General features: G+C 34.6%; 1 protein-coding gene and 2 pseudogenes across 3 annotated transcripts; all 3 read right to left on the bottom strand.

The window, feature by feature from the left end:
• Nucleotides 1-20,325: 20,325 nt before the first annotated feature.
• LOC143642489 (olfactory receptor 6C75) lies at nt 20,326-57,330 on the bottom strand. Of its 3 annotated transcripts, none has more exons than XM_077110952.1 (5): nt 57,076-57,330; nt 54,940-55,053; nt 45,893-47,431; nt 21,740-21,834; nt 20,326-21,585 (listed from the first exon to the last, which is right to left on the bottom strand). In XM_077110952.1, exon 5 carries the CDS (start codon nt 21,546-21,548, stop codon nt 20,610-20,612), a length of 939 nt encoding a protein of 312 aa, XP_076967067.1. In that variant the 5' UTR covers nt 21,549-21,585; nt 21,740-21,834; nt 45,893-47,431; nt 54,940-55,053; nt 57,076-57,330; the 3' UTR covers nt 20,326-20,609. The 3 variants fall into 3 exon arrangements, with proteins under 3 accessions (XP_076967067.1, XP_076967066.1, XP_076967065.1); XM_077110951.1 differs by lacking the exon at nt 57,076-57,330 and adding an exon at nt 56,878-56,959; XM_077110950.1 differs by lacking the exon at nt 57,076-57,330 and adding an exon at nt 56,149-56,257.
• Nucleotides 42,444-44,659, bottom strand: LOC143690085 (olfactory receptor 6C3-like; annotated as a pseudogene).
• On the bottom strand, nt 55,293-56,243 carry LOC143690086 (olfactory receptor 6C3-like; annotated as a pseudogene).
• Nucleotides 57,331-60,948: the final 3,618 nt, after the last annotated feature.

A 60,948-nucleotide genomic window follows, 5' to 3' on the forward strand; every position in this document is an offset into this window, starting at 1 on the left:
CCTAAATAGATGGAAGGGCATACCGTGTTCATGGATTGGAAGACTAAATATAATTAAGATGTCAATCCTACCTAAACTGATCTACAGATTCAATGCAATACCAATCAAAATCCCAACAACTTATTTTTCAGAAATAGAAAAACCAATAAGCAAATTTATCTGGAAGGGCAGGGTGCCCCAAATTGCTAAAAACATCTTGAGGAAAAAAAACGAAGCTGGAGGTCTCGCGATGCCAGACTTTAAGGTATATTATGAAGCCACAGTGGTCAAAACAGCATGGTATCGGCATAAAGATAGATATATCGACCAATGGAATCAAATAGAGTGCTCAGATATAGACCCTCTCATCTATGAACATTTGATCTTTGATAAGGCAGTCAAGCCAACTCACCTGGGACAGAACAGTCTCTTCAATAAATGGTGCCTAGAGAACTGGATATCCATATGTAAAAGAATGAAAGAAGACCCGCATCTCACACCTTATACAAAAGTTAACTCAAAATGGATCAAAGATCTAAACATTAGATCTAAGACCATAAAACAGTTAGAGGAAAATGTAGGGAGATATCTTATGAATCTTACAACTGGAGGTAGTTTTATGGACCTTAAACCTAAAGCAAGAGCACTGAAGAAAGAAATAAATAAATGGGAGCTCCTCAAAATTAAACACTTTTGTGCATCAAAGAACTTCATCAAGAAAGTAGAAAGACAGCCTAGACAATGGGAGATAATATTTGGAAATGACATATCAGATAAAGGTCTAGTATCCAGAATATATAAAGAGATTGTTCATCTCAACAACAAAAAGACAGCCAACCCAATTACAAAATGGGAAAAAGATTTGAACAGACACCTACCAGAAGAGGAAATACGGATGGCCAAGAGGCACATGAAGAAATGCTCAATGTCCCTGGCCATTAGAGAAATGCAAATCAAAACCACAATGAGATATCATCTCACACCCACCAGAATGGCCATTATCAACAAAACAGAAAATGACAAGTGCTGGAGAGGATGCGGAGAAAGAGGCACACTTACCCACTGTTGGTGGGAATGTCAAAGGGTGCAACCACTGTGGAAGGCAGTTTGGCGGTTCCTCAAAAAGCTGAATATAGAATTGCCATATGACCCAGCAATACCATTGCTGGGAATCTACTCAAAGGACTTAAGGGCAAAGACACAAACGGACATTTGCACACCAATGTTTATAGCAGCGTTATTTACAATTGCAAAGAGATGGAAACAGCCAAAATGTTCATCAACAGAAGAATGGCTAAATAAACTGTGGTATATATGTACGATGGAATATTATGCAGCTTTAAGACAAGATAAACTTATGAGGCATGTAATAACATGGATGGACCTAGAGAATATTATGCTGAGTGAATCCAGCCAAAAACTAAAGGACAAATACTGTATGGCCCCACTGATGTGAACGGACATTCGAGAATAAACTTGTAATATGTCATAGGTAACAGAGTCCAGCAGGAGTTAGAAACAGGGTAAGATAATGGGTAATTGGAACGGAAGGGATACAGACTGTGCAACAGGACTAGATACAAAAACTTAAAAATGGACAGCACAATAATACCTAATTGTAAAGTAATCATGTTAAAACACAGAATGAAGCTGCATCTGAGCTATAGGGTTTTTTTGTTGTTGTTTTTTACTATCATTACTACTTTTATTTCTTTTCTCTATATTAACATTTTATATCTTTTTCTGTTGTGTTGCTAGTTCCTCTAAACCGATGCAAATGTACTAAGAAATGATGATCATGCATCTATGTGATGATGTTAAGAATTACTGAGTGCATATGTAGAACAGTATGATTTCTAAATGTTGTGTTAATTTCTTTTTTTATTTTTCTTTTTTTCTTTTTTTCTTTCCGTTAATAAAAAAATAAAAAATAAAAAAAATAAAAAAATAAAAAGAAATGATCTACTAAGCCAGAAAAGACAGAAAAAACTTAAATACATATTTTTAAGTGAAAGAAGCCAATCTGAAAATGCTACACATATATATATATATATGATCCCTTGGTTGTCAGGAGTATGAGAGGAGAGAGAGAGGAATGAACAGGTGGAGCAACAGGGCATTTTTAGGGCAGTGAAACTAATCTGTATGAAACTCTAACAGTGGATACATATGATATGTTTTTATAAACCCATGGAACTGTACAACACAAAGAGTGAACTCTAATGTAAACTGTGAACTTTAGTAAATAATAATGTATGATATTGATTCATTAATTTTAACAAATATACCACACTAATGCAAGATGTTAATAATAGGGGAAGTGTGGTATGTGTGTGTGTGTATGTGCGGGGGTGGTGTATGTGTGGTGGGGGGTGGGGTGCAGGGAGTATATGGAAACTCTGTCCTAACTGCTCAGTTTTTTCTGTAAATCTAAAACTACTATAAAAACAGTCAATTAATATATATATATATTTTTATGTGTTAAAAAAAAATTGATAACCTACCAAGGTTTGACCATTTATTTCTTTGAAAGAGAGGTCAGAGGCACAAAAGAAGGAAACCAAATGTATCAGATGTAGCTTATAACTCACTCAACATCAGTTCCATAGATTGACGCCTAAATGAGGTTTCAAAAGAAGAGTCAATCGAAAGTAGCCACTAACTGCCAAGAAATCTCAAAGGAGAAAGTTTTTCTCTAAGATGTTTGTGTTCTCAGTGACAAATGATTTTCAAGTGTATATTTGGGCATACAAATTATCTAAGCTAGTTATAGTTATTTAAATATTTCCTTTTTACTTTTACAGATGCTGATGGAAACAAGCAATTTAACATCAGAAAAAGGATTTATGACACAATTTCACAAGGATGTATCTTATCCAATCACTTACATTATTTGAATCAAATACATTTATTATCTCATTAGAGGATATGGGATTAATCCATTTACCAAATGGGTAGTTAATACTTCCTTCCCTTGCCTATCTGTAAACTTCCAATCCAATGAGGAGAAATCTGATTCTTGCCACCTGCCACCAGTGTTTAGTTGTTCAGATCCAGAATAAATTATAGCTCAAAATCATTAGTTGGTAACTGCATGAGATGCAACTTTGTCAATGATAAAGAGTAATATGTTGTAAAGTTTCTATATATTTAATTTTAAATAGTCCACTAATTTCTGAAGTTATTAAGTGAGCACATATATTCTCCACCCCATTCAGTGAGTATGTCTCATACATTTGTAATAACATTTGATTATTTTTGCACTTTCTACATTCTATTCTTGGTTCTCCCCTGCCTCACAACTTTCTTCTTTCAATTGCATACTTAAAATTAATTTTTATGCTGAAAGGTTTATAGGTTTGACAAATGCATAACAAAATGCTTCCACCAGTATATTATAGTTCAGAATAGTTTTATAACCCTGAGGTATCCCCTGTTCTTCACCTATTCAACCTTTCCCCATTCCCTCACTCTCTAGAACCCCCTGACAGCCATAAATTTTTACCATCTCTGTGATTTCACATTTCCAAGAATGTCATATAATTGGAATCAACTAGCAATCTTCATACTACCTTCTATCAGTCATATGTATTTAAGGTGCACACATGTTTTTTCATAGTTTTATTGCTCATATCATTTTATTGTGAAGTAATATTCCATAATATGGGTAGACTACAGTTTGTTATCCATTCATCTACTGATATCATCCTGGTTGGTTCCATGTTTTGGCAATAGGCAGAAAATTGTGATAAATATTCATATGCAGGTATTTGTGTAAACATGATTTCAAATCAGATGTGTGAATCTTTAAGGTTCAATTGCTGGATATATGGTATATCTATGTTAACCTTTTCAAGAACTTCTAAACTGTCTTCCAAAATTGAACCATTTACATTGCAACCAGGAATGAATGAGTTTCTGTTAGCTCATTATTCTCACCAGCATTTGGTCTGGTCATGTTTGTTTTTCTCAAATCACTCTAATAGTGTATACTGGTGATTAACTCTGTTGTTTTGATTTAAAATCCCTAAAAACAAAGCTGTCTTTTTGAAAATATATAAACAGATCTTTTTGAGATCTCATATCATCTTTTATGAGTTGTCCAATATATTTTCTCATTTTATAATCAGGCTATTAACTTTCTGATTTTTGAGTTTCAATGGTTCTCTTTGTATATGTTAGATACAAGTTATTTATCTGATGTATATTTTGAAAATATATTTTCTCCTTATGGAACTCTACTTTCCACTGTTAGCAATGTCTTTTGCAGAGTTGATATTATTCATTTTAATAGAGCCCAAACGATTAATAGTTTTCTTTCATGGTTCTGATGTTATAAAACCTCATTCACCAAATGAAAGGTTACTTTCGTTTTCTTCTAGAGGTTTCATAATTTTTGCATTTTACATTTAGGTTTATAATACATTTTGAGATAATTTTTGTGAATCATGTAAAGTATAAATTCAGTTTGTTGGTTTTTAAGATTTTTTTTGCATATGGATGATCAATTAATTGCCCACTGACTGACTGGAATATTCTTTCACCATTGAAATGCATTTGCTTTTTGACAAAGATCAGTTGACTACATTTGCTTTAATGCATCCTGGGATTTCTATCTTGTTTCTTTGATCATCATGTCAATTCTTTTAGCAATGCTGTGCTGTCTTGATTACTGTAGCTTTATAATAATTCTTGAAATCATTTAGTGTGAGTCATTGTAGCAAAAGAGCTTACTTTGAAATTTTAATTTGGATTCCACTGAATCTAGAGATCAAGTTGGGGATGACTGACATTTAAATATTAAGGTGTCTTCCAAAACAGGAATGTACATTATCTATCCTCTAATTTATGTTTTCTTTGATTTTTTCATCAGATATTTGCAGTTTGTGAAAAATAGATTTTGCATGTATTTGGTTTTATTCATAATTAAGTATTTAATTTTTATGGTGCTATTGTAAATTGCATTCATTTGAAAATTTCAAATTTCAATTGTTCATCGCTGGCAATTGGGAAATCTGTTTCTGTCTTCAGATTAACATTGTATCTTATGACCTTGATTACTTCCAGGAGGTTAAAAACTAAAACTTTTTACTAAAAAAAGTAAAAAAGTATCTATTTTATATATTTAGTTTTTTTCTTACTTTTCGCTTAAGCAGTGATGTCATTTGTTTATATTGATTGTTTTTAAACTTTCTTTCCAGTTTTGTGCTTTTTCTTAACTCTTTTTCTGTCTTCCTGCCCTAGCTATGAATTTCAAAATGATGTCAAACAGGAGTTGTGACAGAGGATATCCTTACATTTTTGTTGAAGTTAGTGAACAAGTATCTAGTTTCTCATTATTAAATATGATGTCAATGGGCCATTAATGTCATAATTTTTGATAATCTGGCTAGGAGTTGGGCTGTGTTTATGTTTCATTTGGTGTAGTACATGTACCAGAAGTTACAAAATTCTTTAGTGTCCTCATTTTTGTCTTGCCTGTTAAATTTGGGCATTCCTAATAAGTCCTCCTCAGCATGTAGTACATTCATCTGTGATCCTCTGCTATTATGTTGGTGAGATGGTAAAACGAGCTATAATCTTATGATTAATTTCATTCTCTTTTGCAGGCTTGTGTTCCTGAGCATTCATAAGTGTTTTAATTTCCCCTTGTTCCCTTAGGTTATGACTAGCATGGGAGTAATGCTCTTCTCCAAAGTGGGATAAGACTTTGGAATAATCTTCTCCTTTGTGTGTAGGCCTTTGTTATAGAGAGTGTCCTATATTTATTTCAGAATAGTTATTCTCCCCTCACTCCTGCCAAAACCAGGAGGAGTTCTTTCTAGACTTTTCACCCTGCGAGTCTAGTGGGTTTCCTGCAAATCTAACCCAGGAGTTTGGGGCCACCTTTGGTTGTGACCTCCAGGAGTTTTTCATATTCACAATACTCTACATTCAAACTCCACAATAATCCACATTCATCAAATTGTAATTCAATTTTTTCGCAAATTTTTATGCCCTAATAAAAATTCTCCTGTAGAGAAGCATATTTCAGATTTGCCTCTCTAGATTCTCGGGTCTCTAAGATCTCAAGTTGTTGTTTTGCCCTGTGTCTTTACTCCTCTCTTGGGTCCAAGAAAATCATTGATTTTCACCTTTTTTATTCCAAAAGGCAGAAGTGTTGATATACACAATTCAGCTTTTTGCATGTTGGAGCTTGTGGTAGTTAGATTCAGTTGTCAACTTGGCCAGGTGAAAGCACCTAGTTCTGTTGCTGTGGACATGAGCCAATGGTAGGTGAATCTCATCTGTTGCTAATTACATCCGCAGTCGGCTAGGAGGCGTGTCTGCTGCAATGAGTGACGTTTAACTTAATTGGCTTGTGCTTAAATGAGAGAACGCAATGTAGCACAGTCTAGCAGCTCAGCATTCCTCATCACAGCACTTGCAGCTCAGCCCAGGCCTTTGGAGAAGTCACCCCGGGGAAAGTTGTTGGAACCCAGGGGCTTGGAGAGAAGACCAGCAGAGACCATCCTGTGCCTTCCACGTAAGAAAAGAGCCTCAGTGGAAGGTTAGCTGCCTTTCCTCTGAAGAACCAACAAAATAAATCCCCTTTTATTAAAAGCCAATTCGTCTCTGGTGTGTTGCATTCCAGCAGCTAGCAAACTAGAACAGAGTTGGTACCGAGAGTGGGGTGCTGCTGCGGTTTGCAAATGCCAGATCTGTTGGAACTGTGTTTTGGATGGCTAAGGGGAAGACTTTGGAGGAACTGTGAAGAGATTGATGGAGAAGTCTTGGAGGGCTTGAAGAGACTGTTGGTGTAAATGAAACCACCGCCAATCTTGACAAAGGAGGACACAAAAGGGAGAGGTTGGAGTTTGCAGAGTGAGAACCATGGAAGTTCGGGTCTGAAGCCAAGAAACCTCGGCCAGGAGAGTGGACCCACCTGTATGTGTGGAGAGGGTAAGTCTCCCCTCTCATTGCAGTGGAATAGTTGTGCAGCCTCGGGCCTTGGAAAAGGCATAGCACGCTCCTTGGGGGACTGGGAGAGCCTGGCTGCCACCATGTGGAGGGGTTGAGCGTGCGCCCCAGAAATGGCAGAGAGCCCAGGGGTGGCCCTGATGCCTGGAGAGAGTGGAGCCCAGAGGTGGTCTCCTCGATGTTCCCCAAGGTTGATTTGGAAACAGGCCGGCCACTGCATAGGCCCTTGGAAGGGGTGGGACTGCCACTTTCTACAGCCGAAGGATAAATGACTTTCAGACTTGGAAATCCAATGGTGTTTGCCTGCAGATCTTCCTTCCAATTTCTCCCTATGGAAATGAAAATCTGTATCCTTTGACTATCCTCCTTTACATATTGGCACCGGACTTATTTTGAGATTCACAGGTCCACAGCCAGAAGAGAATATTTTGCACCTGTTTAAGGTGATGTGAGTAGCTGCCAAGTTGACAAGGGGTGGACATGTGGTAGTTAGATTCAGTTGTCAACTTGGCCAGGTGAAAGCACCTAGTTCTGTTGCTGTGGACATGAGCCAATGGTAGGTGAATCTCATCTGTTGCTAATTACATCCGCAGTCGGCTAGGAGGCGTGTCTGCTGCAATGAGTGACGTTTAACTTAATGGCTTGTGCTTAAATGAGAGAACACAATGTAGCACAGTCTAGCAGCTCAGCATTCCTCATCACAGCACTTGCAGCTCAGCCCAGGCCTTTGGAGAAGTCACCCCGGGGAAAGTTGTTGGAACCCAGGGGCCTGGAGAGAAGACCAGCAGAGACCATCCTGTGCCTTCCACGTAAGAAAAGAGCCTCAGTGGAAGGTTAGCTGCCTTTCCTCTGAAGAACCAACAAAATAAATCCCCTTTTATTAAAAGCCAATCCGTCTCTGGTGTGTTGCATTCCAGCAGCTAGCAAACTAGAACAGAGCTGAAACCAGAAATTCATAGTATTTTGTTATTTATGTTGCCTGAGAATAAGTTCTACTTTTTTCTCCTCCAATTGAATATCTTTTCTTTCTTGCCTCAATATACAGTTTAGAACTAATAATAAAAAGTTCAATAGAAGGAACAAGAACAGTCATGTTTGCCTTATAATTTTATTGAGGGGGAAATATACAGTCTTTTACCATAAAGTAAGATTTTAGCTGTCATTTCTTTTTCTTTTCTTTTCCCATGTTTTATGCCTTTTGGTATTTGCCATTTATCAGATTTACTTTTCTCAGAGTTGTATTTTTCTTAGGCATGCATGTTGAAATTGTTCAATCACTTTTGCTGGATCTATTGAGATGATAAACTCCACTTGACAATACTTCATTAGATTTGTATGTTATATGATTTATTTGCCTTTCTAAAAAAGTTTCTATTTTTATTTCTAACAATAATTTATTTTTATAATAAATAAAATAATAAAATAAAAATAATTTATTTCTAACAATTTTCTAGTTTTGGTCTCTGATAATCCTGCCCTCATAGGATTATTTCTGTAGTATTTCCTGCTCTAACATTTTCTAGATGTGTTAATGTATGCATGGTTTTATCATTTCCTCAAATACCAGGTAGAATTCAAAAATGGAATCTGAATTTTTTAGAGGAAAGTTTGTTATCTATCTGTTCTATTTCTAGATTAAATATGTGGCTATTTTATATCTGTTTTTTCTTGAATGAGCTTTTTGAGTCAATATCTGTGTTGATTTTGGATCTGTTATGCACACCAGAAAATGTCATGGTCTTTTGATCCATTCTTTTGGTTAGGTTATTTCAATTGAGATGTGAATTGAATCACATCTAGCCCAATCAAAGTGGGTCTCAATCCTTTTACTGGAATCTTTTATGAAAGGTAAAGGACACACAAAAAGCCCAGAAAGCTCAGAGACACCCCAGAAAAGCTATCAGCAGCTTAAAGCAATGAAACCTGGGAGAAAAGGACCAGCAGATTCTAGCCATGTGCCTTCACATGTGACAGGGGTTCCAGATGCCAGCACCTTCTGAAAAAAGTGTGTTTCCTGTTGCTCCTTAATCTGGATATTTTACAGCCTTATAGTTGTAAGACAGTAAATCCTAATTGTGAAAAGCCAGTTCATTTATGGTATATTGCATTTCGTCAGCACTAGCAAATCAAAGGACTATCTTTCAAAGATTTTCCATCATTTAGGTTACTGAATTCATTGGTTTAAGGTTCTTTAAAAACAATCTCTTGTTATCCTTTCAATACCTGATGTCTCATTTCTCATTCTTGAAATTGGTAATTTGTGTCTTCTTTTTATTTTTCCTTATCAGCCTAGAAGTAATGACTAAAATTTTACAAATTAAAATAATTTTCTCTCAAGAACCGGATTTTAAATTTCATTGATATGTTCTGATTTGCTTCTCTGCATTCTATTTTATTAATTTACATACTATTTATTTCTGCTCTAGTTTGCTAGCTGCCAGAATGCCACACACCAGAGATGGACTGGCTTTTAATAAAAGAGGATTTATTTTGTTTGCTCTTCAGAGGAAAGGAGCCAATATCTGAGGTTCTTTCTTACATGGGAAGGCTCAGGGTAATCTCTGCTGGCCTTCTCTCCAGGCCTCTGGGTTCCAACAACTTTCCCTGGGGTGATTCCTTTCTGCATCTCAAAGGCCTGGGCTGAGCTGCAAGTGATGAGATGAGGCATGCTGAGCTGCCTGGGCTGTGCTACCTTGCACTCTCTCATTTAAGCACCAGCCAATTAAGTCAAACATCATTCATTGCAGCAGGCATGCCTCCTAGCCGACTGCAGATGTAATCAGTAACAGATAAGGTTCACGTACCATTGGCTCACATCCACAGCAACAGAACTAGGTGCCTTCACGTGGCCAAGTTGACAACTGAATCTAACTACCACAATTTCAATTCATCATATTACTCTGAGTTGAATTTGCTCTTCTGCTTTTTTAGTTTACCGAACTAGAAAACTGTGGTTATTGATTTAAGACTTTCTTTTCTAGAATAATGTTACATATTTAAAATTCTAAGTTCACTTATGTAGAATGAAAAATAAGCAGATTTGATTTTTTTCATTTATAATAAGTGCCACACTGGATATAAGAAACATGATGTATAAACCACAATTAAAAGATTGGCAGGTTTTCCCCACATTTATTATACCTTAGAAAGCCTTTTCATGTATTTTAAAATTACCCAATTTCCTTAATATTTGCCATCCCTGAAATGACATCCATTTTATAACAGAGGTAAAGGAAGAAATATTTTTAGAAGGACCAGTTGCATCTGTTTTCTATTATCAGCATTATTCAATGCTTTCCTGGGGCCTCTTCTCTTCACCTGTGCCACTCAGTGCCATGTTACCCTGAGCCACTGGTATGATAGAATCCCTTCTATACCTGCTTGTGAATACCAAATTTTAAATTTCCACAAATCATCAAAACAGTTGCTTAGCAAAGCCATTATAAAAGATCAAATTATACAAACATATAAATAAATGAAATGTATTTAAACTTAAGGAATAAATATTCAAATCTTACTAACTCTCATATTTAATGTCATAGTGGCATTAAATTTATAGAGAAAGGAGTTTCCAGTTTGGATGCAACATCATTTGTCAAACTATGGTTGAATTGCCAGCATAGGTTGTGGATACATGACTTTGACAGAAATCACAAAAGGAATTCTGTGAAAATCAATTGCCTGAATAAAATTTACAATTAAGTTCACTATATATGTTATTATTATTTGCAAACTATATAAATAAAATCTACAATAAAACATACAAATCCATGTTTACATTTATACTAATAATACATGTATTATTGCATATATCTTTATTTATATATGCATTTTTTTTGTTAGATCTTTACTGGCACATTCTTTCTCACTGCTCATAAATATCACAAAGCTTGTGACATATCCATATGAATACATGGGAGGCAAGTAATCACTATTACATGGAATCTCCCAAGAAGTAAGAAAAAATGAAAACCCTTATAATATAAAAAGAGAAAGAAATGTGAACCTGAATAGTTAGAAAATTTGGATCCATGATGCCTAAAAAGACAGTCCTAGAGAAAGCACCTGTCAATAATTCCTTTTCCCTACCTGCCATTTAATCACATTAGTTTTGAGATACTTTTACCATTTGAGACAAAAATTATACTGATATTTTAATATATTTTCAAATTTATTTTTAATGTTTCATTTTTAGAGCAGCTTAAAAGGTGAATACAATGACATACACAAAGATTCAGTGGGACTACATGGGACACAGTCATTGGTAAATAATAAATTCAAATTAAATATGAATATGGATATGAAACTAGTACTAGAAGAATTCATTTTAAATTAATTCCCCCACACTACTCACCTGAATTTGTGATTTAAATCCTAATGTTTGCATGTACTTTATACTTTATCAATACCCAATCCTAAAACTGACCATGGCAGAAATTGGCCTGCATTACTGCCTCTCTGCTTCAACTACTTGCTGTTCTTTTTCCATTACCTGTCTCCCTTGAAGCCTCATAATAAACAATGTCTCTCATGCGAGACTCCTGGGAGTCATTTTCTCTTTTTCCTTACAGTTTCATTTTTTTGACCACTTACCTCAAGTTTCTTGAAAATATCTTCTTCTTCTTTGATTTTCCCATCCCCCAATATTAGGGGCTAAGTTCTAGGTTGTACCATTTCTGTTTGGATCTTCCTTCAGTCTAGCAATGTTTTTCAACCAGAGTCGTTTTTCTATATTAAAAGCCCTTGAGGAATACCTATTACTGTCAAGCAAAAATCCAAAGTGGTGCTTTGAAGTAGTTTTAAGAATTTTTTTCTTGTGTCGAGAAAAATGCATATTAATGTTAGAGTTCTGTATTAGTTAGGGTTCTCTAAAGAAACAGACTCAACAGGGGACACTTGCAAATATAAAATTTATAAAAGTGTCTCACGAGACTGCAGGAATGCAGGGTCCAAAATCCACAGGATAGGCTGTGAAACCTAAGACTCTGATGGAGGATCTGGATGAACTCCACAGGAGAGGCTCACCAGCCGAAGCAGGAATGGAACCTGTCTCCTCTGAATCCCCCTTAAAAGACTTCCTGTGATTAGATTAAGCATCACTCATTGTCGAAGACACTCCCCTTTGGCTGATTACAAATGGAATCAGCTGTGGATGCAGCTGACATGATCATGATCTAATTCTATGAAATGTCCTCATTGCAACAGACAGTCTAGCACCTGCCCAACCAGATAAACAGGTACCACAAGTTGGCCAAGTTGACACATGTCCCTGACCATGACAAGTTTCATGTTTGGTAAGTAGTGTACTTGCGTGATTATTATAAAAGTGCTGATGTTTAGCATGTAGTCTATTCAGATAAGTGGTTCCTCTCTTTTCTAAGAAGCAAAGAACCATTGTACTGAGAACTTCAATTTACCTCAAAAATACATACATGTAATCATGTTATCTCCAAATTTTACTTAAATATTCAGTTCAAGTTTTAATTTATTTGGGATTCTGCATGCATATATAGAAAGATAACTAGATATAGATATACATATATGTGTACATTCATATATAAACATTATATACATGAATTTGTGTATAATTTTTGTGTATGTATATAGACATTTAATATATGCTCTTAGTGCATGTCTATGCATAGAAAACTCTGGAATATTTTTCTTTAATTTTAATTTTTCTTTTTATATTAATTTATCACTTATTAGAGCTATAAGAATATTGGTACTTTCTAAAATTTGTGTAAGCAAATTTCTTTTTGTTTTTTCCTACTATTACAAATTGCAGAATTGTGGAAGTACGATGTCATGAAATTATAGAAGAGAACAATACTCTTTTAGATCTTTTTATTTTGGAATAAGAAAACTAACAGGAAATAGCAATTAGGAGCATAATATGTGTAAGGAGAGACAAAAAGGTGAAGCTGAAATGAAAGTTTTAATGGTGCTATTATCAGAGCCAAGGGCTTTCCATGCTTTCATTCATTCATTATCAATAGCCCATTTGATTTGAAGACTGTAGAAACATGGCAAATGATATAAATTTTACTCAGATTGTGTGTACATTTCATCTCAGAATTTTCAGCATTCATTGGAAATTCCACAAATCATAAACCAATAAACCATATGAAATGAAATTCTTAAGATAAAAGTGTGATTCCTTCTTTATCTTCTTTATGAGGAAGAGTACTTAAGTTATTCAATATGCTATAGGATCTTTTACTATGCATAGTTCCTAACAATGATCTTTTCCATGTAGAACTTTGCTTAATAGTTCTTTTTGACACATAAAAGTGGTGTACAGACTCTTCTTTGTGGAATGTGTTCTGAACAATGTCTCAAATAGTAATTTCATTTGAGTGTCCAACCAAAAGTCTTATTCACAGCAACAATTAATATCCTTTCTGTACTCTTAGGCAATGTGTTAGCTAAGTTCCTCTAGAGAAACAGAATCAGCAGCAGATACTCATAGATATAAAATTTATATGAGGGGGAATTCAAGAAAAAAATTCCATTCACAGTTGCAACCCTAAGAATAAAACATTTAGAAATAAATTTAACTAAGGATATAAAAGACTTATACAAAGAAAGCAACAAGAAATTACTAAAAGAAATCACAGAAGACCTAAGTAAATGGAAGACCATACTGTGTTCATGGGTTGGAAGACTAAATATAGTTAAGATGTCAATTCCACCTAAATTGAATTATAAATTCAATGCAATACCAATTAAAATAAAAAAATCTTCCTTTGCAGAAATAGAAAAACCAATAACCAAATTTATTTGGAAGGGCAGGGTGCCCCGAATAGCTAAAAATATCTTGAGAAAGAAAAATGAAGTCGGAGGTCTCACACTATCTGACTTTAAGGCCTATTATGAAGTAAAAACACCATGGTACTGGCATAAAGATAAATATACTGACCAGTGGAATTGAATGGAGTATTCAGATACAGACTCTCTTATCTATGGACAATTGAACTTTGATAAGGCAGTGAAGTCAATTTACCTGGGACAGAACAGTCTCTTCAATAAATGGTGCTTGGTGAACTGGATATCCATATGCAAAAGAATAAAAAACGGATCCATATCTCACACTTAATACAAAATCTAACTCAAAATAGATCAAAGACCTAAACATTACAGCTAAGACCATGAAACTTTTAGAAGAAAATGTAAGGAAATATCTTATATAACTTGTAATAGGAGGTGGTTTCCTAGACCTCACACCCAAAGCACAAGCATTGAAGAAAGAAGTAGATAAATGGGAACTCCTCAAAATTGAACACTTTTGGGCATCAAAGAAATTTATAAAGAAAGTAAAAAGGCAGCCACATAATGGGAGACAATATTTGTAAATGACATATCAGATAAGGATCTAGTATCCAGAATACATAAAGAGATTGTTCAACTCAACAACAAAGAGACAAACAACCCAATTAAAAAATGGGCAGTGTGGTGTGACAGTGGTTCAGGGGCAGAATTCTTGCCTGCTATGCTGGAGACTCAGGTTCATTTCTTGGTGCCTGTCCATGTTAAAAAAAATAATGGGCAAAAGACATGAACAGACAGTTCTCAGAAGAGGAAATATAAATGGCTAAAAGGTACATGAAAAGATGCTCAATTTCCCTTGTCATTAGGGAAATACAAATAAAAAACTCCCTGCGGATGATCAATTTTTATGTGTCACCTTGGCTAGGCCATAGAACTAAGCTGTTCAATCAAACACTAATCCAGGTAATGCTGTAAAGCAATGGATGTTGTTAACATCATCTACAATCATTTGGCTCTGAATTTAAGTAGCAAAGTTTACCCTTGATGATGTACATAGGCCTCATCCAATAATATGAAGGCTTAAGAGCAAAAGTTGAAGTTTCCTTGAAAAAAATAAATTTGCCTCAAGACCACAGAATAAACTCTTGCCTTAGTTTCTAGCTGGCTGATCTACATATGGATTTCAGACTCAAGACTGCAAAATCAGCTCCTGACTGAGTTTCCAGTTATGGCATAAAAAAAACATTTATAAAAGTGTCTCATAAAACCATGGGAATATAGAATCCAAGGTCTGTAGGGAAGGCCACAATGATAACTCAATGAAATCCTCAATGAACTCTCAGGAAAGGCTGTCTGGACAACTGTAGGAATGGAAGAGTCTAAATCCATAGGGCAGGCTGTGAAGCTGGTGACTCCAACAAAGGGTCTGGATGAATTTCACAAGAGAGGCTCACCAACCAAAGCAGGAAGAGTGATTGCCTATTCTAAATCCTCCTTAAAAGCTTTCATCTGATTAGATTAAGCATCACTCATTGCATAAGACACTCCCCTTAGCTGATTACAAATGCAACTAACTGTGGATAGAGACAATATGATTATTATTTTGTCTGTATTATTATAATAATTATTATTATTATATTATTATATATTATATAATATTATATATTATGATTATTATTATAAATGTCCTCATAGCAACAGACAGGCCAGCGCTTGCCCAACCAGACATCCAGACACTACCACCTGGCCAAGTTGACACATGGACCTGATCATGACAGTCCACCCCTTGTCAATTTGGAAGCTATATACATTACTTTAAACCATACTTAATCTCTAAATAGAAAACAATAGCAGACACATTTTTTTCTCACCTAACAATGCTCAACTGCCCCACATACAACCGGGAATGCATCAAATCTCCCCAGAACAGGATGTAAGCCCTTGGGTAATTTTCACTCTTAAACTTGATATCTTTACAACTGAAATATCATAACATGAACAAAACAGCATTACACTCCTTATTTCTGTAACTGATCATGTGGTTGTAGTTCATATTTATCACTGCTTTCTTCAACTACCCATTCCATGTCCCTTTTACCCTCAGCAAGCACTTCAGCTGGCCATGGTTCTTTGCCTGGTGGGGTGACCCAAAATTTCATTCCTAAGTTTTGGATCCACTGGTAGTCCTGTCTGGATTGGGTTGTTACATTTTTCCATTGATTTTAATTGCAGGACATGGTAGTATTAAGAGATGCCCTAGAGGATTTCCTATATTCCAGAAAAACTCTTCTTAACCTCCATTGTGTAGCTACAGTCCTATTTCCCCCTGATTGTCAGGGTTAATCACCCCAGCCAGTAAAGTAATTTCCTTATTGGCTCATTGATCCAGGGACATGAGTAACCCAAAGTGACCAGGTAGCAGTTTTAGATTCGAGTTCAATGGAATAACTGTTGTTTCTTCTGGTGGAAGCACTTCCCCTTCTAGAACTAAAACCTGTAGACCAGCAGAGCTCAAGGTCTCAGAGACAGGAAGAAAAAATTTTCCTGGTGGATCACTAGGAGTAACAGTGAGTGGAACCACACCCATTTCCAGCCCTTGATTCCCGAACCCATGAATCCTCGCTATGGGAGAAAGAGTACCATACATTGGATGCTGATTAAGAACATACACAGCCTCCGGGAGAACATCAACCCAGGCCTGCAAGGTATTGCCACCTAGTTGGCACCATAGTTGAGTTTTCAAACAGCCATTCCACCATTCTATCAATCCAGCTGCCTCTGGATGATGGGAAACATGGTAAGACTAGAGGATTCCATGATCATCTGCCCATTTCTGTACCTCATTTGCTGTGAAGTGAGTTTCTTGATCAGAAGTGATGTGTAAAATACCACGATGATGGGTAAGGCATTCTGTAAGCCCACAGATAGTAGTTTTGGCAGAAGCACTGGATGCAGGGAAACCAAACCCATATCCAGAGCATGTGTTTATTCCAGTTAAAACAAATCACTGTCCCTTCCATGATAGGAGTGGTCCAATTTAGCCAACTGGCCACCACGTAGCCAGCTGCTCACCTCAGAGAATGGTGCCATAATGAGGACTGTGTGTGAGTCTCTGCTACTGGCACTTTGAGCATTCAGTAGTGGCTGTAGCCAGGTCAGCTTTGGTGAGTGGAAGCCCTTGTCCAAATTCCCCTGATTTCTGTGTGTATAAATTGGAAAACTCATGCACTTCTTTTATAGTATAATGTACCTTGTCATGGGTGACCCTTAGTACCTTACTTTTTGGGGCCTGTTGGGACTTTAGTCTGATTGCATGTCTGCAAGAAATGAGGGGTGGTGGGGGTGCGCCATGAAAAGTATTAGAAGTATCTTCCAAGCCATTTGCTTCAGGGCATTCATTTGCAGTTTCATCTGGTGAAACATGTTTAATTACTCTAGTGCTAATCACTTCAGGTGGAGGCTGGGTGGTCAACTTCTCAGAGCATGCTGGAGGTGGGGAAGCTGTGTCCTCAGGGCAGACTATTATAGGGTTAGCTGTAAAAGACTCAGCATGACCTTGGATTTCAACCTCTGCACTGACATCTTTATCAACCCATTTTTAAGATTCTGTTTCTTAAAGAACCACATCTGGTACCAACCTGTAGTAGCTAGGGTTTGCTAGAGGAACAGAATCAGCAGGGAATATTCATTGGTATAAAATTTATAAAAGTTGTCACACGTGGCCATGGGAATGTAGAGTCCAAGGTCTGTACGGCAGGCCACAAGCTGGCAACTCTGATGAATTCCACAATGAACTCTTAGGAGAGGCTGGCTGGACAACCATGGGAATGGAAGAGTCCAAATACGTAGGGTAGACTGTGAAGCTGGTGACTTCAATAAAGGGTCTGGATAACCTCCACAGGAGATGCTCATCAGCTGAACCAGGAAGAGTGACTATCTATTCTGAATCCTCCTTAAAAGCCTTCCACTGATTAGGTTAGCATCACTCATTGCAGAAGATACCCCCTTTAGCTGATTACAAACACAGTCAGGTGTGGATACAGCTGACATAATCATGATTTAAGTCCATGAAATGTCCTCATAGCAACAGACAAGCCAGTGGTTATCTCATCAGATAACAAGGCACTACCACCTAGCCAACTTGACACATGAACCTGACCGTGACAAGTAATTCCTGTCTTGCTCTTTTATCATTTCAACTTCTTTCCTCATAAGCTCAATTGTATGTATGATTTCAATATAAGGAGGAATTAAAGATAGAATAAGTTCTTCAAGGACTGTATAAAAATGTTTCCTTTAGCTCTATGTGAATTAAAGGTAAAGGATAAATAATTAAATTTTATGAATCCCAATGGAAACTATAAAAAAGTTTTACAGAATCAGATAATACCACCCACTGCAATGAGGTATAAGTCATTTCTATATTCAAGAAAAATGTGGCTTGCCTTTTATAGAAACACAAATGGGTAGTGTGTCTTGGGAAGATGATAAAACAATAACTCTATCCTTACCTAAAGGACTATACTTTAAGTATAAGCCATCTTCTTATGATAAAGGCAGATATGCCTTGAGGCTACAATATAAACTAATGTTCTTTTAAAATTATACTTACATTCTTTATTCATTTTGTTCATCTTTCATTCTCAACATTTTAAGAATGTAAGAAGAAATGTAAGGCATTTCCAAAATCACCTGATAGATTTTTAAATCAAGAATCTTAATTATTACAACTTTTACTTCAGTCAATCATCATCTGTTATATTATGATCCCAAGGGATTTAATGGCACATGAATGATTATTGTCCTCTTGAAGGATATTTTGTAATATATAAAGCCTGAAGAATGTTTCATGATAGAATTAGTGAAGCTCCATTTCTTAGTAACATAAAAAATTTTAATTCTTGGTCTCCCTTCAACTTTATATTTGCCAGAATTACCTTTCAAGATGCTTATTCAATCATAAGGATAAATGACATCTTATGCTGCTATTTGCCAAGAAAAAATAATGTCACAGTAAATTCAATGTGATTAATAAAAAACATGGTACAAATTCATTTTGTTTCATTATTACATAAATGTAATTTTCATCATTGTTAAAATGTTTTTGAAATATTGCAGTGTACACAATAAATGTTACTTTACATCATTTATTGGAAAGCCTCTGAAGAGCATGACGTCTTACATGTAATTGATGCTTTTCTCACCAAACCTCAAATTTGCAATGAAATTGTTAGTGTTTGGCCTAACAATTTTTCTTTTGGGAAGACATATAGTGATATAGTGATCTTTCCTCTTATTGAGTATAATTAGTATTGAACATTAGATTCTACTCCTTTGTGAGTTTCTTATAGGGGATCATCATATCTTTACCTTTTCATTTTCCATTATGCATCTTTTTTATTTCTCACTTTCTTTCTATCATCTTTCTATATCATCTATGCTGTGTATATTCATTTAATTAACATTTGCATAATGTTTTTCTATAATCATGATTTTCATTTTTGCATTCTGCTTGCCTGTTATATTCTTAAAAAGAAACTTATATTGACGTGTTTTCTTTTAATTGTGTGACTCAGTAAAGAGCTCATAGTCAACTAAAATATTTCTATAATCTTCATTTTGTATTGGTATTCTGTTAGATTTTGGTAGGAATAAAATGTAGACCACTCCATGAAATGAGAATGTTAAGAAATTTATGAGTACTTGAGGACAATCTCTTCTAAGAGCAATAAGAAACAGTGTTTGTCTCAGAACTTTCTGAGAATATTTGGAGCTCTTTACATTAACCTGGACTATGAGACCAAACTGAAAATTTAAAAAACTAAAATTAAATCTACTTTAAGTCTATTCACACTTAGAGCTACTGTTCCAACATGAACAATTTTCTTAATCATGCACTGGAGTTGAGGAATTCATTAACCATAGAAAATAGACTTGTACACATTTTTGTCGGTTCTCAAATGCCTACAAATGTAGTTTTCTTGGGTTCGGGGGAAGGGGAGAGGATCTTTGTATGAAAGAGATATTGGAAAAATCAACACAGTGTTGTGTATTTAGTAATAAAAGAAAGTTTTTCACACCATTCTAATTTTGGTTCTGCATTTTTTCACATAAATAAAAAATGCCATTTGCATTCATTGAAAGAATCTGAGTATAAAATATAAGTTTTTATCATGCCTTTATAGAAATTAAAGTATTACTTATCAAATACGATTGGCAAAAATCTTTAAATTATCAGTTAAATAATAAAGTTTTGTAGGAAATATTACCAAAGGAAAAACTTTAAGTAAATGTCATCTTTTCTACTGCACTGGAACTCTGTTATTTTTCTCTAGCAAATCACACAATATCATTATATCCTCTTTTCAAATAATAAGGTTAACAATTCTGACAGTACATTTTATCTTAAAATTCTTTTAGTATCCCCACATATTTTAAATGTGTTTATCAATAAATTCAAGAAAATATTTTAATAGTAGATTTAATTTTATAACATGGTACACTTGCTGACAATGAACAAGGAATTTTTGAGATATTAAGAAATTTGTATTTGTTTCATGTAAAAGATGTTTGTTTCAGCTTTCTCATTAGCATTTTACTTAACAGAATCCACTATTTTATGGATTGAATTCATAAGTTACCCTGCCATGAAATGGGAAACATTGGAGTTTATCGGTTTACTTAAAATTTAGTTATAGCACAAAAAACCAAGCATTTTGTACCTAACTTAAAATAGTTAAGACCTGATTTTTAGGCTAATTAGAAAATAGAAGACTTGATATATAAATAGGTCTGGCTGAAGGAATGAAATGAGATGTTTAGAAGGAATTTATTCAGAGAAGAGCAGAGAGCTTTTCGTTCAGCTTTGCCTCAAGGATATATTTTTCATATATGCAAAATTAATTTTTTGAGGAAAAGGCCACTCCCTGGACCATGTTCTTGAAGGCCTCCTTTACTTGCTGATTCCTTAGTGTATATATGAAGGGGTTCAAAAGGGGTGCCACTGATGTATTGAGCACAGCTACTCCTTTACTTAAAGAGACTCTTTCCCTTGCAGAAGGTTTAATGTACATGAAGATGCAGCTGCCATAAGAGAGGGAGACGACTATCATGTGGGAGGAACAAGTGGAAAAGGCTTTTTTCCTTTGACTGGTGGAAGGAATTCTGAGAATGGTCTGGATGATATATGCATAGGAGAGAATAACCAGTGTCAAGGTGACCATGAGCGTCACCACAGCTAAAAGAAATGCCATGAGTTCTAAAAAGCTCGTGTCTGTGCAAGAAAGCTGCAGAATTGGAGAAGAATCACAGATAAAATGATCGATTATGTTGGAGGCACAGAAATCCAACTGTAGCAGAAGGATGATTGGTGGAAAGATGATCAGGAATCCTGCTAGCCAAGAGCTAAAGACAAGCAGAGCACAGACCCTGTTGCTCATGAAGGTTGTGTAATGCAGCGGTTTGCAGATGGCCACGTAGCGGTCATAGGACATGGCAGCTAGAAGGTAAAATTCTGTGACACCCAGGAAAATGAAAAAAAATAGCTGAGCCACACAGCCATTGTAAGAAATGGTTCTGTCCCCTGTCACAATAGTGGCAAGGAATCGGGGAATGCAGACAGAAGTGAATGATATTTCTAGGAAAGAGAAGTTACGAAGGAAGAAATACATGGGAGTTTGGAGGTGAGGATCTGAGAAGGTGAGGGCGATAATCGTGAGGTTCCCAGTCATGCTTAGCATGTAGGTAACAAGAAGAAATGTGAAAAGTACAACCTGCCATTTTGGATCATCTGTTAATCCCAGAAGAATAAACTCTGTTACTGAAACGTTATTTCTCATTATTCCCTTTTTTGGATGGTATTTTTCTTGGTTTTATCTGCAAAATAGGCAAAGAAATAAGAAAGCTATCACAGCAGTAAACCGTTTTTAAAAACCTTTTAAAAACCATAATTTCCTTTTATTTTTAAACCAGAATGACTCTGTAGTACATAGAAACGCAATGCTGTTTATATAGTCTCTTAATTCTTTACCTTATATCCCAAATTAATTGCTCCCACATTTCCTTTTGAGCATCCTCATTTACTTCAGTATCAACTTCTGTCCTCTGAATGCTTCAATATAGTCACTGAAAAAAAAGAGATTAAAACATTTTAAAGCAAAATTCTGAGAATTCACGCTCTGATTTACTGCAATACTCAATGCTCTTTGAATTTTTGCTCATGTTCTTTTACAAGCTTTTACTTTTCTAATTGAAATTAACATTTATTTCCTCTATTCCCCATTCAAGCTTTTACAACTGATTGAAGCAACAGAAGTAGTTCCTCTGGCATAGTGATTTCTCCTTGATAATCGTAAAGAGAGATGTTTAATGGTTAGGTTGTGTGTCTATCCAAGATTTCATTTAAATTTTAATTAATTCTAAGTTTTATTAATACTGTGTTATAATGGTCTCTTGTAAGTCTGTTAATGTATTCTTCTTGAATATATTTTTATTTACCAACTACTTACATGAGTCTACTTGCTAACAAGTAGTACTTTTATTTAAGCCCTAGTTTTATTCTTGTAAACTGCAAATGTTCTTAATAATTCTGTTTCCAGAATGTTGGGATACTTCTCCTTAATAATATATTCTTTTCTTGAGTGGAGGTGAATGGGAATTACTCAATATTCAAGGGATGTTTTAGATGAGATAAAAACTGTTAGTTTCATTTTATAGCTCCTGATATTTCCATTGATGCAATAGAGGTTTTGCATATGCGGTTATTCATGTTTAAAGTATTTGACATAAAATATATAGTTGTTTTGTAATCTAAGTCTATTATTTAAAATACTTAAAACATCCAGATTCCCTCCTGATTCTGTTATGCCTCATTTGGTCCCTGTATTTCTCAGATGATACCGAGTTTGTAGATTGGAATTATATTTTATCAGGATTTACTGGTTGATTTATTATGTGAAATAATTTACCCACACATTTTACTATAAAATTCCTGGGAATGAAATATACCCACTTGCCATCACTAATTTGCAGTTTTTTGTCTTCTGCCATTTTATGATCTCTATTAATCTTCACTATGTATAAAATCCATATTGTGCAAAACTAAATACATAATTTATATCTTCTCATATTAAAAACATCAAGTAAATTCTTCTGAACCCAGTACAAAAATGATTCCATGGTTTCTGCCTACTGGTTGCATTACTAAAAATTATGAAGTGATATCTAGACAATAATACCACAAATCATGTAACCAAATTAATCACAAAGTATTCACTCTATAAAGAACAGAATTGTATATCTAAACTATTACAGTATATTAGTTTTTTCCTTTCATTTATTTATTTCATAACCATGTGTCATGTAATTTGATTTTTAATGTTTACATAATTTAGATTACATCTGTAAATCATAGCATACACTTTCAAAAGCAAAATTATATTCCAAAAAAATAAATCTAAGGACATACTTACCTTATGTTAAATACGACTGGTTTCACCAAGGTTTATCGCCAATGGCTCCTTTGATTTGTTTAAATTTAAAAATTTGGGGATTTTTAAAAAGCCTAAACATCCTGTTTGATTCTGTCATATTATATTTGTAACCAAATTTCCAAAATATTTAAAGCAAAAACAAATCCAAGAGCGCCTCTACAATGCTCATCAAAAGGGCATATATCAACCCATTTCCATAGATTCAAACCAGATTTCTCCAAAGAGAGTTGACTGTTCTGTATCCTACCAGCTTACACTTAAGGAAATGATATTTTGATTCTGAAAACAAAATAAATAGTGGAAATGGAAGGTGATTTAATGCCTTTCCAAATTTGAAAGGCAAGATAATGGGATATATTGTACAGAAGCAATTTTATAAAACCTAATCTTACATTAATCACTTCATTTACAGTGGACTCAGGGGTATTGGTTGAATGAATAAACAAAGGCACAATAGAGATTGGTGTTCCCAAAACATCAAGGGCTGAACAATGATCCAAATTGGCAAACAATTTATAGTAATTGATAATGGCCTGAAATCAGAGCAGAATATGTAGAAAAATTTTCTTCAGAATATCATACAACTTCACAAGGAAAGCAAACAAAATAGAAGCAATAAAAGTTGGTATTCACTAAAATGAAACATATTATACTGGGAACAAATGGGTTTTTTCTAACCTCAGGGAAAATTTTAAGAATTCATTGTGATGTTCTATATGGGGGCCTAGGACTTGATGAAACGACCAATAAAAGATACCAGGATTTTCTTCAAAGTTTTACATCCTTCCATTTTCTGACAACGGAAGACTTGATTGTAATTAGAATCACTATCATTTATTCATTTGGTTAATATTTTGAAGTTTGTTATGTGTTAGGCTCAATCTTATGCTCTGGGTGATAATAAAGATAGTTGTCTGCATATTTTTCACATTTTATGGAAGATTATTAAAAGACTAAATTATTTGTTAAATATTAATGTCCCTTCCCCATGTCCAATGGAAACATTTTTTCCTACACCAATGTCATCTACTTACAACTGTGATCTTAAAGATCATCAATGATACACCTTTTATATACTTTACTTTGAGACATATTTGTTTGGTATTTAATCTAGGAGTTCCATAAAATACATACAAATTAACTGGAAATTGGGATTATTTAGTGTCACTAAAATGCTAGACAATTCCTAAATAATGATACTAAGATTATTTCTAAGGTTATTTTGGGAAAATAAGGTTAGTCAATGTACAGATTAAGTGAAACAAAAGTACATACTGAAGAAACTGTTGAAGCATAACAGCTGTTTTAGTATCAAAGTAAGTCCTATTTATCATTGGTCAAATTTAAGTGATACAATCACCATGATAAACATGCTCACCTTTAATTAAATATATTGTCACAATAGTTGCTTTTTTGTTTTTTCGTGGTTTTTTTTGGCATGGGCAGGCACCAGGAATGGAACCCGGGTCTCTGGCATGGAGGTGAGAACTCTGCCTGCTGAGCCACCATGGCCTGTGCTGTCATAATAATTTTTATGCGGTGATCATTGGTAGGCCAATATTATAATTTAAAATTACACATTTAGGGGTATATATTTTTAAATTGCTTTGATGTATATACTAATTAAAAACAAAATATGTTGAGGTGAAGATGAATAAAACTTCAATCAACATCTCAATACAGCACTTCAGGTTGCCCTGAATTGTTTCCTGTATTTTTGCTCTCCAGAATGAGAGAAAAAAAGCCTTGGCTTTTTGTGGGTATACAGAGATCATTTTAAGAAGCAACTATTCATAGTCTTGAATAGTTTACAATAGACAAACTCATTCTACAATGGTACCCAAAAGAAATAATTCTAATAACCCTTTAAACTATAATGTAACTCAGAGCACATAGCATTTTTTATGCCTTAAAAATATTAACAAAAATGTCTTATATCATTTTTTAAAATATTGAATTATAGAAACAAGGATATTTACAAAATAAAAGTAGTTAAATCTTTTAAATTAAGATTAAATTGGTTTCATTTAAAAGTGATTGAGTCATGTAATATATATTTTTTAATGGGCCTGTCAAATAGTAGAGATTGTCTTAACCCTATGATATGGCATGCCATATCTCTTTACTAATGATACAACCCATATATTAGTATTTCAGCTTAAGTTTACCTAGAAATTCTCACCTGGGGCCAAATTCCCCCACCACCAAAGACTGAGACTGATAGGATTTATTAGGTGGTTATTTGATATGCACAGTAAAAGATATAAAATATTCAGTTATTTAGTATTGTTCTTCATTTTACATATTGAGAAATAAAAATGAAAACTAATAAAATTGGTGCAATTAAATCTATAAAAAAAGAAACAATATAAATGGAAAAATGATGAGGAAATCTTATCTATAATACCATGATACACTCCTTCCTGTTTCTTGTGTATCATATGTATGTATACCTCATCCTTAGTAAACCAGGGTACACTCAACAATGTCAAGGTCAAGCACATCCTCCAGCCCTCTCCTACCCCCTCATTTGTGTGCAGTTGTTTTATTCTGTTTCTATTCCACAGCCAGGAATGAGGTTAAATCTAAAGGAATGGCCTGACCATACTTTGAGGCAAAGCTAGAAATTAGCAGCCTCAGGGGCTCATCAGGGCTGGAACTCTCCACAATGTTGCTTGATACATGCTGTTCTCTCAGAGTTATGGCCTCTCCCTCTGGGGTATAAAAATCTGTCTCTCAGGCAGCACAGCTGTGGCTTATCTCCAACACAAGCCGAGGTCAGCAGAACTGGCAGCCACTGACCCTGAACAGCAGTTGGCCTCCCTTGGGACCAGCTCAGAGGGGATTTCTGCCCTACACTTTAGAATCCTTTGTGCTGTGTCTAAATTACAAAGCTGTCATTTGCAGAAAATCTCTGATGTGTGTGAGCCTGTGTTCCCACAACATTTCCTATAGCATTTCATTCCACATCCCAAAAGAGATATTATGTCTTATAAGCTATTTCTCCTGTTTTCATAATCTCTGTTTTGAGTGATATAAATAAAGTAATGGTAGTTCTCTGGATGGACATATAGAAAATTTCCAAATACTGTAGCATGAGTTTTTATCTATTTATATGCTATGAGAGAGATAAAACTGACTTAGAAATTAACAAAGGTTCTTAACAGTATGCTCAGAGTATACAGATGTTTTTTATTGAAAAAAAGTTGGACAAGGGAACTGCAAAAAGATTATAATTATAGATATATAGTGTGGTAAATTGAATTATGATCTCAGAAAAAATATTTCTAATCTTAATCCAATTCTCATGGTTGTGAACGCATTGTAAATAGGAACTTTGAAGGTGTTATTTTTAGTTTAGTTTAGTTATGACCCTTCATGGGTCATAATGCTATTACTAGAGGCTTTATAAAAAGATAGCAATGGAAGGAGCGTGATGTAGGAAACCAGAAGTCAACAGAAGCAGAAGGGAACGTAGAGGACATTGCCACGAGGTAAGGCAGAAATTTAAACCAAGGAACCACAAGGAAGCACCTATAGCAAGCACAAGAATTTTACAGACTTTGGGGAGAAAGCATCACCTTGCCTAGTCTCAAAATTGTGAACCATTAAATGCCCATTGTTTGATCATTGTAGATTTAGGGTAAATCTTAAAAGTGGTTGGTGTTTCTTCTGACTTTGCTATACTTGTCCAGAATTGCTTTCACCATTATATGTGTTTAACTTTCTGTATACATTTTCCAACCATTTATGAAATCTAGAGAAATGTTTGAAGACTTTTGTTTGGGATTGCATTTAATGTATAGGTTACATTGGGTAATTGGCATCTTACAGCCCATGTGGTAAGCAATAGAGCAAAGGGAGAGAGATGTTCCCAGTCTCACTTCCTTCCCCTGGATTGTTCTAGGAATACTTATGTCATAATTTATGGCCATTCTTAAAACAATCCCACAAGAATTATCAATCAATTGCATTTGTTTTCTAAAGGGGGAAGGTCAGTAGTTTCCTTATCCATGTATTTACTTCTTTTTCTCCCCACTGTGTCACTTCTTTTTTCACTCCCTATATTGGTAAATAAGCAACCATGTTTTTGTATTTGACTCTGTTCTTGAGCAGATCTTGAGCAGACCTGAGCAGTAAGACATAAAAACAGAAAGCATAAGAAATATTCTCAGCATAAAAGAAGACAAAATAAACAAAAAAAACAAACAAACAGCCAACAAAAACAAGTTGGTTGTTTGGTTTTTGTTTATTTTGTCTTCTTTTTTCTTTCGGTAACATTTTTTGGTATTATTTAATTGAGGAAATATTAAATTGAAGAGAATAAATTTTGCCTTAGCAAGTATCAGAAGAAGGGGGTTTATTAGCAAGACTATGCATTCCAAGATGAACTTTCAGGAAAGATTTACAAGTCACTCTATAGAATGAGGTGAACAAAGCTGCAGTTGTTACTGCCTCAATCAGGAATCCATTACCACTAAAGTATCAACAAGTACCAACACATAACTACAATTAGAAAACTTCCCTACTGTTGCTTTTTTCAAGTACACCAGCCAACAGGATGCCTGGAATCCTCTCTTTCTCTTTATGCCCATACAAATTCATTTCTCAGTAAGTGAATCTATTCTGGACCCCTTATCATGTTCTGAAATCTCATTGGAAGATCACCTAAGAAATATTGTTTTGTTTTTGTTTTATTTTGCAGCCTCCGTAGTGAAGTAAGATAAAACGGAAGAAGGTTGGAACATAAAGTGATTGAGCCAGTCCAAAAGATTTGCTGCATATATGAATTTACAAACATGTTGATTCACATTTTAAAAATGTAAAAAAGTAACAATTGAGATAAATATATTTCCACAAAAATGAAACTATCACTATTGCAAAGATACATTTTGTTGTCTATCCAGAAGGGAAGAGCCAATGTCTCATAAGTTTTTCCCTTAAATTTTGAGTGATCCCCATTCCCTCTCTGATGTTAAAATAAAGTAAAATAATTTATCATTATGATGTAATCCAATTATTTTAACATAAAGAAATAGTATAATATAAAAATGAGATATAATATAAAATATAATATTCCTTGTATATCTCAAACAATAGAATAAAGGAGTGAATTTGCCTAATATAAGTATCTTCTATTTAAATATGAATAAAATGGGAGAGGGAATCCAATTGGCAAATGGTATATGTATATATGCACCCATCACACACACATGCACACACATAAACATATACATATAAACATATTTTCACTTATTTGCATGTGTATATTTTATTAAAATTATATATAATCTGAATTAAATATATAAAAGTAATTTTAATAGAATTTTAATTGATTTGACTTAAAAACCTAAGACTTCAGGATTCTTCCAGTTATTAATTATTTTATTGTTATAAGATCCTAGTTTATATTCCTATTTTCCTTTCTTTACTACCCATTACATACATGCACACATACACATATAAATGCATACCCATGTGTATAGACATATATATACTTTTTTCTAAGCCAACACATACTTAGCTGGTGGTATGGTGATCTATATCTCATTCTAGTCATATCAGATGTTCTTGCCTTACGGGGGCTTGTGGTATCTTCTATTATCATTTTCCCCTAATTATTGTGACATTGAAAAGATCCCTGGAGATCCCAAGTATCTAGACAGTTCCTTCTTCCGTCAGTTGCTGAACCAGTAGCCATATTTCTCATGAATAACAAGGATTAATCACCAGTTCTTTTATGTCTGTTATTTTAGGGTTATGTTGTACATAGTAAGACCAATCAATATGCATATAGGGCATTGGTCACTTCTTTTACTTTAAAATTAATTGCTTTTTCACAATTTAATGGAGGTTGTTGTAACAGTGGATGAAGCAATGATAATAAATATGGTGTTGCTGATGGAAGCATTGTGAGAAAGAAAAGCAAATGCATATTTAGAATATGAGTTCAGAATCTATTGAGTATAAACAGATTTCCATCTTCCCCCCATGAGGTAGGGTGTGTAACAATTGGTAACTCATTGAAGATAATCAGCTCATTCCTCTCTATAATACATGGAGTTGTAGCAAAAGTTCAGCATTGTTCTCTATTGTTGGCAGGCTTGATATTTGAAGGGCTGAAGTATCCAGATAATCACAGAGAACTTGGATATAGAGTTAAACCTTGTCACCATTTTTTATGAGTCAAAAATCAAATATTGAAAGGTATCATCCTAGAAAACTGAATGGCTTTCCCTTAATGGCTCACTTTATCAACTTGGATATTCTACATTTCCTGTTGAGATGGGTATTTTTTTTTCTTTATTAGAGAAATTGTGGGTTTACAGAAAAATCGTGCATAAAATACAGGATTCCCATATCCTATCCCAACAGCAGCTCCTTACATTGGTGTGGAATATTTTGTTGTAAGTTTTGATAGAATACTTTTTTTTTCTACTCGTCTGTCCATAAGGTAGATAACCAGACACAAGGTTTTCACAATCACACAGTCACATTGCAAAAGCTATATCATTATACAATCATCTTCAAGAAACATGGCTACTGGAACACAGCTCTACATTTTCAGGCAGTTCTCTCCAGCCTCTCCATTACACCTTAACTAAACAGATGATATCTACTTAATGCATAAGAATAACCTCCAGGATAACCTCTCATCTTTGTTTGGAATCTCTCAGCCACTGACACTTCACTTATAAAATTTCACTCTTCCTCCTTTTGGTCGAGAAGGTTTTCTCAATCCCTTGATACTGAGTTTCAGCTCATTCTAGGATTTCTGTCCCATGTTGCCAGGAAGGTCCACACCCCTGGATGTCATGTCCCTCATAGAGAGGGGGAGGACGGTGAGTTTGCTTGTCATATTGGCTGAGAGAGAGAGGTCACATTTGAGCAATGGAAGAGGCTCTCTTGGGGGTGACTCTTAGGCCTAATTTTAAGTTGGCTTAGCCTGTCCTTTGCGGGGTTAAATTTCATATGAACAAACCCCAAGATTGGGGGCTCAGCCTATTGCTTTGGTTGTCCCCATTGCTTGTGAGATTATCAAGAATTCTCCACTTGGGTAAGTTGAATTTTCCTCTTTCTCACTATTACCCAAGGGATCTTTGCAAATACTTTTTTATTCACTGTTCAAATCACTCTGGACAAAAGTACAAAAGTACAAGAATACTTTTTAAATTGTACTACTAGTTAAAGTATATGGAACAACTTAGGGTTCACTGTTTGTATTCTGTTAACATATATATATATACACACACACACATATACAATTAAATTAAACATTTCCCCTTTCAGTGATATTCAGATATATATTTCAGGTCTATTAATCGAGTTCACAGTGTTGCTATACCATAAATACTATCCATTACCAAAACATTTCCATCATTTCAGGTAAGATTTATGCACATTTTGAGCCTTAACTTCCCATTCCCTAGCCCTGTCCTATTGTTGGTTTGTATGTTCTAGATTTTAACTCTACAACTTAGCTTATTCTAATTGTTTAAATCAAGGAGATCATACAATATTTGACCTTTTCTGTCTGGCTTATTTCACTCAATGTTATGTCTTCAAGGTTTAATCCATGCTGTCACACATATCAGGAATCCATTCCTTTTTATGGCTGGGTAATATCCCACTATATACATATACCATATTATATACATTCATTGGTTGATGGACAATTAGATTACTTCTCTCTTTTGGCAATTGTAAATAATTCCACTATGAATATCAGTGTGCACACATCTGTTCTAATCTCTACTATTAATTTTTTAGGGCTTATTCTGAGAAGTGGGAATGACATATCATTTGGTACTTCTACACTTAGCTTTCTGAGGAACAGCCAAACTCTCTTCCACAGTGGCTGCACCATTTTACATTGCCACTAGCAATGAATGAGTATTCCTATTTCTCCACATCTTCTAGAACACAATTATTTTCTGTTATTTTTTTAATAGCAGCCATTCTAATGGGTGGGAAATGGTATCTCACTGTACTTTTGATTGGGATTTCCCTGAAGGACAATGCTGTTGAGCATTTTTTCATGTGCTTTCTGGCCATTTGTTTATCTTTTTTGGAGAGATATCTGGTCAAGTCTTTTGCTCATTTTTAAATTGGGTTTTTGGTTTTTTCTTAAGTTGAGGATTTTTTCTATATATATGTGGGATAATAATCCTTTATTTAATATGTGTTTTCCTAATATTTTCTTCCAGTGTGTAGACTGTCTTTTACTATCAAGATAAAGTCCTATGAGGAATATAAGTGTTTAATTTTGATGAGGCCCCATTTATTTTTCTTCTGTTTCTTGTGTTTTGGATGTAAAGTGTAAGAAACCATTGCCTATAAACAAAGCCCTAAATATGCTTCCCTATGTTTTCTTCCAGGAGTTTGAAATTCTAGGTCTATATTTAGGTATATGATCAATATTGGGTTGATTTTTGTGTCTGGTATGAGGTAGTGTTTTTTTGTTTTTTGTTTTTTGTTTTTTTGCATGGAGATCCAGTCATCCCAGCACCATTTGTCAAAGATATTATTCTTTCCCAAATGGATGGTCTTTGCACCTTGTCAAAAACTCAGTTGGCCTGAAAAAGTGAATGCTGATTTCTGTGTCCTTTATTCTATTCCATTGGTCTATATGTCTGTCTTTGTGCCAGTACCAGGCTGTGTTGATTACAATGGTTGTGCAATGAGTTTTAAGATTGGGAATTATGAGTCCTCCAGGTTCAGTTTTCATTTTCAAGATTGCCTCAGCTACTTGGGCCTGCTAAACCTTCAAGTTTGATGTTTGGCTTTTTCATTTATGCAAAAAAGTTTGTTGGAAGTTTTATTGAGATTGCATTGAATCTATAAATTTATTCGGATAGCGCTGACATCTTGACCACATTTAATCATCCAATCCATCAACACAGAATATCCATTTGTTTCTTTAGGTGTTCTTCAATTTCTTTCAAGAATGTTTTGTAGTTTTCTGTGAAAAAATTCTTTACATCCTTGGCCAAATTTATACTAGATATATGATTCTTTTAGTTGCAATTGTAAACGGACTTTTTCTTGATTTCCTCTTCAGAATGTTCATTTCTAGTATATAGAACACTACCAAGTTTTGCATGTTGATCTTATACCCTACATTTTGCTGAATTGGTTTTCCAGCTTTGTTAGCTTTGTTGTAGATTATTCAGGACTTTCTTAACATCTGCAAATAGAGAAAGATTTTCTTCTTTCTTTCCAACTTGGATGCCTTTTATTTCTTTTTCTTGCCTAACTGCTCTGGCAAGAGCTTCCAATACAATGTTGAATAACACTGGTGACAGTGGGCATCCTTGTTTTGTTCCTGATTGTAGCAGGAAAGTGTTCAGTCTTTCACCATTGGTGTTCTAGTTTGCTAGCTGCCAGAATGCAACACACCAGAGATGGATTGGCTTTTAATCAAAGGGAATTAATTTTGTTAGTTCTTCAGAGGAAAGGCAGCTAACTTTCAACTGAGGTTCTTTCTTACGTGGGAAGGCACAGGGTGATCTCTGCTGGCCTTCTCTCCAGGCCTCTGGGTTCCAATAGATTTCCCCAGGATGATTTCTTTCTGCATTTCCAAAGGCCTGGGCTGAGCTGTAAGTGCTGAGATAAGGTATGCTGAGTTGCTTGGGCTTTGCTATATCGTGCTCTCTCATTTAAACACCACCCAATTAAGTCAAACATCGTTCACTGCAGCAGGCATGACTCCTAGCCGACTGCAGATGTAATCAGCAACAGATGAGGTTCACCTACCATTGGCTCATGTCCACAGCAGGTACCTTCACCTGGGCAAGTTGACAACTGAATCTAACTATCACATTTCCATCCCTTGTCAACTTAGCAACTACACACGTGCCCTTAAACAATATTAAGGTACAAAAAATTCTCTTCTGGCTGTGGACCTATGAATCTCAAAACAAGTTGTCTGGTGCCAATATGCAAAGGAGGGACAGTTACAAGATCCATAGGGAGAAACTGGAAGGAAAACCTGCAGGGAAAACACCATTGGATTTCAAGGTCTGAAAGTCATTTACTCTTCAGCTTTAGAAAGTGGCAGCCCCACCATTTCCAAGGACTTATGCAGTGGCCTGCCTCTTTCCAAATCAACCTCAGGGAATGTTGAAGAGACCACCTTTTTCTCAGTTCCACTCTCTTCAGGCATCGGGACCACCCCTGGGCTCTCTGCCATTTCCGGGGCACACGCTCAACCCCTCCATGTGATGGCAGCCAGGCTTTCCCCAGTCCCCAAGGAGCATGCTATACCTTTTCCAAGGCCTGAGGCTGCACAACTCTTCCACTACAACGAGATGAGAGACTCATACTCTGACCTCAGGGCAAACTCACACTCTCCATGTATATGGGTGGGTCCACTCTCTTGGCTGAGGTTTCTTGGCTTCAGACCTGAGCCTCCATGCTTCTCACTCTGAAAACACCATTGGTCCCTTTGTGCCCCCCTTTGTCCAGATTGGCAGTTGTTCCATTTACAGCAACAGTCTCTTCAAGCACTCCAGGACTTCTCCATCATTCTCTTCATATTTCCTCCAAAACCTTCCCCTTGTCCATCCAAAAAAACAGTTCCAACATATCTGGTATTTGCAAACAGCAGCAGCACCCCACTCTTTGGTACCAAAATCTGTTCTAGTTTGCTAGCTGCTGGAATGCAACACACCAGAGATGGATTGGCTTTTAATAAAAGGGGATTTATTTTGTTAGTTCTTCAGAGAAAAGGCAGCTAACTTTCAACTGAGGTTCTTTCTTACATGGGAAGGCACAGGGTGATCTCTGCTGGCCTTCTCACCAGGCTTCTGGGTTCCAACAGCTTTCCCCAGGGTGATTTCTTTCTGCATCTCCAAAGGCCTGGGCTGAACTGCAAGTGCTGACATGAGGTGTACTAAGTTGCTTGAACTGTGCTATATTGTGCTTTCTCATTTAAGCACCAGCCAATTAAGTCAAACATGATTCATTGCAGCAGGCATGCCTTCTAGCCAATTGCAGATGTAATCAGCAGCAGATGGGGTTCACGTACCATTGGCTAACATTCACAGCAACAGAACTAGGTGCCTTCACCTGGTCAAGTTGACAACTGAATCTAACTACCACAATTAGCTTTTTTTAAATGGCCTTTATCATGCTGAAGAAGTTTCCTTCTATTCCTAGTGTTCTAAATGTTTTTATCAAAAATGCTATACTTTGTCAAATGCTTTTGCTGCATCATTGAGATGATGTTTTTCATTTTCTTTATTCTGTCAGTGTTGTGCAATACATTAATTGATTTTCTTATATTGAACCAATCTTGCGTACCTAGAATACACTTCATTTTATCATGGTGTATAATTATTTTAATATGTTGTTGCATTTGGCTTGTTAATATTTTGTTGAGGATTTTTGCATCTGTACTCAATAGATACTGTTCTGCAGTTTTCTTTTCCTGAGGTATCTTTGTCTGGTTTTGGTATAAGTGTGATGTTGGCCTTGTAGAATGAGTTAGAAAGAATTTCTTCTTCTTCAATCTTTTGGGAAAGTCTGGGTAGAACTGGAGCTATTTCTTCTTCAATGTTTGGTAGAATTCCCCTGGGAAGCCATTTGGTTCTGGGCTTTTTTTTTTGCTGGAAGATTCCTGATTCCTGATTTAATCTCTTTACTGGTAATTGGTTTGTTGAGATATTATATTTCTTCTTGAGTCAATATAAGCAGTTTATGTGTTTCTAGGAATTTTTCCATTTCACCTATGTTATCTAATTTATTGTCATACAGTTGTTTATAGTATTTACTTATAGTACTTTTATTTCAGTGGGGTTGTTAGTAATGTTCCCCTTTTCATTTCTGATTTTCATAATTTATACCTTCCCTCCTTTTTTTTTTGTAGTCTAACTAATATTTTGTCAATCTCATTTATCTTTTCAAAGAACCAGCTTTTGGTTTTGTTGATTCAATATTTATTTCATTTATATCTGCTGTGATCTTTGTTATTTCCTTCTTTCTGTTCACTTTGGGCATAATTCTTTCTTCTATTTCTAGTTCTTCCAGTTTCGAGGCTAGGTCTCTAATTTGAAGTCTCTTCTTTTTTCAAGTTAAGCATTTAGAGATATAAATTTTCCTATAAGTCTTGCATTTGTTGCATCCCATTGTTTTTTTATGCTGCATTTTCATTTTCATTCACCTCAAGATATTTCCTAATTTTGCTTCTGATTTCCTGTTTAACCCAATGGTTGTTTAGCAGTAATCTTTTTAATTTCCATGTATTTGTGAATTTTTCATTTCTAACTCTGTTATTGATTTTTAGCTTAATTCATTTTTGGTAGGAGAATATACACTGTATTATTTCAGTATTTTTTTAATTTATTGAGACTGGTTTTGTGACCCAACATATAGGTAATACTGGAGAATGCCCCATGTGCATTCTGCTTTCATTTGTTGCAGAGTTCTATGGATGTCTATTAGGTCTAGTTGGTTCAGGGTGTTTTTCAAGTCCAGTACTTCCTTACTGATCTTCTGACTAGATCTCTATCTATTGAAAATGTGTGTTAAAGCCTTCTTCTATTAATGTGAACCAAATCTATTTGTATTTTCTTCATGTCTTTTGGGACTCTGCTGTTGGGTGAACATATAACTAACGTTAAATTTTCCTACTGAATTCTGCTCTTTGTAAATATATAATGACTATCTTTGTACCTCATAACCTTTTTCATTAATGTTTATTTCATCTGGTATTAGTTTAGTCATCCCAGCTCTCCTTTGGTCATTCATTTCATGATATATATTTTCCCCTTCCTTTCACCTTCAACCTACTCATATCTCTGACTTCCCGGTGAGTCTCTTGCAAACAGAATATAGTTGGTCATCCTTTTTTATCCATTCTGTCAATCTTCGCCTTTTGGATGACTAATCCATTTGCATTTAAAGTCACTACTGATGATAATTTACCTTCTTCTGTCATTTTGCTATTTAGCCATTGTAAGTCTTAAATCTTTTTTTATTCCTTACTTCCATTAAATTCTATTTTTATATTTTCTTGCAGTCTTATGTTGTGCCATATTGAGTGCCTTCTCATTTCTATCTGGTTAGTTTTCAACTGTTTCCCTTGTGGGATTAAAATTAAGCAGCATATATATATATATATTAATTAATATATATATATATATATACATATAAACTATATTTGGTTTGATGCTAACTTAACTTCAATAGCATGCCCATACAATTTTCCTACATCTTTCTGTGACCTGACCATTTCTTTGTGCTTGTTACCACTTACATCTTTGCATGTTCAATAATCTAGATTTATCATGACTTTTTATGCATTTTTGTTTTAGTTTCTGTAGGAAGTAAGAGGTGGATTTGCATACCGAACAATATAATACAATAATACTTGCATTTATAATTATCCAACTAGTACCTTTACCACCAGACTTTATTTATTTCTCCTACTTTGAACAGCTGTCTATTGTCCTTTCCTTTCATTCTGAAAAACTTCTTTAAGAATTGCTTCTAGGGCCAATCTAGGGGTGACGAACTCCCATAGCTTTTCTTCATCTGAGAATGTCTCAATCTTTCCCTCATTTTTCTTTCTACCTTTAATGCAATTTTATTGGTTTATATTCAACCACTTTACAATCCATTCAAGCTACAAAATCAATGGTTCACGTATTCTTCCCTCATTTTGAAGAGAGTCTTGCCAGATAGAAAATTATTGACTGGAAGTTGTTTTTCTTCAGCAATGTGAGTATTTTAACCCTTTGCCTTCTTTCCTCCATGGTTTCACATGAGCAATTGGCATTCAGTCAAGGTGGGAGAATGGTATGTAGCATACTGCTTTTCTTTTGCAGCTTTAAAAACTCTGTCCCTTTCCTTTACATTTGATGGTATAATCAATATATGACAGGGTGTGTTTTTGTTTCATGTTTATACTGTTTGGTGCCCTCTGGGCCTTTCGGATGTGAAAATTCATGTCTTTTGCTAAACTGGGGAAATTCTCTGCCATTATTTCTTTGACTATTCCTTCTGCTCATTTCTTTCTTCTTCTGGGGCCCCCGTAATGCATATATATGGGCTCTTGATTGTGTCCCATAGCTGTCTTAATCTATTTTTGCTTTTAGCATTTCTTCTTCTTTCTGCTCCTCAGCCTGAATCATTAAAACTGTGTTGTCTTCAAGTTCTGACTTTTTCTTCCACAAATTCCAGTGTGTTCTTGAAATCCTTCTGGGCATTTTTTCCATTTCAGTTATTGTGGTTTCCTACTTAAATAGTTCTACTTGGTTCCTTTGTAGTTTTCTATCTCATTATTTAGATTCTTATATTGTTCATTCATTGTTTTCCTGATACCTTTAGTTCTTTCTCTGCACTTTCTTTCATCTCTATGATCATTTTTATGATCAGGCTTTATTCACTGTCTATATCCCTATCTCCTTCGCTGGTGTTTTCTGTATTTTTATCTTCTTCTTAAAATGGGTACATCATTTCCTTTTCCTTTTCTTTTACTCTTGTTGCACAGTGTACATTTTAATATTTTAAAATGTTAGCTCTGGGATTTATTTACTGGGTTTCCTCTTTCTTATTTTGTAATCAGCTGGTGATAAGACAGAGCTTCTCTTAAGCTTCAGCATTTCTGTCAGGTTGACAGTGCAATCACTGAAAGTGATTGCAGTGTGCAAGGTTTTCCCTGTCCTTCTGGTTCTGTGCTCTGTCCTAAGTGTTTGATGGTTAGTGGTTTTGGAGTTCTCCTACTTTCCAGAGTTTGGTTGTCCCCTCTGTTTCCAAGAGGACCAAACTACCTCTACCAGGCATTTAAGCCAGCAGACTATTGTTTCAGAGTGTCCACCCTATAATTTTCTTACACTCCTTTCATTGTCTCACACTGCTTGTGTCTGGAGGTAAAATTCTTGGACTAGGTTTACTCTGGGAAGGACATTCCTTAGTTCCTCTCTCTTAGCCAGAACATAGTCAAGGACCACTGAATGGAGTGCAAACCAGTTCCAAAGACCCAGGTGAGGGGTCAGATTTTCCTTTGCCTGCCCAGCAAATGCAACCTTTCAGCTAACCATCCCCTGCAGCTCTAAGGAAGCACTGCATCTTTAGATCTTCAACTCCTCTGCCCCTGTTTGGATTGGATTGAAACAACAAATGTCATTAGAGCTGGGACCCAGCAATCCAAATTTGCTAATTAAAAGCCATGATCAATGATCAGCCATGCCCACCCTTGTTCTTAAAGAAGAGAAATTGTATGACCCTTTTTGTCACAAGCAGCTGGCCAATGATTGGACTTAACAGCATCCTCCAGGAGAGTGGGGTATGGGCACCAGTAACCACTGTGGTGAGAGTATTTTAATTTGTTATTCAAACACTCTGACATATTAGGAATCTATGAGCCACTCACTACTCAAGTTTACTCAACTTGTTTGCATTAGTCATTTGATTCTAGGTGAGCTCTACCTTGCTAATGTGTAATATGGGCTGCCAGTGCATCATTGTCTTATGGAAAACATGCTCAGTTTGGTCCAAACCAGGTTAATTATTTGTTTCCTGATTCTTAGTACTTCAGAAAGCTGTAACTCAGATACTTTTCAAATTAAGTACGGTTGTAAAGAACAGAATCCACTCTAGCAAGTTAACAGAAAGTTAGCTAATGTAAAACAGTGAATGACTTAAAGGATTATCAAGAAAATTCAGGGCAGATTTTAGCAAGAGTTTTCTGGAATTATTCTCAAAATTATGCCACATAAATGAGCATCTATGAGAGAAGCTTAATATTTTATGGTCATATGTATCTACTGTGACCTTTACCATCAAAACAAATGCTTAAGACCTTATTCTCTCTTAAATCAACTAAGTTTAAAGTTCACATCTTTTATGAATATATCTGAAAGAATCAAAATTCCATTTGAAATCTTAGCTTCAGGGTAAGTGAAAATGTAGTCTTCAATTCTCAGAATATAAACAAACACATGAAAAAATTTGGAAGATGATAAATGTGTAAATATACAATAAATATCTTAAAAGGTCTTCATAGTACTGATATCCAAAAGAGCAATCTATGTTATGTTAATAAATCAAGTCAAAATTAATCTGCCCTTTTGGATATGGAAGTTGGGAGGTTTTAATTGAGAATAAAAGGATACTAGATAAGGAAACATACAAGTCTGTTGTCCTATTGACACTAATGTGCTGAGTAAACTGAAATTATTTTTACTTGAGTAAATTTAATATATGGATGATTGTAAATTATTGAATTACAATTGGCGTTGCTTAAAATAATATAAATATTTATAATTTATTAAGCACTTGAAAGAAGTTAAACATGATTGTAACCATCTTTTAAAGTCTTGTCATCATAAGTGTTCACAGCTACCTGGTAAAGAAATTACAATTAATGTTCTTAATTTTCAAATGAGAAATTGACCCCTTGATAGTTTAGGTAATTGGTTCAAGGCCACTTGGAAGGGCTGTACTTCCCAAGATGATACACAATGACTGAAAGAGTGGAAGAGATGCTCTCAGAATTGATGAAGCCCACCTCTTGCAAGCCACTGGCATCCGGGGAGTGAGGCCAGCAGAACTTCTCTAGTTAATATTAACAGTTGATAATCATTAAGATATTTCATTGTTGTCTAGATTTTTAAAAGAAAATAACCTCATGCTAAGAAAACATTGAAAGTGTTATAACATGGGAGTCTGATCACTGGGGACCATCTGGCTTCTGAATAAGGAAAGGTTAGGATTTTGTACTACATATGTCCACAGTGGAAATCCTTGGATGTGGACCTGAAAAGATAAAAGAGGTTTGTCTCTTTAGTATTTTTTGAAGGTTAAAGGACATCCAACATGTTTTCTAAAAACAAGAAGCCTCTGGGAAACCCAGATATAGAAACATTTTCAAACAAGGTGTCACAGCAGAGACACAACTATTTCAAGGCAAGGAATATTAATAAAATTGACAGGAAATAGGTGTTTTGAGACTTCCATAAATTTGAAGATTAATTTAACAAATATTTTATAGAATGACTATGCACCAGAGACCTAACATCAGAAAGAGATGTAGGGCATGATGAAAACACAATAGATTGATTATTTCAGAATACTAAAGTTAGTGGTGACAATAATCAGACTAATGAAGAATGAATAAGTAATATATGTGATGAGGTAACAAATTACTGACCAAATATTCTATGGATATAAATATGGATGAGTTCCATGTTGTGGGTAATGCAGAACTCAATCCAAAGTTCATAATCTTGATTATAAGAGACTAAGAAAAATAAAAACACAGAAGGTGTAACACAGTTATCATGCAAGTATATATACATCTGAGTTTGGAAACAGAGGAGTAAAGAGATTTTGAGTTTCTTTGGCTGAGGTGATTTTCTTTTTTGTCCAAGAGATTTAAAGTTAATTGCAATGAGTACATGCCTGCTGAATTTTTCTTGATTTTTTACTATTACAGAGTGAAATTCCTACAAGCCAAGCATTTTGGATATGCTCATTCAGTACTCTTGTGAAAGAATAAATTGTCTCAATAGTACTTAATTCTGAAATTGCCATATTTCTTTGTATTTTTTTATTTTGCAAGGTCTTACCCTGGGAGGTGCTACAATAGCTTATTTTCTGGGACATAACTCAGATTTGAATCACCATTGTGATTTTATTGGCGGTATATAAGTTATTTGTTTTGTGTGTATCGCTATGCCACATTATTGAAAAGAGGAGAAAAAAATCACCTTTAAATTATCTTCAAACCTCATAGGTATAGGTTAAACATTTAAAATATTTTATAACACATAGAAAGTAAGAACTGTGTCTTTCTAGTGTTATTTTGCTTTGTGTAATAATTTGAATAATAAAAGCAGCTCTTCCACAAAACCACAAAAAGGAAGTAATAGTTATTTGATGCTTTCTGTGTTTTTACTCATGTTTTACCATGCCCTTGATTCCTTGTTTTTACAACTCTTTGCAATCTTGATTCTCTTTTTCCAGAAAACCCATTTAATTATATTTATTACTTGCATCAGTAATCCTCCTTAAATTACCTAAAATGCTGTCCACAACCCCATAGTTTATTCTAATACTTGGAATATAGTTTACATAAAAATAATTCTATATATAATTGTCCACCTTTTTATCTGTTTCCTGAAAACCCATAGAATGGAGGTATTATATCCTATTATCCCAAATGACTAGCACATACCTGCTTTCTTGCTGACATTTTTAAAACATTTTTAGAAATAAGTAAATAATTTTTCATGAACATGAAAAAATTAAGAATTTATATCTAGAAGATTCTTATTCTGCTTATAGGAAGCTATTGCTACCCATATAGGGATATTGAGTTAAGAAAACCATTGTACATAAAATCACTTATTTTATTATTTCAAGAAAATGACTACACTATTCAACATTAACTAATTGTTACTGTTTTCTTCTGTTTGTTTTATGTGTGGAATTATTCTGTGAAATATACCTCAGTGAAGCACTTTAGTCAGGCATATCCTAGAAAATCTAGTGTGTTGCCTTTGATGTAACTTATTTCAACTAGAACTGGGAGAATAATAGCTGTGGATTAGTACAAACGCTGAACAGAGGAAAGATAAATTCATGGTCCACAATATAGGGTGGGAACAAGAGAGAGCCCTACTGTAGAAGGTGCTGTCTGCTTGGAGACCACCATCACCTTGCTGCTAGTTTCCATTTTCTATTCAAGTAATAATGTAGTTCTCAGTAACATCCAAGACAATAACAAGGAAAGGTTAATCAAAGGGAAAACTCCAAGACAATCAAGCAAAGTTTATCATATGTTTGTGAATTTAGAATTAAAATGGATGCACATTTAGAAATTATTGTAATCTTGACCATAATCCTGCTAAAAGAAAAGGCAGGGACCTGACATTCTATTTATGTCAATAATGCCATTATCTGTCCTATAAGTTTTTTTTTTAATTCAAATTGGTGCATTTATAAAATTAAATTTTGATTACATGTTTTTCCTCTTTCCACTATAATTTAAGGCAATTTGGGGAAAAAATCTTCCTTTTTCATCACAGTATCACCCACACAAATCATAAAATAATTAATTTTGACTAAATGAATTAAACACCTATTTAAAGGCCCTTTAAAATTCCATTATAAGCTTGAACATCTAATATCTAATTATTACAAATAAAAGTCATAGTATTACAATTCTATGAGTCTGAATTTTTAGGTCAGAAAGAAATTTAAAACCCTTTTCTGAAAATTACCTATGACTTTCAAAAACTCTCAAGTTTTATTTCCCTGTTTCTTCACCTACAAATTAGGAACAGTAATATTTACTTTCAAGGGAATATTGTAAGCATATTGCATGTGAGTTGCCTGATTCAAGATGGATCATGTAGAATATCATATCATTAGCAGATATTCTTTTTATGCATGGGCAGGAACCAAGAAATGAAATCAAATATTCTTTTGCTTCCTGAACTTCCTAAGCCCCAAGTCATTTCTAGGCCCCCAGATTAAAACTCAGTTCTCCAAATAATTGAACTTTCACCAGGTCAAGGAAGCTTCATGCATTTTATTTCATTTATTTTGCATGGTCTATTCTTAATTTATCTTTAATTTTTCAACCTAAATGTTAAAAATGTCCAATACCTCAGAGAGTTGTAGAGAGGGTTAAATATCCAATGCATAGAAAATAACTACAGGTTTGGAATACATTTGAAGAAAAAAGGATCACCTCATTTTCTCCTCTTCTTCCTTTTCCTCCTTCTCATAATTATCATTATTATTAATATTTTAAGAATCTGAATGCATACACTTTTTCTAACTCTTTCAGAACATTTATGTAGATATTTACATTTTATTACATGCCTTGTCATTATGATTATTTGATTTCACAAAAATGTTAAGTGGAAGCAACATTTCCTAATAGCATTTGTTTTTATTACCTTCCTAAGGACAAAATGTTCAAAAGTCCATATATATCTTGACACTTTTTTATCAAGCTAAATGCCCCATATCTCTTACACAGCAAAACACTCTATTCAAGCCCATAATCATTAACCCTGATCTGTCTACTTCATTCAAATTGAATTGAATAAAATATTTGAATTTGCATAAAATTCAGAAACAATATGCAGCATAATCAAATTTATTGAGTGTGATATGGGAGAAATTTTAATATGGAAATGGAAAAGAAGTAAAACAAAATGAAGTGAAGCTAATAGAGGTAGGAAGATATACCATTTAGAAAAGCTTTATTCATTTGATACTACTAATATTTCATTTAGCAGAGGAATACATAACCTTTTGAAAAGTGTCCTTAAAGGCTTGCTTCACTTGCTGGTTCCTCAGAGTATATATGAATGGGTTCCTCATTGGAGCCACAGAAGTATTGAGAATGGCTACTCCTTTGATCAAGGATGCCCTTTCTGTGACTGAAAGGTTGGCATACATGAATATGCAGCTTCCTTAAGAGATTAAAATGACAATCATGTGAGAGGAACACGTGGAAAATGCCTTTTTCCTCTGACTGGCAGAAGGGAGTTTCAAGATTGTTCTAATGATGAGCATGTAGGAGAGAATTATTAATGCTAAAGTGAAAAGTAGAATCTCTATTGCAGAGTAAAAACAAATCACTTCCAGGAGCCACAATTCTGAACAGGATAATTGCAAGAGAGGGAAATAGTCACAAGCAAAGTGATCAATGACATTGGAGCCACAGTAGTCTAACTGGAGGAAAAGAAAAACTGGTGGGAAAATATTTAGAAATCCTGCTAGCCAAGCACAAAATATAAGCAGCATGCAGACTCTTTTGCTCATGATGGTTGTTTAATGCAGGGGTTTGCAGATGGCCACATAGCGGTCATAGGACATGGCAGTTAGAAGGCAGAATTCAATCATACCCATGAAGATGAAGAAAAACAATTGAGCTGTGCAATTATTGTATGAAATAGTTTTGTCTCTGGTTACAATTGTGCTGAGGAATTTAGGGATACAGACAGTTGTAATGATATTTCTAATACAGAGAAGTTCCTGAGGAAGAAATACATAGGGACCTGCAGATGGGGATCCACCAAGGTGAGCGTGATGATGGTTAAATTTCCAATGATGCTTAATATATACACGATCATTAAAAAGAGGAAAATCACAACTTGAAGCTCAGGGTCATCTGATAGCCCTAGAAGAATGAATTCCTTGGGTGCTGTGTGGTTTCTCATTGCTGATATATAAACATATATATATAAACATATATATATATATATATATCTCCTTTAGAAAACAAAACTATGAAATTGTTTAAATATCCATGATGATTAATCAATGAAATAAAAAAAGCATGTTCTTTTTCAGCAATCCACTCTAATTTCCCCTTTACCTGTCATTAAAGCCAAAAAAACAAAAAAAGTAGAAGATGAATTTTGATGTCTCATCTTTGAAAATATCCTATCAGAGGCATGGATAAAATATTTTGTTAGTAACATTTCAACCAAAGCTATTTCTTCTAATACTGATTTAAAATTAAGCATCTAACTTTTGTTAAAATATAGGATTCTTTTTATAAAACATATGAAAATGTACCAATTAAGATTTTTTTACTTTCCTCAATATTATATGAGGGCCTGAATGCCGGCAAAATGTAAAAATAGTATTTGAAAGGCCTACAGATATCATTTAGTCTTAATTCCACATTCTATATTGGGGAAACTCAGACCAGGTAATTTAGGAAACTTGATAAAGTTAAAAATTTAGCACCTTGTAATCCTATCACTTTAGAACACACATGTTTATCTTTGAGAATGTTGGTTTGGCATTCTCTTGCATTACTCTTACACACACACACACACACAACATGCACACGGGCACACATATATAAAGAGAGTATAGTTTTCTCTTTTTCCCACAAAAGACCAAAAGGACAAGAAGAAGGGGAAATTTCCTATAGTAAAGCAAATCATTTTATAGAAAAAGTTTATTCACACAATGAACCAGTAGTTTTAAAAAATACTATTATAATAAATGAGCAAGCACATGGTCAAAATAACATTTCTGTGGCTTCACTGATATGAAATAATTTAGAATAAGCAAACTCATGGAGTCAGCATCTAGAATCTAAGTTACCAGGAGATGCGGTAGGGGTAGGGAATGAGGAGTCAATGCTTTACTTCTACAGAGTTTCTATTTGGGTTGATCATAGAGTTTTGATAATCAATGGTGACGATGGCAGCAAAACACTGTGGATGTAATTAGAGCACTGAATTAGATATGTAATGTGATTTTAAGGGGAATTTTAGTTTGTATGTATTTTACCAGAACAATTGTTTTTTAAGTTCCCAGTGAACCTTAAATGGTAGACTGCAATTAATAGTACAATTTCACACCAATCCTTTCATGAACTGTTACAAATACTACACTAATATAAGGTTTTCATAATATGGTTGTATATGGTAGTTTTGCATTTTATACATGATTTTTCTGTAAATCTACAATTTCTCTAATAAAAGAAAATAACATTTACTGTTAAAAACTAATCTTTCATATACGGTTTGTCATTTTTGTAATCTTATTTCCATCACAGTATAACATTTAAATTTGGAAAATATAAATGAACAGTGCAGTACTTGCTATGCTTCTGCTTCGGGACTCCTTAATGGTGATCATGTTTTATCATGTTTGAATAAAAATGAAATAACGTAAGCATGTTGGAGAATAACACATTTACTTACTTCCTGGTTCTTCTTGATGATTTAGGCTGAATTTCTACTGTCTGTCTGCCTAAATATTCTTATCACTCCAGAGCTGGTAATAAAGTTAATAATTTGCTTATTTCCCATTGTATTTTCAAAACAAATATGTTGACTTTACTTTGTATTAGTTCTCAGAGTTCATAGTTTGCCTTGCTTCTAGAGTAGCTATATTTGACTCACAATATTCTGCATTCCTGATATTATAAAATTATTGGAATATCTTAATATGCACAGCTCATTACTGCTTTTCCTCTCTCACCTAAGCTCCATGTACTAAGACTGTACCTGGGTCGTCTAGTAAGGCATTCTTCCTTTTGCCCTTTTTCATATAATACACAAAAATTAATTTAAACATTTTCTTTGCATTCATTCAGTAACTTAAAATAAATATTGTAATTCTCTGATTATACGTTACTGCTATTAAAAAGTAATATAATCCTTAGCTTCAGAAGGAGCCTGCAAATGTTGCTTTGTAAAATATAAAATAAGTACTGTTCCTCTCTATGTTCTCATACAAATGAAACTGGGCTGATTTTATTGTAAATTTCTCTTTTTGGCTCAGGGGAGTTCATTAAGAAAACAAAGACTGCCGAGGAGAGATATCATTAAAAGATAGAGATGAATCACTGGCATTGATCTTTCTGTAGGTATTTTTTAGTAAGTATGAGAAAGCATGATTATTGAGGAAAATGATCCAATGTATAAATCATGGAGTAGGATAGTATGATGTACAACATGATTTTTCAATGACTGTATAAGGAGTCCACTTTTATTTTTTAGAAATTTCACACCTATCCTTCAGGGAGTTGTTTTACTTATATCTCTTTACGTTTTGCAACTATAGAGTTGATATTTTCCCTACTGTATCACGGCGATCTGGTACAAAATATTTTGGTATTTAGTGTGAATTAATTAACTTTTAGAATGTATAACTTATTAAGGGCATACATTTGGTTTTAATCATTTTTGTATGCTACACAGAACCTATAATAGGTACTTTCTATGTAGGAATTATTTGCGTGTGTACCTCATAACACAGTTTTCTTTACTTTTTATTGTCATGGATAAATATTTTAGATTATACACATACACACACATACACCAGCTAGAGTAATCTTTTCAAAATGTAAATCAGAAAATAAAACGCCTGTGTTTCAAATCCTTCCATGACTTCCCATCTCCTGCTGACTAAAATACAAAATTATTATAAAAATTCATGAGTAGGTGCTCTATAGTCCACATTATCTCTCATTTTTGACCCTCACCCTTTCCTTATTCACTTGTCTCCAACCACACTGGCCTTCTTACTTTTCATGGAACACACTAAGTACATTCCTGACTACCTGATTTTAGTTTTATATGAAATACTCTTCCTCAAATACCTGAATGCATCACTTCCTCTTTTCCCATTATCCTCCTTTTTTCCCACCAAATTTCACTTATCTTTTGTGTATCATCTCTTCCTCCACTATATAGATTAGAACTTTTTTCTATATTTCCTTGATTTATCCCAGGCACCTATGAGAAAGAGGAAACACAGGGGGCATCCGATAAATATTTGACACATGAGTGAATATTTTGTTTTACACAAATTCTTCCTGCTCAAATCATTTATGTTTATAATGCCTATCATTCTGATAAACAATAAAGTTATGGGATATGATAAGAAATTGTTTAAAACTGAATTTCATTCAAATAAAAATATTTTTACGCTTTTAGAAAATTATTTTACAACTTTTATCATACAATTGCAAAAATTAAGACCATCCCCTTCTCCAACATATTTTTTCCATATATTTCTAAGACCTTTTCCTTAATACTCCCACCCATGAGGCCCCATGGCCATGGTTAGTTGAGTGGTAATTGGACATTGCTTTCAAACTTTCATTTGAATAATGAGCTTTACATTTCAAATAAGAAATTCAAAGACAAGAAGCCTTATGGATACTGGAGCTGTAAAAATATGAGGAACATTTGGGTGGCAAATAAACCTAGAATTCTGAAAAGAAAACCATCTCCAGAAATAAATATAATAAAACAGCCATAGAAAGAAAAATATAACTAAGATGTTGATAGATGATTTTAGATTTCCTGAGTGGTTGCATTTCCTGGAATTCAATCCCATGTTATTTTCCTTTATTAGCCCTTTTATATATATAGGGAAAATTTTACGCTTTATAATCACTGGGTCCAAGATTCATATCAAAGCAATATTTGCTACATGTTGCATGTATTATCCTTTGACTCGTTTCCTTCACTGTATGATTTACATTAGTTGAATCCCTCAATTTAAAGTACATATGATATACTCACACTGTGACAAAATATATGAACCAAGAAAGTAAACATTTGAAAATCTGGCATGTGGTTATTTTTTTAACTTCTTAATATTCATTTTTTACTAGAGATGTACATTTTGCAACTGAAATATGTAATATTTTATAGTTGTATAAATTTTACATTAATAATTTTCCTGATTTTCTTTATAGTTATAAATACAGAACTATAGCATTTACACATTTGATGCCATGTGTGTGGATTACTGATAGGATTAATGATGAGAGCTTTTGAAATTGAGGCTAAAGAAAGAAAATAGGCAGAATGAGCAAACCCCTGAGTTTACCTGTAATAAATAGTATAAGGAGACATTGGAATGTAATGAATTTGTAATTGGCATAACCTTAAAATGGGCAGTAAAAATAGTTATTCAATACATTTTAATAGTACAGCTTTTCACTTGTAGCTTTCTGAACTCTTCTTGTTCTTTGTAATTGACAGTTTAATCAATATGTGACAGATCTTATTTTTCTTCAACTTTTTTCTTTTGCTGGTCTCAGGATATGCATAGTAATGTCTTCTGCTAAGTTTTCTGTCGTTATTCTTTGAATATTTTTTCTGCACCTTTTCTCCTGTTTTCTCTTGCTGGGACTCCCATGATACTGACTTACCATGCTTGATGGGGTCTCAGACGTTTCTTAAGCTATCTTCACTTTTTATAGTTCTTTTATCTTTCTGATTCTAATCCTGACTCATTTCAATGTCTGTCTACAAGTTTGCTGATTCTTTCTTCTTTCAGCTCCAACCTGCTGTGGAACCCCTGCCAGGAATTTTTCATTTCAGTTGTGGTCTTCAATCCAGTAGTTCCATTTGGTTCCTTTTAAAATTTATCTATTGATATTCTCATACTCATTCATTGTTTTCTTGACATCCTATAGTTCTTTCTCTGCATTTTCCTTCATCTCCTTCAATATGCAGAAGACTTTTGTTTCAAAATATTTTTCTAGCAATCTACACTCTGTTCTTCTTGTTAGTTTCTGGATTTTTATCTTCTTACTTTGGATGCAGCATTATTCCTGGTTTTTGGGTGTGTTTTTTTTTTTTTTTTGGTTGTTTGTTTATTTGTCTTATAATGTTTTGTTGCACACTGTACATTTTAATATTTTAAATGCCAACCCTATGGTTTAGTCCCTGAGAGATCTGTTTCTTGAGTTTGTAATCAGCTCATGATATGATAGAGATTTTCTTGGTGTCCACCCTCCTATAAGAAATGTCTACCCAATGTGATTGCAAAGTTCAGGGTCTTCTCTGTCTTTCTGGTCCTGTATCTTATCACAGGCTCGTACTTACTAGTGGCTTAGGAAGTCCCCCATTTACAGATGTAAATTTCCCAAAGGGCATAACTTCTCCCTTTCCAGGATGTTCCATTGCCAGAAAAAAATATATAAGCCCTGTCCCAAATCTTCCACCTTAATTTTCGTACAGTGGTTTTGTTGACTCAGGCTGCTATTGCAAATACTGGGAGAGGATGCGGGCTGTAAAGGTTATTGCAGAGTCAATCTTTACCAGTCAGAACAAAGCCTGGGATCCCTAGTAGAAGATCCTGTCTTCCCTGGAGAGGGCTGTGGAAGGGGCCAGGAAATAGGCCAGGAAGTGGGCCAGGAAGGGAGACAGGAGTTTTTCCCATGGTTCCCCAAATCTGCACTTACTTTCCCTGCAATAACAAATACAACACTTCAACTTTCTTCCACAGCTCTGAGGAAGTGTACTATCTTTCATTCTCTTCTGGTATATATATATATATATATTTTTTTTTTTTTCCCTTGGGGATGGGATATGGTCACTCTCACCGCTGGGCTCCCAGGAATGTAAAGTTGCTAATCAAAAGCCAGTCCCCATCCCAAACTGGACTTACAGGTCCCATTTGACACCAGCAACCTACACCGCAGGTGGACCCCACTGCTTCCAGCCATGAAATTTGGGATTGGGTGCCTGTAGCCCCCACATGAAGAGAACAACTTAATGGCATTTACCATAATTTACTAGTCTCTTCTTCCTGAGATGCTGTATAGTGATCTACTGAATCTGAGGTTTTGAAATAATTTATTCACACAAATCTTGTCTCTTTAATAGTTGTTGCATTACAACTGATGCCTCAAGCTTCTTATTTGGCTATCTTCTCACAGTTCTCTGGGAACACAATCTTTAAAGCTTTAAAATATCAATTCGAAATAATAACTTCATACCCAGAGAAAATATTCAAATGTGCAGTCAAAACTAAGATAGTGTCAGACTGCTTCTCATATATATATATATATATATATATATATATATATGAGATTTTGTCCCAGAATCTACACTTAAAGAAATACTAATGGGATTTTTTCATACAGAATAAATATTTAAATGAAGGAAACAGAAATTCAGTAATTAATGAAAGAGTATTGAAAGCTAAATAATGGCAAATATATATATTTTCTCTTTCACCAATGATACTGATATATTGTGGAGTTTAATAGATAAAGCAACGAAAGCAATTTTTTTTAAAGCAGGAGGTGTAAATGGATTTGAAGTGATCTACTTCTTACTATAATCATGGATGTGGCAAAACATTTGTATCCAAGTGTAAAAAGTAAAAAAAAAAAAGATTTAATCATTGGATAAACAATAAGAAGTTATTGATAGAATGTATAATTCATAATTTAGCAGAGAAAAATAAAATTAATTAAATACTTCATAAACCCAAATTAAGAAGTATTAGGAAAAGGACATAAAAAATCAAAGAACTCTATTAGTTAATGTACTGCAAAATGATTGACAAAGTCCAAATACATCCTAAATTAGATTAAGTGAAAGAAAATAAAAGATTACAGAGACCATTTGTGCTGGTTTGGAGCCATTATGTAGCCCAGAAAAGATATGTTTTAATCCGGATCTAATCTTGTGGAAGCAGCCATTTCTTTTAAACCTGATTGCATACTGTAGGACAGAAACTTTTGATTAGATTATTTCCATAGAGATGTGGCATGTCCAATTGTGTGTTTGGCATTTTGATTAGTTGGAGATACGAGACCTCTCATTCCAGGTTGATCTTGATTAGTTAATTGAGTCCTTTAAAAGAGGTAACATTTGATGAGCTCTAATTGCAAAGCCAATGTAGATGATTGTAGATCGAGACAGGTAGCCTAGGTACTTATAAGGACTCACATAAATAACCAGAAACTGAAGAGAAGAACTGTCTGGACAGACAGATGCTAAGCTAAGAGATGAAACCCAGAGTTTGTCCTGAAACAGCTAAATGAATGCTCACAGATGCTTACAGAGGAAACCGCTGGTATCAGAAGCTGGAAGCAAGGGAACCAGGATCAAGGACCAACAGTCAACAGCCATGTGTCTTAGCAAAGCACCATTTTTTGAGCCACAGTATCTCTCTCTGGGTGACTTAGTTTGAACATATTTATGGCCTTAGAACTGTAAACTTGTAACTTGTTAAATTCCCTTTTTAAAAGCCATTCCATTTCTAGAATATTATATTCTGATAGATTTAACAAACTAATACAGATTTTGGTTCCAGAGAAGACGGGTGCTGCTGTGGTTTGCAAATATCAAACATGTTGGACTTGTTTTTAATACGCATAAGGGGAAGATTCTGGAAGAGTTATGAGGAGCTTGATAGAGAAGACATACAATGCTTTGAACAGACTATTGATAGAAATGTGGACTCTAAGGATACTTCTCATAAGGCCTTAGACAGAATTGATGCACATGTTATCGCAAACTGGAAGAAAGGCAATCCTTATTTTAAAGTGGCAAAGAATTTGGCAAAATTGATCATTCATTTTGGAAGAAAGGCAAAATTTGTAAGCCACAAGCTGGGACACTTAAATGAAGAGATTTATAAATAAAAAGTGGAAAGTGCACCATGGTGTCTCCTTGCAGCTTATAGTGGAATGTGATAAGAAAGACACAGATTGAGAACTGATCTCTTAGGTACAAAGGAACCAGAAATTGATGGTCTGGAAAATTTTGAGCTTCCAAGAAGGAAGATCCCAGAGAATAGTGCCCCACATGAGGATTAAACATGGAACCAGTCAGCTATTTCAGAAAAAGCCAAGATTGGAGATGGAATTATCCAGGAAAGATTTGTGGAAAATCCTATATCTGATGGTTATGATCTCTGCAAACTACACAGAAAACCAAGAGTGCTGTGGGATCAGAACAACTGCCAGACTAAAAGTGACAGAAAATGTTCAGATTGTAGGAAAAGTGACTTCAGAGGCAGAACCATAGAAGCAAAGATCTGAAGCCAAGAAACCTCAAGCGAGGAGAGCAGACCCATCCGTGCACTTGGAGAGGGTAAGTTTCCCCAAGGCAGAGGGCAGGAGTTTCAGTACCCTAGGCATCAGAGGTGGTGGAGTACACTCCTTGGGGACTGGGGAGAGCCTTGCTGTCACCACATTATTCTGAGGGAGTTGACTGTGTGCCCAGAAGATGGCAGAGAGCCTGGGTGTTGCCTTGATGCTTGGGGAGGGTGGAGACAAGCAAAGGGTGGTTTCTCAATTGTCCTTCATGGTTGCAATTCTCAACCATGTATTTGGAGAGAGCCAGACCTCTGTGTAGACCTTTGGAAAAGGTCTGGCATGCCAGCACCATTTATAAGCATGTAATCAGGTCATATTATCTGTGTGAAGGCATTGATCAAGTCATTTAGCAAATGGCAAAATTATCATGCTATATGTCATAGGAATTTTGAAGGAAATTATTAAGTTTATATATTTAGTACTGTGCCTGACATTTTTATGCAATAACTAAATGTTTGTTGTTAATGATGTCTACTTATGTGAAGGTTCACATTGTTGCTTTTTTTTAATCTGTTACCTCTATTGTGCCTTTAATACTGATACAAGGAATAGAAAATACTCTATCCTCCTTATTGATATTATCATTTGCTAACTATGAATTATTTGACAAGTCTATTATTGCTTAGAGTCTGAATATATTCACCTGTCTGTACAATGTATTCTGCATTAATATAGGAAAGAACTATACTATACTAAAACTGCATTGTAGTTGTCCTGTTATATTTGTCTCTCTTACTAGATATGCATGAGGGCATTAAACATTCTTGAGCATTTTTGAATCATCTCCTTACTACACTCTGAAATTTATGAATAAATAATTGGAAAGCATATGTGTAATACCTTGCAAGTATTTAAATCACACACACTAGGTATAAGATATGAAAGATCCCTGTAGACTTTAAGTTCCACAGAGCTAAATTGTCATGTTAATTTCCTACACTGGAATGTATTTTCCAGAAATCAAGATGTAAAGACTAAACAGCCTTTGAAATATGCTAAAAATGTATATTACAGGATTTTCATTATTTTACTTGTTTTTGAATCTTTTTAACATTTCATTTTTAAAGCTAATGAAGTAATCTGCAAATTTAACAATGATGTTAAAATTTTAAAATCAACATAATTTGGGAGTCCAAGTTAAAAATAAGAATCTGAAGTTCAAATTTATCTTCTTTTAGCTGTTAATCAATCTTATATCACAAACCATAGAATTCATTATCACATTTCAGTACTTTTCATTAAAATAATATAGCATATTCTAAATTTATGTTTTTTATTTTGTAACTAGGAACTTCCTTAATTTATATAGAAAAATAAAAGTGGCATGAGTTTTGGTTTGAGTATATTTATTTTGAATGTCATAGGAAATATATAAGCATTTTCTAAAAAGTGATACAGAATATGGGCAGTGCAAAGTTGGCTCAGTGGCAGAGTTTCTGCCTGCCATGCCAGAGGCCTGGGTTCATTTCCCAGTGTCTGCCCATGCAAAACAAAACAAAACAGTGATAGAGAATATGGAAAGCTCTGCAAGCTACTTAAAATCAAGACCAATATTTATCTTGAATGTAGTAGATGCTAAGTTACACACACTAAAAAGATCCACATTTAAAGTGCAATTTGGCTATACCTATTACTACTTGGAATTGATTTTAATGAGTATGGTACAAATGACAGAAATTCTATAGTGTTGTTTAAAACATTTTCAATATTCATTTTGAAAATACATGAGAAATTACACAAAGCTTAAAACCTGAAGTACCAAGCAATAAAATATATCTCTTTTTGGTCTAAATAAACAGAATGACAATCATTTTGTTTCATTTTAACATTGCGAATGTCTTGAAAAAATAAATATAATTTTCATAAAATTTTTTAGGAAAAATAAACTTTACTAAACTTTTAAGTAAGTCAATAAGCATAATATTAGTAATGTGTGTGTGCGCACTGGTTTGAAAGTATTATGTACTCCAAAAAAGCCATGTTTTAATCCTGATTCAATCTTGTGGAGAAGCTGATTCTTTTAATCCTGATTCAATATTTGTAGTGCCAAATTTTTTTTAGATTATCTCCACAGGTATGTGGTGTGCCAATTGTGAGTGTGACCTTCTGCCTAGATGAAAATGTGACTCTACCCATTCTGGATGGGCTTTGATTAACTTATTGGAGGCCTCTTAAAGAGGATACATTTTGTACAGAGACACAGATATTTGGAACCCAGCAGACATCGCCCTGGGCCTTCCCATGAGATACTAAGCAAGCCAGAAATGGGACTGAGTCAAGGGAAGCCAAGAGATAACAGCATCATCAGAGGAGCAAAGTGAGGACCCCCCATAGGAACAGAGACTGAAAGCAATGTGTCCCAGGAGCAAGGGACCAGCAGATGCTTACCATGTGCCTTCCCAGCTGACAATGGTGTTCCAGATGGCGTCATTCTTTCTTGATTTAAGGTATCAATTCCTGGATACCTTAGTTTGGACATTTTTTGGCTCAAGAAATGTAAACCTGTAACATTAAATTCACTTTTTAAAAACTGTTCTGTTTCTTGTATATTGCATTCTGACAGCTTAACAAAGTAATACATGGTGGAAGTGGAAGAAAATGATTAGGAAAAGATCAAATTGATTATAGGGTGGCAAAGAAAGAAAATAAATAAGAACAAACCCACAAATACATATATTTAGGAATTTCAAGTTTTAGTTAATTGTTCTTTACAACGTCCTTTATTTTTCCTTCAAACTATTTCACTTACTTGAAGGAAATACCACTTTATGGATCATGTCCTTGAACACTTGTTTTATTTGCTGGTTCCTAAGGATGTAAATGAAGGGATTCAACATAGGGGCAACAGAGGTATTGAGAATAGCTATTCCTTTGGTCAATGATGCATTTCTCTTGCAGAGGGATTAGCATACATGCATATACAGCTTCCATCAGAGATGAAAATGACAATCCTGTCAGAAGAGCATGTGGAGAAAGTATTCTTTCTCTGACTGGCAGATGGGAATCTCAAATTTATATTATTTACTAAGAAAATCATCTGAAATATAATGTACATATAGGGCAGTATCACTAAGGCCAAAGTGAGTAACAAAGCAACTGAAGCAAAATAAAAACTAAGTACTTCTAAGAACCAGATTTCAGAGCAAAAGAGCTGTAAAAGGGGAAAACAGTCACATGCAAAGTGATCGATAATGTTGGAATTACAGTGATCCAGCTGAAGGAGAAGCATAAAGGGCAGAAAATGGTCAGAGGCCCTCTCAGCCACGCACAGAGCACAAGCAGGATGCAGACCTTCTTGTTCATGATGGTTGTATAGTGAAGAGGCTTGCAAAGGGTCAGATAGTGGTCATAGGACATGGCTGTTAGAATGTAGAATTCAGTAACCCCCGGGAAGATAAAGAAAAAGAGTTGGGCTGCACAATTTTTGTAGGAAATGGTCTTATCTCTGGTGATAATTACTCCTAGGACCCTAGGAATACATACAGTCGTAAATGAGATTTCCTTTCTAAGAGGAAGAAATACAATGCAGTCTAGAGATGGGAGTCCACCAAGGTTAGGATGGTGATAGTCAGGTTCCCAGTGATGCTTAATACATACGTGATGAATAAAAAGAGGAAAAGCCCAATCTGAAGGTCAGGACCATCAGGAAGGCCATAAAGGATGAACTGTGTGATCACTACGTGGCTGTTCATTTCTCTCTCTTTTGTCTTCTTTAAAGTTATCTAAAATATTAAAGGCAAAAGATGCATATATAATTAATCAAGATAAGCAACATCATCATCAAAACGTTTCTAAAATATTATGCCATCAATGTCAATTTTATTTTACTTTGATTATCTTGCTGGCATTATATTTCAGTACATTTCAATAAATAATCCTTTTTTAGTTCTTCTCATATAATCTAGCAGGAGATGTTGAAATATTCACTCAAAAAGCCACATCATTTTGTGATGTTGAATAAAATAAAAATATTCTATTTCCAATTTATGCAAAATATCATTACTTAAAAAAAGTCACAGGAAATGCATATTTCTTTCTTTTCAGTTATACATTAGGTCATGCTCCTTTCTCAAAATACAAATGGATTAATTTAATTCCATCAAAGGACAAAAGTGAAACTTAGAAGACTGAAATAACAACTCACTATTATTTCTATGGTAGAAGAATTCAAGGGATGATTTTCTTAGTAAATAATATAAATCATTTTTTCAGTATTAACATTTATGAGTTTAATCGCTAGGAAATATAAGAACATTAAACATAAAATATAATTACTATAAGATAGCTTAGGTAAACTAATTATTTAACAAATGAGGACATATTTACCTGCTTAATCTTGTTATTCCATCAAAATCTTTGATGTTTGACATTTTGTTCAGATTGCTAGAAATGCATATTTCTCTATTTGCGCATATATATATATATATGTATATATATATATTTTTTTTTTTTAAATGAAAGACATGAGGTATTACCTACTTTTCATTTATCAGTGAAGTACGAATTGGAAAACTGACTATTCACCTGAGATCTTAAGATCTCTTTGTCACCCAGCTTGTAGCCTGAAAGATTTAGGAGGCGAAAGGGTGAGAAAGTAGGAGGGTATACCGGGAAATTTAAAGCGGGCGGGTTTATTTCTGCACTCCTGGGCTGGGCTCACCGAACCCAAAATGGAGGGAGGTAAGTCAGCGCCTGGGTGATGGTGGGCGATTTTCAAGCAAGGGGGTCGGGTGACGTCTGAAGGGGCAGTTCTCCGGAAGTCCGGTGGTCAGAAGGGGCGGTTCATCAGTTCCGGAAGTCAGGTGTCCGGAAAGGGCGGTTCCAGAAGCATTTAGGGAGGGGCGACACAGCTTCCTCAGCTCTAGTTGCAGTGCCGTTCCAGTTCCCCTGACTTAACATAGCCCAGTGTAATTTCCATGTGACTATCCACCTTCTAATGTTATTAAACTTTTAGAAAAATGATTATTCTCTTGTAATTCTGTCCAACATTTCTATTTTACATGAGGTGACATCCAGGAGGGTATTCCAGAAATAACTTTCATTCTTCCTAACCTACTCAATTAGTTTCCAGCTAAACAAACACTAAGATAGTTCTCTAGAGTCTGTTTACTGATGTCTGGGTAAATATCCATAGATTTTTGATAGTCAAATTCCTTCTGTGAAGGATAGAATGTAAAATCGTTTGTTCCTGCCAAAAACTAGCAAACTTCACACAAATCAAATTTGATTTAATTTTTTCTTTATTTTATGGTTACTCAAGGAAAAACTTTCAAAAAATAAAAACGAAATATCAGAAACTGTGGAAGTATACCATACTCTCATTATTAATGTAGATCTTGAAGTTCAAGAGCTAAATTAATATTTAAAAAGAGAACTGAGATAAGATAATATTATATATTACATGTATAGATTTTCAAATTAAGATCTGGCTTCCCTCTGGTTGTATGTGTGTGTATCAAATAAATATATATATATAATTTCTTAAGCCATGCTTGTGTTAATCTTAGCAGAGACTGTGCAGTTCCTGAGAACAAGGCAAAATTCAGGTTACCCCTTTGCTATTCTTAGAGCATGAGGGATTTCTGGAGGCCATACTTGGATTTCTCAATAGTCTGCAAATTTCTATAGTGGATCTCCCTTGAGAAGAGTTATGCTCCTCTTTGGGTCCCACAGAGAACCTAAAATGATCACTTCCACATAATATGTGCTACCATTAGTCATCAAAAATAAGCTAATATTTCATGCTTAATATTCCATGAGTAATAAAATATTTATAAAATGTACTTTCTTACAGAAGTAAAACATATCATCTACGTTATATTTCATTATCTTTATTAGAAATATAAAAGTTTTCTACATATGCTTTTCTGTTGTTTGAGGAGCTAAAGTTTGGTAAGTGCTAGCTCATCAGAAAGTAAAAGTTATTTCATAAATCTAAATTGAAATCACAATTATTACAATGTACATATTGTGATAAAAATTTTACAAAAATTCTACTATATAAGTTAATTTATTTAATCCTTTTTATAATTAGTAATATTTAATTGCATTTTCAATTTTGCCCATGTGCCCTTTACCTTGGCATTTAAATTTATTCATCTTTTTTACAATTCTAATGAGAAATACCACCGAACATTAAGAATTTATTTCTTTGCATTTCTGGTAAGTTGGACTGTAGTTCTGTTTTTTTATATTCTAAATATTTTAGCAATAAATAAATATGTAATATGTAATTAGATAATAACAAATCTTATATTGAGTATATAATTAGGTAAACTAGCACATATTAATCAATAAAAAGGCTTAATGTAAGTATATTTTGTTAGTCATAAAATAAATGGTTATTTCATATACACACTTAAATAATGGACTTATAAAATCAGACAACTAAATCATGGCTGGGATGCAAGTGTTTTTTTAATTACCAAAAGGAAGAGAGGAATTATGAGAGAATGGAGAAAATCAAAGAAAATGATGGGCATAACTCAAATCTGTAACATTGTTTATATAACGCCTAATTATTTAATACCGAGTAAAGAAATATTTTGGCAGAAGTAGTGTTACATCATAGGGCATATCATTACCTTGTCTACATCATTCTTAAAGGTCAGTTGTGTAGAAATATTAAAATAATCTTTTGCTTTACCACAATAACCCAATTAATGATCAGCAAGAAACACCATCATTATCCTTGGAAAGTAAACATGCAGTTGTGCCTCACCAATCATAACACTTCTCAAATAAAAACCATGCATCTTCTTGCTTATTGTTTTACATATCTCTGACTCAATAACAAACCTAAAGCATGGAGGCTTAAAATAACAGTGATTTATTATTGCTCTTGATTTAGGGGGGTTGATTGGGAGCTCATCTGGGAAACCTCAGTTCTCCTTCACCTGACTTCTCTTTCCAATAAATTTTCGTTCTTCAGGGACTCCCCACAATGCCTTCTTCTCCAGGCAGTTTGTCTAGACGTTCTTATCACATGGGAGGCAATTATAAAAGGAAGTGACCCAAATAGACAATCCTAAACAGCCATGTACTTATCAAGTTTGTGCTTGCATGATACCAGTTTATGGAATCAAGTTCAATCTCATCAAAATCAGGTCAACTTCTATGTAGATCAAACTTTATAGTTGAGTTCTTCAGGAGCAAAGTTTTTGCACTAAAAGGGAAATTTTTCTGTCTTCCAATGTAACCAACCTATAATGGAGAAACCTAGACAGTGTGTCAGTAATGTATTTTCCATTCAAGAAAAGAGGTCCATGTACATGTAGTGGTAACTGAGCATAGTAATTCTGAAAAACAGTCAGGCGCATTTTGCTACCTTCCCATGATTCTGTAGCTGGGAATGTTCTGAGATTAAGACTCACTTTGCTCTGTTGTAATGATAAACCATTCCATATAGAGGCTCTTGTTTCACTTTATGGATTATTGCTCTGCCCTCTGAGTCTATCTTCCTTTACTATAATAGCATCCATTCCTGTGCTGGTTTGAAATTGTTAGATAACTCAGAAAAGCCATGTTTGCATTTCTAATCCAATTTTGTGGGCAACCTATTGCTTAGGGAGGAAACTGAGTTGTTTCAATGGTGATGTTATGCACTCAGTTCTGGGTGTGACGTTTTCATTAGAACGTCCCATGGATATGTGACACACTCAATTGTGTGGGTGTGAATTTTATTTAGAAGGAAATGTGATTCTGCCCCTTCAAGGTATGGCTTGATTAGTTTACTCTTGTCCTTTAAAAGGGGAAACATTTTGGAGAAAACTCAAATGCTCGAATAGTTGCTAAATAGCTGACACAGGCAGAGACGTTTGGAGATACAGAAAGAAAATGCCCCCGGCAAAGAAAATAATTGAGGCCAAAGGACCAGCAGACACCACCCATGTGCTTTCCCAGCTGAGGTGTTCTGGAGCCATCAGCTTTTCTTGAGTCAAGTTATCTCTCTCTGGGTGTCTTAGTTTGGACATTTTTATGGCCTTAGAACTGTAAACTTAATAAATTCCCTTTTTAAAAGCTGTTCTATTTCTGGTAAATTGCATTCCAGCAGCATTTACTAAACTAAAACAGCTCCTTTTTTAATAGGTGAGAATTTTCTCAGTCAGTTTTCTGTCTGTAGAAATTTAGAGGTCCAGACCTCCTTTTTATTTTGAATTCTTATCTTCTTAATATCAAATCATAGTATATGAATATAATTTTATAACTCACTCAATTTACAGAGAAACACCCACACATCTGTTCACCACAGATCCTTTTCTAAATTGGGCTATAGAAACTTTAGTTTTAATTCCATCAAAATTCTTTAAAAGGCTGTTTTTGTGCAATACATCTATGGGTTTTTCTTTAAATGTTTCTGGGGGCTTAACATAAGGTGTTACAGATGAATTCTTAAAC

The sequence above is a fragment of the Tamandua tetradactyla genome, chromosome 7, assembly GCF_023851605.1.
Source record: "Tamandua tetradactyla isolate mTamTet1 chromosome 7, mTamTet1.pri, whole genome shotgun sequence".
NCBI lineage: Eukaryota > Metazoa > Chordata > Mammalia > Pilosa > Myrmecophagidae > Tamandua > Tamandua tetradactyla.

Coding starts and splice junctions, on each gene's coding strand:
- LOC143642489 (XM_077110952.1), bottom strand. CDS start 21,548: ATGAGAAATAACGTTTCAGTAACAGAGTTTATTCTTCTGGGATTAACA.